General features: G+C 35.2%; 8 protein-coding genes and 2 pseudogenes across 13 annotated transcripts; 6 read left to right on the top strand and 4 right to left on the bottom strand.

Annotated features, from left to right (window-relative positions):
- The first annotated feature begins 10,102 nt into the window (after window positions 1-10,102).
- On the top strand, window positions 10,103-11,196 carry LOC110226918 (annotated as a pseudogene).
- A 1,857-nt stretch (window positions 11,197-13,053) lies between these two features.
- On the bottom strand, window positions 13,054-14,741 carry LOC110226959 (protein CONTINUOUS VASCULAR RING 1-like). Of its 3 annotated transcripts, none has more exons than XR_002330850.1 (5): window positions 14,500-14,736; window positions 14,245-14,339; window positions 14,085-14,168; window positions 13,590-13,742; window positions 13,054-13,202 (listed from the first exon to the last, which is right to left on the bottom strand). XR_002330850.1 is itself a non-coding variant. In XM_021019997.1 (5 exons), exons 1-4 carry the CDS (start codon window positions 14,659-14,661, stop codon window positions 13,731-13,733), a joined length of 291 nt encoding a protein of 96 aa, XP_020875656.1. In that variant the 5' UTR covers window positions 14,662-14,741; the 3' UTR covers window positions 13,054-13,202; window positions 13,590-13,730. The 3 variants fall into 3 exon arrangements, 1 of the variants encoding a protein (XP_020875656.1); XR_002330851.1 differs by lacking the exon at window positions 14,500-14,736 and adding an exon at window positions 13,843-14,004 and having other exon boundaries at window positions 14,307-14,493; XM_021019997.1 differs by having other exon boundaries at window positions 14,307-14,339; window positions 14,500-14,741.
- A 2,896-nt stretch (window positions 14,742-17,637) lies between these two features.
- On the top strand, window positions 17,638-20,001 carry LOC9306550 (putative pentatricopeptide repeat-containing protein At5g36300). 3 transcript variants are annotated; one of them, XM_021019831.1, is made up of 4 exons: window positions 17,638-18,876; window positions 19,330-19,482; window positions 19,573-19,648; window positions 19,765-19,856. In XM_021019831.1, the coding sequence occupies exons 1-4, from the start codon at window positions 17,701-17,703 to the stop codon at window positions 19,854-19,856; spliced, it is 1,497 nt and encodes a 498-aa protein (XP_020875490.1). In that variant the 5' UTR covers window positions 17,638-17,700. The 3 variants fall into 3 exon arrangements, with proteins under 3 accessions (XP_020875490.1, XP_020875489.1, XP_020875488.1); XM_021019829.1 differs by having other exon boundaries at window positions 17,658-18,876; window positions 19,573-19,644; window positions 19,765-20,001; XM_021019830.1 differs by lacking the exon at window positions 19,765-19,856 and having other exon boundaries at window positions 17,657-18,876; window positions 19,573-19,755.
- Window positions 20,002-21,136: 1,135 nt separating this feature from the next.
- Window positions 21,137-22,293, top strand: LOC9304542 (defensin-like protein 91). The gene is made up of 3 exons (XM_002868424.2): window positions 21,137-21,196; window positions 21,339-21,487; window positions 22,020-22,293. Exons 2-3 carry the CDS (start codon window positions 21,409-21,411, stop codon window positions 22,217-22,219), a joined length of 279 nt encoding a protein of 92 aa, XP_002868470.1. The 5' UTR covers window positions 21,137-21,196; window positions 21,339-21,408; the 3' UTR covers window positions 22,220-22,293.
- Window positions 22,294-23,299: 1,006 nt separating this feature from the next.
- On the top strand, window positions 23,300-24,144 carry LOC9304543 (putative pentatricopeptide repeat-containing protein At5g36300). The gene is made up of 3 exons (XM_021019353.1): window positions 23,300-23,476; window positions 23,567-23,638; window positions 23,759-24,144. The coding sequence occupies exons 1-3, from the start codon at window positions 23,357-23,359 to the stop codon at window positions 23,861-23,863; spliced, it is 297 nt and encodes a 98-aa protein (XP_020875012.1). The 5' UTR covers window positions 23,300-23,356; the 3' UTR covers window positions 23,864-24,144.
- Window positions 24,145-32,418: 8,274 nt separating this feature from the next.
- On the top strand, window positions 32,419-39,318 carry LOC9304544. The gene is made up of 9 exons (XM_021018895.1): window positions 32,419-32,789; window positions 32,943-35,325; window positions 35,559-35,685; window positions 35,801-35,883; window positions 36,192-36,430; window positions 36,557-36,643; window positions 37,008-37,107; window positions 38,217-38,430; window positions 38,513-39,318. Exons 2-9 carry the CDS (start codon window positions 32,995-32,997, stop codon window positions 38,998-39,000), a joined length of 3,669 nt encoding a protein of 1,222 aa, XP_020874554.1. The 5' UTR covers window positions 32,419-32,789; window positions 32,943-32,994; the 3' UTR covers window positions 39,001-39,318.
- Window positions 39,319-40,507: 1,189 nt separating this feature from the next.
- LOC9304545 lies at window positions 40,508-42,535 on the bottom strand. The gene is made up of 5 exons (XM_002870433.2): window positions 42,265-42,535; window positions 42,101-42,187; window positions 41,557-41,742; window positions 40,741-40,902; window positions 40,508-40,651 (listed from the first exon to the last, which is right to left on the bottom strand). Exons 1-5 carry the CDS (start codon window positions 42,343-42,345, stop codon window positions 40,532-40,534), a joined length of 636 nt encoding a protein of 211 aa, XP_002870479.1. The 5' UTR covers window positions 42,346-42,535; the 3' UTR covers window positions 40,508-40,531.
- Window positions 42,536-43,937: 1,402 nt separating this feature from the next.
- LOC9306551 (proton pump-interactor 2) lies at window positions 43,938-46,852 on the bottom strand. Of its 2 annotated transcripts, XM_021019970.1 has the most exons (8): window positions 46,805-46,821; window positions 46,317-46,668; window positions 45,929-46,105; window positions 45,686-45,832; window positions 45,399-45,593; window positions 45,214-45,312; window positions 44,617-45,129; window positions 43,938-44,525 (listed from the first exon to the last, which is right to left on the bottom strand). In XM_021019970.1, the coding sequence occupies exons 2-8, from the start codon at window positions 46,653-46,655 to the stop codon at window positions 44,193-44,195; spliced, it is 1,803 nt and encodes a 600-aa protein (XP_020875629.1). In that variant the 5' UTR covers window positions 46,656-46,668; window positions 46,805-46,821; the 3' UTR covers window positions 43,938-44,192. The 2 variants fall into 2 exon arrangements, with proteins under 2 accessions (XP_020875629.1, XP_020875628.1); XM_021019969.1 differs by having other exon boundaries at window positions 46,317-46,852.
- Window positions 46,853-47,480: 628 nt separating this feature from the next.
- On the top strand, window positions 47,481-48,777 carry LOC9306552 (probable aminotransferase ACS12). Its single transcript, XM_021018482.1, has 4 exons — window positions 47,481-47,516; window positions 47,685-47,990; window positions 48,083-48,215; window positions 48,576-48,777. Exons 1-4 carry the CDS (start codon window positions 47,481-47,483, stop codon window positions 48,587-48,589), a joined length of 489 nt encoding a protein of 162 aa, XP_020874141.1. The 3' UTR covers window positions 48,590-48,777.
- Window positions 48,778-65,786: 17,009 nt separating this feature from the next.
- LOC110226542 lies at window positions 65,787-67,635 on the bottom strand (annotated as a pseudogene).
- Between the last annotated feature and the right edge of the window lie 2,143 nt (window positions 67,636-69,778).

The following is a 69,778-nucleotide window of genomic DNA, read 5'->3' on the forward strand; positions in this document are numbered from 1 at the left end:
CTGGAGTCTCAAACCAGAGCAGGGACCAAATCACAAACAGTTTCCCATTTGCGACGGGACAACTTCCGGTTAGATATCTGGGACTACCTCTCCTCACTAAGCGAATGACTGCAGCTGACTATGCGCCACTCCTAGAACGTATAAGATCGAAGATAAACTCATGGACAGTGCGTGCACTCTCCTATGTTGGACGTCTCGCTCTCATTAACTCAGTCATTGTAAGTATCTCAAACTTTTGGATGTTTGCTTATAGACTGCCTGCTGGTTGTTTGAAGGAGATAGAGAAACTGTGCTCTGCTTTCTTGTGGTCTGGCCCTAAACTTAACACCAAGAAAGCAAAAATTGCTTGGACAAAAATCTGTAAACCCAAACAAGAAGGAGGGCTGGGAATAAAATCTCTAATTGAAGCAAACAAAGTTAGCTGTCTGAAACTGATCTGGTGAATAATCCCAATGCAGCCATCAATGTGGGTAACTTGGATATGGAAGTATCTCATCCGAAAAGGGTCCTTTTGGTCTGTGAAAGAGAGCTCTAGTACGGGTTTTTGGATGTGGAAAAAGTTGCTTAAATACAGAGACACTGCAAAAACAATGCACAAAGTAGAAGTCAGAAATGGTAAATCAACATCATTCTGGTACGATACATGGTCGCACATGGGCAGGCTAATTGATTTCACAGGGACTAGGGGAGTCATTGACATGGGTATACCTCTTGATGCAACAGTAGGGGACGTGTTGCAGCCTCGTCGAACTCGCAGACATCGACTACATGTGCTAAATGAGATCGAAACAGAGATTCAGACCACACGTCAACAAGCTGGTGGAGTAGAGGAAAAAGATATTCCTCTATGGAAAGTCTCAGGGAACAAATTCAGCAAACACTTCACAACAAAACACTTGGAACAACATCCGAAGCTTAGACCAGAAAGTGGAATGGTATAAAGGGGTCTGGTTCTCATTCTCAACCCCAAAGTACTCGTTCTTACTCTGACTTGCAGTTCATAACCGATTAAAAACTGGCGACCGCATCAAAAGCTGGAACTCGGGACAACGAACTAACTGTGTTTTATGTGAGGGGGTAGAGGAGACACGTGACCACTTGTTTTTCTCCTACTCATACACCGCTACAATATGGAAGAATCTAGCACAGAATCTTCTAAGAGCTGAATATTCCACGGACTGGAACCAGTTGCCTGAGGTACTCAACAACAAAACCACTCCACGTCTTCATTTATTTCTGATCAGGTATGTATTCCAAGCCACCATTTATCACATATGGCGAGAGAGGAATGCAAGAAGGCATGGAGAAATGCAATCTCCGCAACTTCGACTCATTAAACTCATCGACAAAAACGTTCGAAACCGCTTAAGCTCAATCAAAGCCGCGGGAGACCACCGCTATGACGACAGCCTCAAGCTGTGGTTCTCCACCCGCCCAACTCAACAAACAAGCTCGTGACTACAGTTTCAAATCCCATTCTGATTTCTCTGTAATGTTTTTAAATTCCTCAAAACACTGAAGCATTCATTGTACAAAAGTTTTTTTTGGTTGAATATAATTTTACATTCAATTCAAAAAAAAAAAAGTGTTTTCAAAAGTTATTTTTCATTATTCCTTCCTGGCAGGAGTTCAATACAAGCAAAGACCAAGTATGCTTTTCCTGGAACTTAACTTGTTCAAACACAGGGTTCTGATGCATACCTCATTACACCAAACTCCATTGTTCAGATAATGTCCAACAAGAGCAGGAGCGTTCGTAGTGTTGGGATATAACAGGAGCGTTCGAGCTCTAAGGCCTTGAGCTTATTTTTTGTATGCAAGAGTTCTTCAAAGCAAATTCAAGAGCTCGTTAATTTTTAATGGTGAACATAAGGTTACAATTAAAAATTGGGGATGTTTTGTAAAATTAGAGGGTCCAAACCTTATAAGGAAAGTAACAAATTTGAAGAAAGGAATAAAAGAAGATTCCCCTAAACATAGAAACCATGCAAGTATAATTGAGGACGATGTAGTTTGAGGTTCAAAATATAAAGATTTATATAAGTTTAAATCTCACAAATTAATCATACGAGCAGGTTCTCCTTATGATTCATCTGTAATTTAAAGTTGTACTCATTAGTGCCGGCCCGTTAAATTTGGGTGCCCTAAGCAAAATTAAAGCCATAAAAAAACAAATTCTTTTAAATTAGATTTTTACCATTAAAAAGAATATTGTAGTTGTCTCTAAAAGCCAACAATATTTTTAAAAGGCCCTACAAAAATTATTGTATATAAGAAAACTTAACAAATTTTTAGGTAAAAAGGCATGAAGAATTCAAAGGGACAAAGAGCTTAAGAGAAGAATTCATCAAGTCAATTGAAAGTCTCATCGTCCTCATAGAGCATGAAGAATTCAAAGGGGAATTGCTCACTAAAGAAATTACCCGAGAGACGTTAAACGAACCTGAAAGCAAATCCATTACGTCAAAGGTTCAAGACTTGGAGATTGATCAAGTCACCAACTATGTTGAGCTAGGAACACGTCAAGAAGGCAAGACTACTCAAGTAATTCAAGGGAACACTTGCCTGCAGCTCAAGACTCACGAAGCCTCTTTCTTGCCTGTTTTTCAAGGAACTAAGGAGTCGTCTTTGTTTACCATCTCCAACACATTCGAGGGAGGGCTGGAGCTTTCAAACACTTAGAACACTCCACAAGACGTCGCCAAGGTGAGTATTTGAATCTAAATTCATTAATGAGTTTCCTTTATCAGTTTTGCAGGAATTTTCTTTTAGTCTAGTTTATTTTCCTTTTAGTCTTTGAGTCATATTTTCATGTATTTTTGAGTTAGTCCTTTAATTCTTTTTATCACATGACTCTCATCACCTGTGTGGCGTCAATCAATCCATAGTTACACTTAGTCCATCATCCCTTCACTTGAATCCTCAAAGAGTGTCGTACGACCAGTTGAAGATTCACCACGCTCGTTCCACTTGTAAGGTCGACTAGCATCGATCCTACATCACTTGTGCCTCAATCAGAAATTTGAAGCGACTCAATTTTCCTAACTACCATAGTTATACTTTTCTTTAAGTTTGGACCACTAATGACTCAGTCATTTGAAAAGACTCATCCCATATAAAATATCTTGTACTCATAGTTTTTTTTTCCTTTCATTTTGGTTTCATCAGTTTATATATATAGCTATTACAATTTTTCCAAAATGTGTATATACATGCCACCTAATGTAAAACCATTCAGTAAAAATTCATATATACATGTGTAGGTGCATGCCCTACAAAATAGTATTTAGAAAATGAATTATATTATTGGTTTTTAAGATCTAACATTAGTCTACGTGTAATTATGAGATTTAGTTATAGATATTGTAATTTAGTTGTTTTGGTCTTGTTGAACCCGAACCCCCCACGGTTGGTAATATCATGTAAAAGATGGGACAAAGTTCTCATAAGACAAGCACAAAGATGAGTTGAATAGATCGTATAAATTTGTGGAGAAAATAATATAGATTTTGTTATAGCTGGACTCGAGAGACGAGCTGTCTACGTACCCGAAGCGGGATCAAGACAAAACGTAGTTCGATTACAACAAAGAGAATGTATTTAGTCATTATTAGGAATGACATTGTTTTGTGTCTAAATAATTGTGAGAAATGTAGAAGATAAATCTTGTGTAGAAGAATATGAGTCTCTTTCTTGGAGTCTTCACTTCTCTTTTATACCCTCTTTCTTCCTTCTAGGGTTTCTTTACTTGGCCATTAAATTCAGAATTAACTCTACAAAATAACTCCAATATTTGGCAATTAACTCCTAATCTTGAATAACAAACTTTATTCCTTTGACAATGACAATTAATTCATGAATTTAATCACAAATTAATGTCAAGGTTTGACGACCCCCTTTTGCAAGATAGGGGTCCTTGGATTTTGTAAAGTGATGGTTCTCCAACATGTAAAATGGACCCCTTGCGGGATCCGGTACCAACATTAGCCCCCCAGTTCTTCGAGTAAGATGATTTGCTCGGTGAACTAATATTCTTGACAATCCTGCGCAAACTTTGTTGTTAGATGCGAGGTAAACTCGTTTTTGCCTAAAGACTTATTCGCGTAAATGCGAGCATTGAGCTCGGCTTTTGAACGTATTTTGGTACGAGGCGAGCTCGGCTTTTTGAACATAGTTCAGTGCGAGATGGGCTCGGCTTTTACTGTAGTTCTGTGCGAGCAGGCTCGGCTTTTGAACGTAGTTTGGTGCGAGATGGGCTCGGCTTTTTAACGTAGTTCGGTGCGAGCTCGGCCTCGGCCCTTTTATTCAAATTCAAATTAGAATTTGGTTTCCTGGCCAAGGGGCCTTTATTTTCTTTGTCAGAATATTTTGCCCGAGGGGGTATTAAATTTTCTTTTTGGAAGAAATATTTAATTTGGTGGAAACCATCGGTTTTACCTGGAGGGTTTGCATGGTCTTCCTAACCGAAATGGCTTTAGCTTATTTGAGAGATAGGCTGATCAGACCCACTTACCTTTTTTAAAGAAAAAACATTAGAATTTTTCCTCGGTCTCTCGGATGCGAGGTTAGAGCTCGGCTTACAGAAACATTCCGGATAGTTCGGAAATGTTTGTTCGAAGAAAAGCTAGTGTAAGAACTGTTTACTTTTCTTGAACTGAACTAGAATAATGTTTGAACATTGACTAGAATTTCGCGTTGGAAATTTTTGCATAGAAGGTGTCAGTTTGTACTTGAGCAACCTATATTTTGTAGGACTTAAGGCTATACTTAGCGCATGTACGCAATAGCTGGAGAGCAAACTCGACACTTAGATTTCACCAGAGTAAATTCATTTTTCTGAGAGTTGGAACTCAGAAAATTCTCCGAGGTGGAATCTAATTTAGTGAAGAGCAAACTCGACACTTAGATTTTACCGAAGTAAATTTATTTTTCCAAGATTTGGAACTAAGAAAATTTTCCGAGGTTCAATCTAATTTGTTGAAGAGCGAACTCGACACTTAGAATTTACTGAAGTAAATTCAATTTTCTGAGAGTTGAAGCTCAGAAAAATCTCCGAGGTGGAATCTAATTTGGTGAAGAACAAACTCAACACTTAGATTCCACCGAAGTAAATATATTTTCCGAGCGATGGTACTCGAAAAATCTCTGTGAGGCAGAATCTAATTTTTGTGAAGAGCGAACTCAACACTTAGATTCCATCGAAGTAAACATATTTTCCGAGTGATGGTACTCGGAAAATTCTCTATGAGGTGGAATCTAATTTTTGTGAAGAGCGAACTCGACACTTAGATTCCATCGAAGAAAAGATATTTTCCGAGCGATGGTACTCGGAAAATTCTCCATGAGGTGGAATCTAATTTTTGTGAAGAACAAACTCGACACTTAGATTCCACCGAACTGAATATTTTTTTCCGAAAGACTGTACTTTGGAAAATCTCCGTGAGGTAGAATCTAGTTTTTGTGAAGAGCGAACTCAACAATTAGATTCCATCGAAGTAAACATATTTTCCGAACGATGGTACTCGGAAAATTCTCCATGAGGTGGAATCTAATTTTTGTGAAGAGCAAACTCGACACTTAGATTCCACCGAACTGAATATTTTTCCGAAAGACTGTACTTTGGAAAATCTCCGTGAGGTGGAATCTAGTTTTTGTGAAGAGCGAACTCGACACTTAGATTTCACCAAAGTAAATTCTATTTTCTAAGAGTTGGAACTCAGAAAAATCTCCGAGGTGAAATCTATTTTAGTGAAGATGGAACTCGACACTTAGATTTCACCGAAGTAAATTTATTGTTCTGAAGGTTGAAACTCAGAAAAATCTCCGAGAAATTGCTGGGAAATCACCTCGCAAAGAGGCAGTTTGAATTGGTGGCACTTTCTTGTTGTCACCGAGGTTTGGATGTTTTCGAGAGAAAAACTCATTCTTTCGTCGTCACAACTTCGTACTTGAAAGACAAGAAACTTTATGTCCCCACAGACGGCGCCAAATGTTGAACCCGAACCCCCCAGGATTGGTAACATCATGTAAAAGATGGGACAAAGTTCTCATAAGACAAGCACAAAGATGGGTTGAATAGATCGTATAAATTTGTGGAGACAATAATATAGATTTTGTTATAGCTAGACTCGAGAGACGAGCTGCCTACGTACCCGAAGCGGGATCAAGCCAAAACGTAGCAAAGAGAATGTATTTAGTCATTATTAGGAATGACATTGTTTTGTGTCTAAATAATTGTGAGAAATGTAGAAGATGAATCTTGTGTAGAAGAATATGAGTCCCTTTCTTGGAGTCTTCACTTCTCTTTTATACCATCTTTCTTCCTTCTAGGGTTTCTTTACTTGGCCATTAAATTCAGAATTAACTCCACAAAATAACTCCAATTTTTGGCAATTAACTCCTAATCTTGAATAACAAACTTTATTCCTTTGACAATGATAATTAATTCATGAATTTAATCACAAATTAATGTCAAGGTTTGACCACCCCCTTTTGCAAGATAGGGCTCCTTGGATTTTGTAAAGTGATGGTTCTCCAACATGTAAAATGGACCCCTTGCGGGATCCGGTACCAACAAGTATATCTTGTTTCCTTGAATGATTTTTTTTATAGCTAAATTTTTTAAATTTTAAGTTGTATTTGTTTTATTAATATTGTATGTTTTGTTTTGTGTTTAGGGTTGTATAATTGTATTTTGATTGTTAATTTTAAGATTTCATCCGTGATATACCATTCTTTATTAATATCTACCCAAACTCATCATCCCATATATTACCCGTCTATATTATCCCGTTAGCTAAGTTATTAGTGTTATAAAATCCAAAAAAATAAATTATTATTGTTATAAAATCCAATAATTTTAGGATCTCACATGTGGTATACCGTTCCTTGAATGATTTTAAATTTATACTACTAATATATATTTTAAATTTATCATAGAAATTATATGATTTTTCTATGTGAATATTTTGATTATTATAAATTAGTAGTTTTATTGTTATACAAAATGTTAGTATAAATATTTGCTATAAATCGGTTTTATGCATATTTTGTGGAGTAAAATTCACGGAATTCTTTTTTGAAAATTATGGAAAGATTGTGTAGAGATTTTTAGAAATAAATTAGGCAAGATATCGTTTGGTTAATATCTTTTATTTAAATTTTCTAAAACTAAATAATAAATGCCAATGGCATGGACTCGTAAATAAAGTGAAACTTCAGAATTTATTTGCTAAAGATACTCCAAAAATGTATATATAGATAGATTTGTTTGGTTTGTTTACTATTTAAGATTATATAATTATATATTTATTTTTAATTCTAGTTTGCACTCGTGGTATACCCCGTTTTGTATTCAGAATTATAAACTAAATAATAAATGCCAATGGCATGGACTCGTAAATAAGGTGGAACTTCAGGATTTATTTGATAAAGATACTCCAAAAATGTTTATATAGATTTGTTTGGTTTGTTTAGTATTTAAGATTATATAATTATATCTTTATTTTTAATTCTAGGTTTCACCAGTGGTATACCCCGTTTTGTATTCAGAATTATTTTTGTCCTTTTTATAGTATGACTCTAAACCATTGTCCAATTTTTTAAGCAATGTGGGACATTGTACACATATTTTTTCTTCATCGATTGAGTAAGATATGTCCGTTTTAAAAAAATTTAATCACATTATATGCAGAATTTTTTTATTATTTTATTAATTATATGTATTTTATATAAATTCAAAATAAATTACTATACGATCATATAAAAGTGAAAGAAGAATCATACATTAATGTTTAAATTAGGTAGAGATGTTTTAGGAAAATTTAGAAACAAAATCAATTTGTTACCATATTTGGAAGCCATAGTTTCTAAAAGATTTTTTCTAAAATATTTTGTAATATTAATTAATAGATAAACATTTATGATAATGACATTCTTTGTAAATACTTAACAACTCTATGATTAATTTGCTAAGTGTACTCCAAAAATGTATATATAGATCATAGAAACTTCATCTTCGCTTCTTAACTCTTATTTGTATTTGTATTAATAATAGAAAAATTAAAAGCTATTAATTAGTGAGTTTTCAGCTTGTGAAAACTTTGAAACTTAAAACGTAAGTATCTATGAACATTTTTGGCTGAAACCCCACTAATTAATAGCTTTTAGTTTTTCTGTTGGTGTTATCAAGTTGTGATAACCTTTTTCAAAATAGCAAAAAGAAGAAGGTTGAAAATGAAGTACAGTAAAACCTCTATAAATTAATAATGTTGGGACCATGATATTTTACTAACTTATAGTGATAATAATTTATCTATAAATTAATACTTATTAATTTATAGCGTAAATTAATATTTATTAATTTATAGAGAGTTTTGTTTCATTTGTGAATTTTTATTTTTAAAATACGAGGTAAAGCAATGTGATCTAAATAAAATTTCTGTTTTGAATGTGATAAATTTTATAGTTTTAGCCTTAAACACTTAATATTTAGAAGAAAAAATAATTTATTTTGACAATGAATAAAAATGATTATAGAGTTCACATATACAAACGATATACATTAATTAAAATTCACAAATAGTGACATCCGTTGTTGTATTTTAAAAACCTATACGACTATTAAAAAAAATTAAGCATATTCAAAATTTGAAAACTTACAAAAACTTTTGGCTATTTTTTATGAAAAACACTAAAACTATTATATATATAAATATATATATATATATATATATGTACAAATTTACCTGATTATTAATTTATGATATTATTGGGACTATATTTTTACATACGGATTTCAAAAAACTTATTATCTTATTATCTTATCGAATTTGGTTAATTTTTACACTGGCCCGACTCGGGACCGGCCAACGATTAATCGGTAGGTCATACCGAACGTCTGACTAACGCCTAACGATTTTTCAAAAACGGGTTTTTACTAGTTTGCTCAAGTAATTGGTTTTTGTTGTAAAAGTCAAGGAAAGCTGCAACATCAAATACACATGCGTAAACGATCGTAAAATAATATTTTGTGTGGAGCCCACCGTCACTATGCAGCATAGTAACTTATCTTTTCTACCTCTATATAAACTATCGAAATCGTTCGATGTAATTCACACCTTCACAATTCATTACTTCAATTACAAGAGAAGTAATAATCTCTCTCCCTCTCATCTCTTTATTTTCAGTATCCCGATCCTTCTGCGGGTATAAATTCTTTCTCCATTATTTATATTTATATACACCATAAATAAAGTAATTATTTATAACACGTTATCAGCACGATCACTCTATGTTTGCTGGAAAAAAATATGGTATTATACCGGGCGGTATGTCGCCTTGTTAAAAAGAAAAAAAAATATGAGTAAAAGAAAAAGAAAAGAAAAGAAAAGAAAAAGAAAAAAAAAAGAAAAAAAAGAAGAAAAATATTTATATAGATATATGTATATGTATATTATTTTCTAGTGGCTGTTCGGACACCGTTATTTACTCGTTACTATAGTGGGAGGAATGTCGCCCCTATAAGTAATCGTTATAATGGATGTTTTATACACCATAGCAATGGACGGCTAAGCCGCCTATAATGTGGATGACTCTGTCACCACAATATTGCCGTTAAAATTTATTTCTGTTATACTTATATTTTGGTTAATATATAAGGAGGCTCGGCCACCTGTATAAAAACCTATTATCTGAATTTGGTAAATTTAACTGATTGGCTATTAAAATTTACACATTGATTTTCTGTTTAATTCTTTTCACCAACGGTCATGAAGAAAAATTTTAAAAATTTTTATCACTTTTCAAACGGCTATGAACAGTAATTTTCAATCTATAAATACACTCATTTTCACTCATTCATTCACTCAAAAATCATATCTCTCCTCATATATTTTTCTAAGAAATTTGTTTAAGTTTTCATTTTGGAAAATGACTCATCCGTTTTTAGTTTTTGTAATAGGCTTTATAATTATTGCAATTTACGGTTTACTCTTTGGAGAATTTTCTCCCGAAAAAATTTTGATGGTTATTATTTTACTTTTTTATGTAATTGTATTTCTTGTAATCGCATTACTTATATAAGCACATCCCACGCTCTAAAATGAAATAAATTAAATTTCCGCCTCTCAAAATTACTGGCGCAAACTACATAGCATGGACCACTGATGTGGAACTATATTTTGAGTCGCAAGAATTATCCGAGACCTTAAAATCGGAAAATTTATCGCCTCCAAAAGATAAGGCAAAAGCGATAATATTTTTGAGAAAGCATCTCGATGAAAATGTGACGCATGACTATGCTCACATAAAAGACCCAGCAGAGCTGTGGCAAGCTTTAAAAGCACGGTTTGACAACCAGAGAGAAATAACTCTCCCTCATGCGTTAGAGGACTGGAAAAACTTGAGGTTCCAGGACTTTGAGAAAGTGGAGGAATATAATTCCGCTATGCTGAGGATAGTATCACAATTAAAGTATTGTGCTAAGCCTATTACTGAAGCTGAAATGCTCGAGAAGACTTACCTTACTTTTCATAAAGAACACCGTGTCCTGCAAGAGATGTATAGAAATTGCGGATACAAAAGTTTCTCTGAGTTAATTGTGACTCTCATACTAGCGGAGAAGAATAATGAACTTCTTCTTAAGAACCACAACTCTCGGCCTACGGGGGCCAAAGCATTTCCTGAGGTCAATGCAACGGATGTAAAAAATCCGGAGAGAGGAAGTCAAACCTATCGAGGTTGTGGCCGTCGATTCAATCGTGGACGTGGAAGATCCTTTAACCCACAAAGCAGAAAGTCTTATACATGGGTTCGACCTGATCAAAGTTCAAAAGGAAAAGAATCCCAAGGACGTAATGCTCAAAAGCGTGAAAGTATCTGTTACAGATGTGGATCAAAAGGGCATTGGGCTCATGTATGTCGAACCCCTTTACATCTTTGTAAGTTGTACAAAGAGTCCCAAAAGGGAAAAGGGAAGGAAGTAAATCTTACTGAGCACTTTGAGGGTACATCGTACCTCGAAGCTTCCGACTTTATAAACGATGTCGACGAGACCGCTCATGCGGATAACTGAAATGCTTGTAGTGAGACTACTAGTCTCCAGTAATGCTATTGTATAATTATTATGTATTTCAGTTGTTCTAAAATAATGTTGTTTCTGAAAAATGAACTGATGTATAATTATTATATGTTTTCAACATCAATAATATTTACTTATATTTTTATGTTAATTACAGAAATGGATCAAGATTCAAACAAAACGATAGCAAGGGAAAATATCAAAGAAATTTGTATACCAAATAGTGGAACAACGCACACTATTCTGAGACATCAGAGATTTTTCTCTGAATTAAAACCGACAAAAATTATTGTCAATACAATATCGGGTCCTACGGACTTGATTGAAGGAAGTGGCAAAGCAAATTTTAAATTGCCTAATGGAACAAAGTTTTCCTTGAGTTTCAAAGACATATACCTTCAAGGATATGAAACTCAGCCTGCAACTGAGGATGGAAAGAAGTATATGTATATAACTTCTAATAAATCTGGAAAAAGACATGTCTTGGAAAGATTTCCAGAACTTCCTTCTGGTTTGCATCATACCTATATAGATGTCATAGAGTCAAACCTTGTGATCAAAAGAAATCCAGAAGATTTCGTATTATGGCATGATCGCCTTGGTCACCAAGGCACCACAATGATGCGAAAAATCATAGAGAGCTCACATGGTCACTCATTGAAAAATCATGAGTTGAAACATGGAAATAAAATGACATGTGCAGCGTGTTCTCTTGGAAAGTTGATCATAAGGCCATCGCCAACCAAAATTGATAAAGAATCACCAAAGTTCCTTGAACGAATTCAAGGCGATATTTGTGGACCGATACATCCACCATGTGGACCATTCCACTATTTTATGGTAATGATTGACGCATCTTGCAGAGGGTCACATGTTTGTCTATTGTCATCTCGAAATTTGGCATTTGCGAGATTTATAACTCAGATAATCAAATTAAGAGCTCAGTTCTCTGATTATTCCATTAAGAGGGTTAGACTAGACAACGCTGGTGAATTCACATCCCAAGCATTCACTGATTATTGTATGGTAACAGAAATTGAAGTTGAACATCCTGTAGCTCATGTTCATACACAAAATGGCTTGGCTGAATCATTAATTAAACGTCTGCAATTGATTGCAAGACCATTGATCATGAGATCAAAACTTCCAACCTCTGTATGGGGACATGCCATTTTGCATGCAGAAGCACTTATTCAGATAAGACCAAGTGCATACCATAAATACTCCCCACTACAGTTAGCATTTGGTCGAGAACCAAATATATCTCATCTAACAATTTTTGGTTGTGCGGTGTATGTGCCTATAGCACCACCACAACGTACAAAGATGGGACCACAAAGAAGGTTGGGAATATATATTGGCTGTGATTCTCCATTAATTATAAGATACCTAGAACCGCAGACTGGTGATGCTTTACGGCACGATTTGCCGATTGTCACTTTGATGAGAAAGTATTTCCGGTTCTAGGGTGAGAAAATAAGCAAATAGGAAAAGAAATCAAATGGTGTGTACCATCCCTGTTACACCTTGATCCTCCTACAAAACAGTCAGAAATAGAAGTTCGACGAATTGTGCATTTGCAAAGTATAGCAAATCAACTTCCCGATGCTTTTGCACACTACAGGAAAATCAGGCATTGATAGCGTCCGAAAAACGCTATTTATCTCAAGCATAGCGTATTTAGAAACGCTATATCATCGACCGCGACAATATGTCAAGAACCTTTCGTAGCGGTTTTACGTTATGCTACTGTAGTTTTTTTTAATATAGCGTTTTAATATATGCAATTGTATTGTTTACAATAGCATTGTATTTATGTTATTGTATTACGTCATAATTGATACTTATATTGTAGCAGTTTTTTGGTTCGCTATAAATTGATAATGTTATCTATTGTTCCCAATGTGGACCTTGTGTAATAAATTATTTTTGGTATATTGGATTTACCTAATAATTTTGCAGAAGAAAAAAAATTCATAAAGCTGAAAATGTTTTATATTAATAACCAAAGTACATGTTTCAAGCGAATAATATATTAGAGCTGTTCTTGACACTCTCCACTGTACATAATATATTGAGAACCCATTGTTCTTTCTTGTAGATATGCTTGACATCATAGCTCCTGCAATCAAGTTTTTCAATTCAATACAAAGATAGAAGCAATATAATAAAAGAAAATCGAATAAACTAAAGAGGATCAATACCACACCACCTATATAACACATTAATCAAAACTCACGAATTGCAGACATAACAAAATTCTATTTATAAGTCTACAACAATCTAAAATTAAGGCTATTTTAAATCAAGTGAATATCCCCATCGCATCAACCATTACATTAATTAGTTTGTACGTACATACTAAAAAGATCACTCAGCGTATTCACAAGAGACCCGAGCAAAATCTTTTTTTTTCATGTCAAATTACCAAACACAACACACAAAATTGTACTTTACTCTTTATTGTCTATTCAAAGAAACTAAGCAAAAATCTGATGAATAAACTTACTTGAAAGCAGGCTAGATCAAGCTGGCTACGTACACATTGTCCAATGGGGAATCAGGTCATTGGCACTGTAGCTATTGAACCCACTTGTGTTCATCATAGAAAACGGCAAGTGTCTCAAATCTTATAATGTGATTCCTCTGCTTATCTCGAGACCTAAACCGCACAAAGGCAAATGACCAAATTAAGTACCAACGTTAGAACATAAGACAATAACTATATTCACAAGAATAGTTATAGAGGATAAATGACACACATGAATTAAATCCAAATCTAGCCATCACCATCAAAACCACTTAGACAGATTCAGAGAAACCCTTTCAAAGAAAATGATATGTTGTCGGAGAATCAAATCACGGACAAAATATCATGAAATAGACCAGCAAAGAGAATCCATCTACAACATGCTTACAAAGATCTGAACAAATTAAATCTTATTTAATAACAAAGAACAACACCAAACAGATTTTCTAAAGATTCGTGTGGATTTGTGTAAACCTTTGAGCTGATCTGTTTCTGAAGTAGACAAGCTTGTGAGGCCATGGCGGATGATTTAGTAATCGAGCTGGAGCTACTAGTGATCTAAGAGAGAAAGAGGAAGATGGTAATTGATTTGAGAGTTTTATATGCCCAAAGCAATTGAGATTTAAAACTATACATCATCACAAATCTTGAATCTGTGACAACTTCATCAAAGGCAAAATTTCAACTTTTGCTTACCAGCCTGTCACGAACTTCTTCGACGCCCAACCCCTAATGAAAAAGCTTAAAGTTTGCAGAAAATAGGTAAAGCATCAGAGCACAATCCATTTCCAATTCAAACTAAATCCAAATCTATTGTTACTTTTACATGAATCTTGAAATGAGAAAATGAATGACAAGATTTTAGATCATGTGAAAAGAAAAACTAGACCTTGTGGCTGGATTGATGCGAAGAAGAAGAAGAAGAAGAAGAAGAAGAAGATGAAGAAGAGGAAGAACTATCGTCTTTGTCGCTGGAATCAGCAACGCGAATCAAAAGCTCTCGATCTCTTTCACGATTGGCCATGACAATCGTCGGCTTCTCGTCTCCCATCGCCGAAAAATCTATAAGTCGGAGAAGAAGAAGAAAGAAATAGAAAGAAGAGAGAAGAGATGGCCAAAGTGTTTCACGAGTAATTAAACCTAATCCATTTATTTCAATTTTAAATATTCTTTCTCTATTATTTTATTTTATTTTGTTACCACTTAGAAAAATTTTGGAGGTAATGAAAATTCTACTTTCCCGGTTATCCCTAAGATAACGTTTTCATTGTCATATATGCTATCGTAGAACAAAAAAATAGGCGCCACGAAATATTTTCGCGGTCATCCTACTATAGCGTTTACCTTTTCTGAAACGCTATGAAAATTTTCTCGAAACTCAACTATAGCATAAACATCAAAAACGCTATTCTGTACTGCTATTAATACCCTAATTTCCTGTAGTGGCAGATACCAAAACGGTAACTAAATCATATATACCGGCTGCAAATGTACATGCTCGAATTGAAATCCCACAAGAACGTGGAGGAGCAGATGATACACGTGAGTCTAAAACACGCGTGAAACGTGGTAGACCAGTTGGTGCTGAGGATAAAAATCCTAGAAAACGAAAGGAAGTTGAAAAGCATGATATTCCCAAAATAGCAGAAAGCATTTTGGAAGAAACGAATCATGAGTCTAATGACAATGATGAGCACAATGAGCCTGAAGGAAATCATGAGATTTCTATCAACTATATACATAATGGAAAGATCTGGGATCGAAATAAAATGGATGATGTTAATGACGTTTTCTCATACCTTTTGTCAAAGGAAATTGATGAGGAAAACGAGGATACAGAACCAAAGTCTGTATATGAATGTCAAAAGAGACATGACTGGATAAAATGGAAAGATGCAATACAAGTCGAACTTGATTCGCTCAATAAGCGAAATGTATTCGGACCTATTGTACTCACACCTGAAGATGTGAGACCGGTTGGATACAAATAGGTTTTCGTTAGAAAACGAAATGAGAAAAATGAAATTACGAGATACAAGGCTCGTCTCGTAGCTCAAGGATTTTCTCAAAGACCCGGGATTGATTATGAGGAAGCATATTACCCTGTTATGGATGCTATAACGTTTAGATTTCTGATGAGTCTAGCAGCTGGCGAAAATCTAGAGATGCGTCTCATGGATGTCGTTACAGCATATTTATATGGATCATTAGATACATATATCTATATGAGAGTTTCCGATGGGTTTAATATGCCAAAAGCATTAAAATCTAAACCCAAAGAGTTGTGTGCAATAAAGTTGCAGAGATCATTATATGGGTTAAAGCAATCTGGACGAATGTGGTATAATCGTCTCAGTGAGCACTTAACGAAAGAAGGATATGTGAACGATCCTATATGCCCATGTGTTTTCATAAAGAAAACAAATTCCGGATTTGTAATAATCGCGGTATATGTTGATGATCTAAACATAATCGGGACTCAAGCTGAAATACAGAAAGCAACAAACTATTTAAAAGGGGAATTTGAGATGAAAGATCACGGACAAACAAAATTTTGTCTTGGCCTACAAATTGAACATACTCAAAAGGGTATATTTGTACATCAATCCACATACACCAAAAGAGTGTTAAAACGTTTTAATATGGATAAGGCAACTCCTCTCAGTACTCCAATGGTCGTTAGATCACTTAATGTTGAGAGTGATCCATTCAGACCACCTGAGGAGAATGAAGAAATACTCGGTCCTGAAGTACCGTATTTAAGTGCAATTGGAGCCCTTATGTATCTTGCAAATTGCACTCGACCTGATATATCATTTTCAGTCAATCTTTTGGCTAGATTTAGTTCATCCCCTACACGAAGACATTGGAACGGAATTAAACATGTCTTTCGTTATCTTCAAGGGACTATTGACTTAGGGTTATTTTATCCTAAAAATATAAATGGTCAAATGATTGGTTTTGCAGATGCAGGATATTTATCAGACCCACACAAAGCTCGATCACAAACAGGATACGTATTCACGATTGGAGGTACTGCTATATCATGGCGTTTTCAGAAGCAGACGCTTGTAGCTACTTCTTCGAATCATGCTGAAATCATCGCACTCCATGAAGTGAGTAGAGAATGCGTATGGCTAAGATCAATAAGTCGACATATTCAAACCAGTAGTGGAATTAGTCTGAATATAGAGCCAACTATCTTATATGAAGACAATGCTACATGTGTTGCTCAGACAAAGGAAGGATATATCAAAAGCGATAGAACCAAACATATCCCTCCAAAGTTCTTTTCATACACCCAAGAGCTCGTGAAGAATAAAGACATTGAAGTAAGATATGTCCGATCATCCGAGAATTCTGCGGATCTCTTCACAAAATCTTTGCCCACCTCTATGTTCAGGAAACATGTTCATAACATTGGAATGCGTCGTCAACAAGACTTGTAAGTTATGATCTTGATCATTCGAGGGGGAGCTTGCGCGGTTGCACTCTTTTTACCTACTATGGTTTTTCCCACCGGGTTTTCCTAGAAAGGTTTTTAACGAGGCAACATAAAATATTACGCAAGAGACATAGTGACACTGGTCTCCAAGGGGGAATGTTGTAAAAGTCAAGGAAAGCTGCAACATCAAATACACATGCGTAAACGATGGTAAAATAATATTTTGTGTGGAGTCCACCTCACTATGCAGCATAGTAACTTATCTTTTCTACCTCTATATAAACGATCGAAATCGTTCGATGTAATTCACACCTTCACAATTCATTACTTCAATTACAAGAGAAGTAATAATCTCTCTCCCTCTCATCTCTTTATTTTCAGTATCCCGATCCTTCTGCGGGTATAAAGTCTTTCTCCATTATTTATATTTATATACACCATAAATAAAGTAATTATTTATAACAGTTTTTACCTTTCTTTGGTTTTTAGACTTCTCTCTGTACTGACTTTTTGATGTCAATAACAATCCTACAGTTGACCAAGAATAAATAAAAAATTCCATATTCTAAAAGTTTGATTTCCATAAAATAAATAAAACCCAAATAATTTTCAATTCACTGTTCGAGTTGTTAGAGCTCAAGAGCTATGTCAATGGCTACTGAAATTCACTGTTCCTATGGAGCTCTCACTCTCCGAGTCTCAATTTCTCCATCTCCGACGAGATTTTCTACTTCTTTCAGTTCCAGAGACTCGCGACGACTCGTCAATGGCTGCTGCTGCTCTAACCAACCAGTTCCTCGCCAATTAGTCACAGAGGAACTGTCTTTGTCTATGTACAATCGCTGGATTCGATATTGCTGTAGAACAGGTGAAATCAACGAAGCAATGTCTCTCGTCGCCGAAATCGATTCTCTCGGTTCCCATCCCGATCCTCTTTCCTACGTTAGTTTGATTGAAACACTCGCTAGTCTGGGAAGGACACTTGAAGCTGATGCTTTGTTTCAAGAAGTAGTTCGATTCCGAATCAATGGAAGCTATTCGGTGAGATTGTACAATGCTTTGCTCAGTGGATATTTGAGAAAAGGTCAATTAGAGTTAGCTGTTAGGGTTTTGGATCATATGAAAGAGGAAAATGTTGATAAGAATCAAGAAACTTGTGAGATTTTATTGAATTATTATGTTAGTGCTGGGAGATTAGAGGAATCGTGGCGTGTGGTTAACGAGATGAAGAAGAGGATGTTTCGTTTGAATTCGTTTGTTTATGGGAAGATTATTCGTATTTATAGAGACAATGGGATGTGGAAGAAAGCTTTAGGGATTGTAGAAGAGATTAAGGAGATTGGTTTGCCAATGGATGTGGAGATATACAATAGCATTATCGATACGTTTGGTAAGTACGGGGAGTTGGATGAAGCGTTAGATGTTTTAGAGAAAATGCAGAGCTCTAGTGATTCGAAGCCTAATATTAGTACATGGAATTCGTTGATACGGTGGCATTGTCATCACGGTGCGCTTGATATGGCGCTTGAGTTGTTCACAATGATGCAAGATCAGGGGCTTTATCCTGACCCTAGGATGTTTGTGAATCTTATAACCCGGTTGGGAGAGAATGGGAACTGGAACATGATAGATAAACATTTTGAGTCCATAAAGTGTAAGGAACATAAAGATACAAGAGCTATTTATGCAGCTTTAGTTCAAATTATTGGACAGTTTGGGAGTTTCCAGGATGTTGAGGAACTTGTGGGTAAGCTCAAGTCACAGGGTGTCGCTCCTTCAGCCAATCTGTTTTGTACTTTTGCAAATGCATATGCTCAGCAGGTTGGTTTACTATCTCTCAGTGTTTCCTGTTCTCGGTTTCTTTTGTTTGTGACCTGAACTATGTAGACACTATACATGATTGTTTCAGCCGTTTTCGTTTGGTATATATAGAAGAGTATAGAATGTTAACAACTGTAGTTAGTTCATAGATTCTGATAACACAATTTGGCCTGTTCTTTTACTTTCGTTGTAAATTATTTGGCTGTCTACACCAGATATATCTTATTCTTTTCAGTTCCAACTTTTTGACATTTTCAATGTTCTGATAAACCTGAATTTTGGGTCTATCTGGTGCTTAATATGAATTCAAGTATAAGCATTGTACAAGTCCGATAAAACTGCCTGTCTTTTCATCACCAATGATTGTGCAAGCTTTAAGAAGGGTTATATTTTCTAGTAAATAGTGCTATGAATTTCAAATCTAACTGAAGTCATGATCAAATTTTTACACAGGGACTGTACAAACAGACAGTAAAGGTGCTCAAGATGATGGAGAACGAGGGGATTGAACCAAACTTGATTATGTTGAATGTTTTGATTAATGCTTTTGGAACTGCTGGGAAGCACATGGAAGCTCTATCTATTTATCACCATATTAAAGAAAGCGTATGCATATTTAATTCGATTAAACTTCTAGTACATCCCTATTGTCATCGTTGAATTATATGCTGAACTGCTCGAGTTTGTCTTCTGAAGGGATTCACCCCCGATGTGGTTACCTATAGTACACTTATGAAAGCATTCACTCGAGCAAAGAAGTATGAAAAGGTATGTAGCTCTTCTATAATCACCTTGTAATCCCATGTTCCTTCACCGCAAACGTTTCATTGAGTATATACGCTATGTGTTATCTTGATAAAGTAGGTGTTTAAATTGCTGGCTGCACAGGTTCCAGAAATATTCAGGGAAATGGAAGCCTCTGGGTGTACTGCAGATCGGAAAGCAAGACAACTATTGCAAAATGCTTTTATGGTTCTTAATAAAAGACATTAATTATTTTTGATGGCTTGGAACATCCAAAGATGATCCAACTGACTATACATACGGGAAAAATGAAAGAATAAACACTCATCCAGCAGGAACTATAGTCTCTATCAACAAAGAAAATTTTAAATATTTGATGAAGAACACCTCTAAAGAACATACAATAAAAACACTCACCTATTTTCGAGAAAATTAAATGGATAGGACGACGCAAACCATCCATCAACCGGGGAGTGACTCACAAAAGAAGGTTGTTTTACCCGACTGATCATGAAGAACGCCTCTCCTAAGTAATGCGTTCCTTGGTGCGCATTCTCTCCCCAAGGATTATCCCGACCTACATTCCATAACACTCAGTTATAAAGTATTTGGAACTTGATGCACCAATGTGGGCCTCTTAGAACAGGTTCAAGACCCTTTGAGGACTGCTTGAACAATTTAGTTATTTACTGTAAAATGATTCAAAATTTAGCTTGGCATTCCATTGTATGACCCCAAAAACTGATACATAGCCTTTAGACCCCAAAAACAGATACATAACCTTTAGACCCCAAAAACAGATACATAGCCTTTATTCAATTATTCAATTAGATTTGCTTTATGATATTGTTTTTAAGAATCTGTTTGTGTGGATTTCAAAATTTATGCCGTATATCTTGGATTTACTCATGAAACTCCAAAGAGGTTTCATTTCAAATGATTTAATATACAAATATTTTACAAGCCTTTTAGTTTTGAATAACACTGGATTTTAATAGTATTTTAAATCTTAGTTGAATAACACGAAACTTTTAAAATCTAATGAAGTATAAGATCCAATAACACCAGATTTTAAAGTTAGATTTAGAATCATTAGTTAAATAACATTGGATTAGTGTTGGCCAACACACTCTGCTCATAGTAAATTATTTATGATAAGAAAAGATTTACAATAAATGAAAAAGAAAGAAATTTATTTTCTATTTATGAAATAATTTAAAATTTAAACATAATCTCAGATGGAAAAATAAAGTTAAAATTAGAGTCAAACCTGTAAATTTTATTTGGAAGAACGCACGCATGGACAATAAAATCCATTCTTAGTAAATTATTTATGATACAAAATGATTTAATTAATTTAAAATAAAGGATTTTCTTTGATAAAATAATAATTTAAAATGTAAACACAATCTCAAATAGAAAGAGCATTTAATATAGAGACAAAATATTGACTCAAAATTTCTATTATCGAAAACTTATTAATGTGGAAGATTTTATACATATATATGCATATATATATATGGTCTACATACTCTTGTTCTTCATAGATTATATTCATATAACAAATAAACGCAAGGTAAACAGTGTTTTAAAGATGATTTTGTAGGAAATGTTAGACGCTTTTATTTAAGAAGCAATTTTTTTTTATATATAAAACAGTAAAAAAAGAAGGCACTGAGCAATTTTTCTAACATTGATTTGAATATTATTTTCTATAGTTTTTTCTTTTTTCGGGAGCTTGGAATATATCTAGAAGAAGAGTTGTTGCATCCTCTAGAAACACAAGTAATGACAACGAAAAAGTTTTCACCTTTTTTATTACCTTCGTTGATGATATTTTCTCTCATCCTTATGCCTATGATTTCAGGTAATATATTTATCTGTTTAATTATGCATTGTCTACAATGGAAGAAATTAATTTTTTCAGATTAAAATTTCTTGTGAAAAAATTGAATAGTATAACCATTCGTGGAATCATATCAAGAAAAGCGTTTGTTTGCAATTAAGAATTTAGAATAATAAATTTATGATTTTGTGTAAAAATTGTTGTTAATGTTTTGGTTATTAACCAAATATCAAATATGAGATCGTGGGCCTGGATTGTATTAAACTTTTTCAGGTTTTCACGTTTTTAAATTATGATTCCACCAACACCATATTCTTTATAAACACAAAATGATAAAACGTAAAAAATAACAAATTGTTTTTAACTAATCCCGCATTCTTTAATTGTATAATAGATTATACAGAATTTTATTCATCTACTATGTCATAGTTTTTTTTTTTTCGGTATCCATCTGTTTTACAATTTTGTTTTAAATTTATTTATTTTACGAGTTTTCTTGTTTTATTGCTTCTGCTATTTTATAATTTATTTACTTTGTTATTTTGTTGTTCAGCTTTGATGCAATTTAAGCCTTATATCGAACCATGTTTGAAAGGATGTCGAAGCCAATTAGAATGCATGCAAAAGTGCATGTCTATGGGGCATCCCAAAGGAGGAGATTGTCTAGGAGATCAATATGGTCGTTATTGTTGTTGTATAGCCGGTTTGGTGTCTCAAAATAAATTTCCGATATCTAGTCTACCTAATTATTAATCAATTCATTATTTATGTGTAATCTCAATTAAAATATGAATAAAATATAAAAGAAAATATAACTAAGTTAACTTATCACATCTTCCTAGTTCCTACTAGTTCAAATAACCAAGTAAATGAACCCAGCAAAAACTACAAGATAGACTAAATTTATAATATCAAAATTTGACCTTAACAAATCGACATTCCAAATATTTAAGTGAACATAACCCAAATAAATTTTAAAATGCTACAGTGAGATATGCAGTACCTTAATAAAACAAAACAACGAGCATGGAACAAAATAAGTGAATTTATTTTGTAAATGCATTTGGAACCCATTTCTACATTTTTACTCTAATATGGAGTTGTTCTCTACTTTTTTTACTCACAAAGATTATATCAAGTAAATTATTTTTATATTTAATTTTTTTAATAATCTTTTGTTTATTAAAATCACAAATTCAACCCATTTTTTTAGGCGTTCATCGAATTGCTATATTAATTTATTTGATATTTATTATAAGAGAAAGCTTCAATATTAAGTTTCTGGGTTACCAAACCATAAGCTTGTATTAAAGATCGGTGTTCCTATCATAATACTCAGAAATATTGATATAAAGGTGGTTTTTACGAATATACAGATTACTCAGTTAGCGAACCATGTTATTGAAGCTAATTAAAGATCGGTGTTCCTATCATGCTACTGCATTGTTAAGTTTTGATGTTACCGATTTTGGTAATCGACATTTCGTAACTAAGCATTGCAGCAGTTACCGATTTAATCATCACCTCTTTGCCACTCTTAGATAAGAATTTTGCAGACCAACCATTTATTATGTCATGTAGACGTTCTTTAACAAAAGAGAAAATCTTTGTCTTAGATCCTCCTAAGCTTTCCGGTAATCTCATATAGTTTCCCATGCCCTCTATATTAGTAGTGATCCCGAAGATTGTCATAGGATCATCCCTGATCGAATTGTCAACCTTATGACCAAATTGGATTGATGATTTCGAAAAGTTTATCATTTGGCCAGAAGCCTATTCATACATCTTTAGTATTCCAAAAACTACGACGCATTGTTTTTCAAATCTAACTGAAGTCATGATCAAATTTTTACACAGGGACTGTACAAACAGACAGTAAAGGTGCTCAAGATGATGGAGAACGAGGGGATTGAACCAAACTTGATTATGTTGAATGTTTTGATTAATGCTTTTGGAACTGTTGGGAAGCACATGGAAGCTCTATCTATTTATCACCATATTAAAGAAAGCGTATGCATATTTAATTCGATTAAACTTCTAGTACATCCCTATTGTCATCGTTGAATTATATGCTGAACTGCTCGAGTTTGTCTTCTGAAGGGATTCACCCCCGATGTGGTTACCTATAGTACACTTATGAAAGCATTCACTCGAGCAAAGAAGTATGAAAAGGTATGTAGCTCTTCTATAATCACCTTGTAATCCCATGTTCCTTCACCGCAAACGTTTCATTGAGTATATACGCTATGTGTTATCTTGATAAAGTAGGTGTTTAAATTGCTGGCTGCACAGGTTCCAGAAATATTCAGGGAAATGGAAGCCTCTGGGTGTACTGCAGATCGGAAAGCAAGACAACTATTGCAAAATGCTTTTACGGTTCTTGATAAAAGACATTAAGTATTAGATGGCTTGGTCATTGGTGAGCCCAAACCTCTGATTCCAACTAACTCTTATGAGAACCAGATCCTTTACGAACAAGCGGCTCCTTCATGAAAATCGGTGTACATGCCCAGACTTGGTGTAATCTGCTCAGTGAAAAAAGTTTTGACTTATTTATATCAGGTAAAGGTTTTTCTTTTTCTTTTTTTTGTATAGAAAACTTGCCTTAAATGTATATTAATCGAACTTGCCTTGTTTATAGAATAGAAAACTTGGTAAACAATATTTTCTTGATTATACAGTCTAAGGAAAACCGCTCATATACGAGGAAATGATTACAACCCAACCATTTTTTTTTTTTTTGTTGAAATGTCAAATTTATTAATCAACAAAAAGAAAAGATATGTACAAAGAGTTCGGTATGGCTTGGTTTGATTTGGAGCTTGTTATGGGACCATATCAAACCTTACAAAGAAATTGGAAAAACAGTGGCTAAACAAATGCAGTTTACACGATGGAGCTGCAGAGAGATGACCAACGGGCCAAGAGAGGAGCGTTCTTGTGCTGTGGCGATATGCTTCGTCAGATTCCGGTAGTGTTGGTGGCTAGAATTGTGAATTCTACCATTGTGTTCCCTCCACACAAAATAAATAGTTGTTTGGAAGACCATACGGACGAGGATAATGTCGATTCTTGGAGACTGCTTTGCTAGAATCGCACGAACTGTGTCATGCCAATCTGGAGTAGTATGACGCCGCAAGAGAGGAGTGCATAGAGTAGACCAAATTGCAAACACATAAGGACAAGCAAAGAAAATGTGATCCCTTGTCTCATCGCGCTCACCACAAAGCGGACAAAATTGTATTTGGCCCCAACGACGCATTCTTTGGCCAGTTGATAGACGATCCTTGACAGCAAGCCAAGTGATGAATGAGTACCTTCGAACCCCTTGAGGAAACCAAACCAAGGTAGACCAGGATACCTTTGTGGAAGTGTCCCTGATGAGATTCCATGTACACTTAGACGAGAAGGAGGATTGATACTCCCCTGTTTTGTGCATCCACTTAACAATATCTTGACTCGCATGAGGCGAAGGAGGAGTGATTGGGCTGAGAAGCTCAATAACAGTTCGGTATAGCTGTCCACGCGCTCGTCTTAGAGTCCATTGGTTGTTTATGCAAGCCTCCGAAACAGTAGCATGACGGGAAAGACCAAAATGCTGCGGCCCTATGTCACATACTATGTCAATAAGACGACCTGCACCAGTCCAGTTGTCCCACCAAAACATAGTTGAGTTCCCATTCTTTACCTCCATACACATGAGAGATGCGGCTAGTGGTCTTAGCTTAAGTAGCTTCCTCCATATCCATGATCCTAGAGTCCCTTCACTTACACTCCAAAAGGATGCGTTTGGGAAAAGATAACGCCTAGACCATGCTACCCACAGTGAACCCGAGGCCGTGAACAATCTCCAAATGAGGCTTAGAGCAAAGACCCGTGAAGAGTCACGCAGTCGCCTTATACCCAAGCCACCTTCTTCCTTCGGTTTGCACACTTCCTCCCATGCTACCTTTGTCTTTGAGTGATCATTAGGAGAGCCAGACCATAAGAATGCATTACACATGCTACCAATGACGTCGAAACAGCCCTTAGGGAGACGAAATATGGAGCACCAGAAGTTAATGACACTCGTAATAACTGATTGAATAAGTTCTAACCTTCCCGCAAAAGATAGTCGCTTGCTTGACCAACATAGAAAACGTGACCTGATTCTATCCACAAGAGGCTCATAGTCTTGACGAGTCATCTTCTTTGTTGTCAAAGGTAGACCAAGATAACGAATAGAAAAGGATTCCTTAGGAATACCTAAACGCTCTGCTTCCTCCTGAATACCTAATGTGTTACGACCCGCAGTGAAGATTGACGACTTTGATGTATTTATGAACAGCCCGGAGATTCTGCCAAAATCTTCAAGAACAATCATAATACCTTGCAAAGAAGAGGCTGAACCATCAGTAAAAACAAGAATATCATCAGCAAAACTTAGATGGGTGAGACCCATATCCTTACACCGAGGATGGTAGCCAATACGAGATTGTTGGGCTGCTCGATTTAAAAGGAGCGAGAGCACATTATTCACAATTACGTATAGATACGGAGAGAGAGAGAACAACCTTGACGGAGACCACGGGAGCTTGGAAAAAAACCCGCAAGCTCTCCATTCACAGCCACTGAAAAGGACGCCGTGGAGAGGCACACAGTAACCCAATTCACAAACTGATCCGGTAAGCCCCATGTTCTTAAAACTGCCGAAATAAAGGACCATTCAACCGTATCAAAAGCCTTCGAGATATCTAGCTTGATGACACTACGGAGAGTAATTGTTACTTTGTGGTAGTCTTTAACAAGTTCAGATGCAAGCAGAACGTTCTCCAACAGTAGCCTATCCTTGATAAAACCTGTTTGATTTGGCTCAATGAGGGATGGTAACAACTCTTTTAAGCGATTGGCTAGAATTTTGGAGACCACCTTATATAATATGTTGCAGTACGCAATTGGCCGATAGTCCTTGATTGATTCAGGCTCTGTGGTCTTTGGAATTAGAGAGATAATGGTTGCATTTACTCCTCGAGGCATGAAACCGTAGATAAAAAAAGATTGTACCGCCTTTATGAAGTCTGAACCAATAATTGACCATGCAGATTTATAGAATTCCACCGGATAGCCGTCAGGTCCAGGAGCTTTACTAGAAGGCATTGAAAATAGAACTGATTTTATTTCCTCATCGTTGATTTCACGAACCAGGGATGCGGCCGTAGTTGCACTACAACGAAAACTCAATAGATCAGCCAAGTAGTCATCGTGAACCTCTTCAATGTTGGCGGGTCTGGTTTGGATAAACTGCTGGAAATGTGAGACCGCTTCACTCTTGATATCCGAAATCTCTGTGATGGTATCCCCCGCTTGCGTTTTGAGGCGTTTGATCGCATTCTTTGAAGCATGTGTTTGTGTCATACGTTGGAAAAAAGCAGTGTTTTGGTCACCATACTTTAAACTATTGAGTCGAGATTTCTGACGATAGAAACGTTCTTCAACACCAGCAAGATGATTCCAGTTATTAGTTGCCTCTGATACTTCCGCAAAAGATTCAGCGCTAGGAAAGGTTAATGCTCTGTTTTGGCAAGCACATAATTCGTCAAATGCTTCTCTTGTTCTTCTTGGAAGGTCGCCATATTTTTCACGGTTTAGAGCTCGAAGTGTAGCTTTCAGCGTCTTTAACTTCCGATGGAATATAAATAAGGCTGCTCTCGAATGATATATTGGATCTAGGGAATCCCATTCTTGTTGGACTGTACTACCAAATTGCGGCAAGTCTCCAAGGTAGGAGAAATACTTGAATGGTCTTCTAACTGATTGTGTGAGTTCAGAGAAGTTGACACTACAACGACAATGATCCGAAACACCACACGTTTCAAAACTGGCGTAAGACGAAGGAAAAACTTGCCCCCATACACCATTCACTAGTGCACGATCCAGTTTCTTACCAATGGGATTGTCTTCTTGGTTATTCCACCAAGTGAAGCGAGGTCCTACATAGGAAAGATCCTCCAGTTCGCAGTCCGATATAAGTGCTTGAAAGCCACGACCAGCAGTGACATTGGCCAGAATTGTGCCGCGAGAATGCTCTGAAGAGGCTAAAGTTTCATTAAAATCACCCATAACGATCCATGGAACACGACTTTGGACAAAGAGCTGATCACACTGCCGAATCTCCTCCCATAATAACATTCTATCAGCATGAAAATTTGATGCATAGATGCAAGAAACCACAAACTGCTCGCCACTCTCTGAAGTAACCCAGCAAGTGATGATTTGTGAACTTTTGTATAGAATATGGACTGTTATATCTTCCCGCCAACAAACCCATATCCTTCCCAGTCTATGATAGTCATAATTGGTTTCCGCTCGCCAACCTGGTAGCGCAAACTCAAAAACACTCTCAAAATTATCCTTCTTAACTCTTGTTTCAAGAAGACATCCAAAGAACGGCTTCTTTGACATACACCATTGTCGAACTACATTATGTTTGCGCATTTTGTTGAAACCCCTTGTATTCCACGCAAATATAGACGACATATTCATTAGTGCTTCCCAAGGGAAGCTTTCTTTGTTTGGTTTGCGGTGGCACTTGTTTTCTGGTCTTTCTGAGTAACTATAGCCTTAGGTCTTGACTTTGAACGCCTGCGGTGCGATTTCGTCTTGCGGGTAGTTTCAACTGATGGCTCTTGGGAACCAATGGTTTTCGGGCTCACTGTTTGGTTTTCTTCTTCCTCCTCCTGCACATCAGGCTCACATTCACCCTCCTCAAGGGTCTCTGCAAGAAACTGAAACCTTGAAGGTGAGGCTGCTGCAACATCCACCTGCAGTTCTGTCATTGGAGGAGATCCAGACCCTACTTTTCCCGGAGAAGCGCGACCACCGTTCTGGACCAGAGACCATGTTGATTCCTCTTCAACCTCCTTAGCAATAATCGGGGACTGCTGAGAGGATTGGTGAACCTCCACGGAGGACTCCTCTGCAGATTGGCCTGACTTTTTCATCACCTTCACAGCAACATGAGATTCCACAACTGCTCCTTTTTTCATTTTTGAACAATTCTTCCCCTCGTGTCCCCATTCCTGACACTCAGAACAGCGAGATGGCAGCCAGGGATAAGAGACTTCAATAATTTGCCCCGATGATTTTAGGTTGAGCTTATCAGGTAGCGCCTTCTCCAGGTTTACTACAACTAATAATCTTGCCACATCAAGACGGACACAGCGAGCAGTATTAGGGTGTAGTCTCTGCATTTGACCTATTTGATCACCAAGAAACTGCAGAACCTTCTCATTAAACAAATAATCCGGAACACACTTAAGATCTACCCAGATTGGGATGGCTGAGAGATCCGGCTTAGAGTTTGCAGTAGAAGGATTCCACTCACGAACCACTAAGGGAATGTCTGCAATATGCCAGAAATGTCTTCGCAAAACTCTCTGGCGCATATGATCATCTTCGATTCGGAAAAGTACTGTTTTAGAGCTTAGGAATTGAGCATCGATCATGGAGGTCTTCTCCGGCGAAGCCCAAATACGGTTGACGGTAGCGTGAACCTTCCCAATATGGGGTGCATCACCAATGAAATGACCCATAATGAAATTGGACCACAAGGGCTGAGCATCAATGAGTAGTTCCGACGGAATCTCAATCTCAATAGATCCATCGATCACTTCATGAACAGGGGAAACAGAGCCAAGCACAGAAGCCGTGGTAGTCACGACATGGGAGATAGAAACAGAGCTGGGGAAATAGCGGTTTGAGACTTTGGTGAGGACACAGTTTGCGAGTAGGTCTTAGCAGGGGATTGATGGAGACCTGGGCCATCGAGTGGAGGGAGAGCCTCCATGGATCGCCGGACAGCGATGGCGGCGGCGGCTGCTCTCTCTCTAGGATTTTCTCTCTCTCTCTAGGGTTATATTTGTTTATAGGTCAACCCAACTATTTTAAGACTAGATTAAATAAAGATTATAGATTAAATAAAGATTATAACCATGTTCGATATAATTCGATTCTTTATTTGAACCAGTTATTTTATCGATATATATATATATATATAGGGTTTAGGTTTAGGGTTTAGGGTTTAGGGTTTAGGGTTTAGGGTTTAGGGTTTAGGGTTTAGGGTTTAGGGTTTAGAGTTTAGGGTTTAGGGTTTAGGGTTTAGGCGGACAGCGATGGCGGCGGCGGCTGCTCTCTCTCTAGGATTTTCTCTCTCTCTCTAGGGTTATATTTGTTTATAGGTCAACCCAACTATTTTAAGACTAGATTAAATAAAGATTATAGATTAAATAAAGATTATAACCATGTTCGATATAATTCGATTCTTTATTTGAACCAGTTATTTTATCGATATATATATATATATATATATATATATATTTAAAATATTTAAACTTTTAAAAGGTTACAAATATTAAAAATATTTATAATTTAAAAGTTTTCAAATATTATAAATATTTAAAATTTGTAAGAGTTTAAAATATTAATTATATTTAAACTTTATTAATAAAATTAAAAATTTGTAAGAGTTTAAAATATTAATTATATTAATAAAATTAAAAATTTATAAAAGTTTAAAATTTATAAAAACATTTAAAATATTATTAATATATAATGTTTCTAAAAGTTTTAAAACAAAGATATACTATTTAAGATTTACAAAATGTTTTTAAAAAATATTACCAATATTTAAACTCTATAATTATTTAAAATTTTCTAATATTTAAGGTTTATAAGAAGTGATGTATATTACTTATTGGAAGCACAACAAATAAAAAGACTTTAATAGTGTAAACAATTACATAAAATGTTATTGGTATTTTAGTATTTTAGGAGAAAATAATAAAGAATTCAAAAAAATCATATTTCATTCAACTCGAAAAATGAAACCACGCGGATTTTGGTTTGATGTGTGGTTTATAACCAAAAATCATAGAGAATAATAGAATATATTTAAGTGAAATTTAAAAATAAGGCTAGCCAGCTATTCTTAAATAAGTTTAACAATTTTCCATAAAAAATAAATCATTCAATAACATCTATTAAATCGAATAAAAAATTGTTCACATCTAATTGGCAAAACATGAAAACTATCCAATTTTCTTCAAATCTTAAAGGCAATTTCCAAACAAAAAATGCATTTATTTTTAGTCTTTAAGATTTAAAATTATAATTTTCCTATCATTTTTGTTTGATTTTATTTCAAACTATATGTATAATTATCATATAATACATATAGTTAATAAAAATGTAGATTTTTTTGAATTATTCTTGTTTGAGCTTGTTTAAAATTATCCAAGTAATAATCTAGTAAATATACTTACAATAAATATTAGAAATATACATTACAAGATAAATTATCTGATCCACCTCCATCTTGAATTCTAACACGTCTCAATCAAGACCTAATAGACAATGATACAACCAGTTTCTAATAAATAATTCTCGTATCCTTTCTTATTGAGTTCTCACAATATTTATAAAAAAAAACACCGCATGATTTGAGTATATCTATCTACGTTGCACGGAATCGCCGGAGAAGTGTCGATTCCCGCTCCGGAATCGGAAACGGGAGCGGAATCGCTCGGAATCGGCTTGGAATCGCGATTCCCTAAATGAGTCTTTTGGAATCGTGGTGGAAGCGTAAGATTCTGAGTGGGAAGCGTCGGGGATAGATTGGAAGCGTTGCTTGCCTTACCAATATTCAAAAAAAAAAAAGGAAAAAAATACAGAAGAAGGACGGCGATTAGGGCTTCTAGAGGAAGAAGATGACTCCTCAAGGAAATTACACATTTACCCTTCTTCTTTTAAGTAAAAAAAGTAATTTTGGAAGTTTCCAAGGCTCGAACACTCGACCTGAGAGAATATTAAAACTGTCCATGCCACTACACTACAACAAGACTTGATATAGTTGTCGATTGTAACGTTATATAAGCCTAATTTTATAAAACCCCATAGAATTTCTTCTTTGCTATTTATGTCTAATTTTAAGGTTTTTAAATTTAGTTTTCAACTAATTTATTCTAATATTATTTTCTATCATGATTGTAATCTAATATGATTTTATGTTTGGTATTTACGATACATATATATATGCTTCCAACACGTACCCGCTTCCTAATTTTTTAAAAAATTTCGTTTCGGCGCTTCCAAACGCTTCCGCTTCCGCGTACCCGCTTCCAATTCCATGCAGCTTAGATATCTATTCCCACAAAAATAAGGAGAAGATAATCATAAAAGCAATAACATCCTAATCAAACTAAAACTATAAAACCATAACTTGTATGGGTTTGTCACGTTTCATGAGCCCATCAAATTCTCCATACCATATATATATCTGTACACAACCCGTTGGAATAAATACCGTTTGACGGTTTGAGATAGTTTAATTTAGTTTAATTTGTTTCAATGAGGACAAAAACATATTAGGTATGAGACAAAATAACCAAATTACAAAAATTGTCCAACAAAATTTTAAAATATATGTTTCAACGAGTACAAAAATATTTTAAAATATATGTTTCAACGAGTACAAAAACATATTAGGTATGAGACAAAAATAAACTGAATTACCGGTTTCAGATAATTCAAATTGGTTAAAGTTGTTAAAAAAATCCAAAATTTATCTAATGCCAAATTTGATCTAGACCCAATTAGTGAGAAAATGAGTACTCAATGTAAAAAAACAAAAACCTCATCTAGTGATCGAAATCGAGTGTAACATCATTTTTTTTTTACCCTTTTCATTAAAATTCCACACAAAACAGGTTTTAAGAATATTTACGTCCCAAGTAAATTTTGTCTTCTTGTTTGTCTTAACCAGGTTTTTTTTTTCGTGTAAGTAAATGGTAAATTAAAAACTCAAAGATTCGAGACTAACCAAACCAAACTGATCTAATCCTAACTACAAAGCAAGCAAATTAGTCTTTTTTGGCTTATCTCAAAATTTTAAAATAAAATAAAATTTCCCGGAAATAAAATGGAGGGAAAAACGACGTTACCAATAACAACAACAATAAATGACGAATTTACCCCTAAACACAATTATATCGCAATATTTCTCGATTCGCGCATGTTTCTCTCAAGTAAATAAAATAAAATAAAATCCCCAAAAAATATTAAAAACCCTTTCTCTTCCCACTTTCACATCCAAAGCTAAACCCTTGAGGAAGAAGATCGTTTAGTGTTCGTCTCTTCCTTCTCTACCGATCCAACAATGCTAATCTCCGGTGAATCTCCGTCGCTGATTCGTTAATCTTCCTCCGTCTCTCTCGCTTTTCCCCCTCTGATTCCTTCCGTTTCTCCGTCTGATTTTCGCTGGAGCGCGCTTGATATTATAATTTCTCCGGTACGGTTATGTGTTCCGTTTTCTGATTAGGGTTTTGAATTTCTTCTTCGTATTGTTTCTCGATCTGGTTATCGTTCGATTGCGCTTATTGTTACTGGAATTATTCGTCAGTTTTTTTTTTTTTTTTTGATTTATTGTGAGTTTTGGCTGTAGGGGTCTCTCTATATGACTGAGATTTGAGAACATTGTGTCAAAAATTGAAGAGATGTTTGAAACCAAAAAGAAAAAGGGTTTTGATTTAAACGAGTGTGCTTCAATTGAAGATTTCAGTGAATCTGAGCGTGAAACTGATAGCTTGGTTGATGATGTGATGGAGAGAACTCCGAAAGATGGTAACGTGGAGAATGTTAGTGAGATTAAGGATAAGAAAAAAGTGAAGGTTAAGCCGATTGAGCGTGAAATTCTCATTACGCGGCGGGTTCTTCGCTCAGGCTCTGTGGCAAAGGATCTGGTAAAGAGTGATAAACATTGTAAGGCTGTGAAAAAGAAAGGAAAGTGTGCTGATAAGGGTGACAAGATGGGTAAAGTTAGTGGCAGAAGTTCTGTTGATGAGGTTAGAGAAGAAGTGGAACATGAGCATTTGAAATCTCCTGTACCTGAGGAGATTTGTGGAGATGATTTTGGAAGTCAAGTGAAAGTGGAATCTACGGATGACAGATCAGATGATGGAAATGGGAGTTTTGAGCCCCATGGAAAAGAAGTGAAAGTTCAACGCAAAAGAGGAAGGCCTCGAAAGTTTGGGATCAGCAGTCAATCTGATGATAACGGGTCAATCTCAAACTGTAAACTTGGGACATCTTTAGATAAGAAGGAAGAACTGGTAAGAGATGATAACGATGCGAAACTTATTGGCGGAAGCTGCTTTAACAAGGAGAAAGTAGAAGTAAAACTTGAGCACGGGGAATATGCTGAAGCTAAAGAGATTCCTGGACCTGATTTTAGGAGCCAGGTTAAGATTGAAACCAAGGATGATGAATGTGGTGGGAGTGTCAAGCCACATGATGAAGAGCTGCAAGTTAAACGTAAACGGGGAAGGCCTAGAAAGTTGCAGATCAGCAGTCAATCTGATGAGAGTCGCCCTAACACAAACTGTAAACTTGCGAGAACTCCAGAATTAAGCAGCCCGTCGAGTGTTGACAGGATCAGTTTGAGTCGTCGGCGTGGTAGACCCTCTAAGACCAAGGAGACGGCGGTTGGCCTTTACATAGAAAAGGACAATGTCAACTGTATGCATGGGAGCCCCCTAATAATGCCTGACCAGAGTATGAGTGACTCTATTGATGAATCCAGGAGATCAAAAAGAAACTGCAGGGCTAAGGGACCTGAATCTGATGGAAAGAAGATGGTACGTAAGCGTGGAAGACCTCCAACACCACAGAAAAAGAGGAAATCGGGGATGACAGATGAATCAGTTTGTAAAGAAAAGAAGAGACTGAAACTTTGTGAGAGTCCCTTAGAGTCACAGAACAACAATTCCTCAATTGATGGCGAAAGGATGATTGGGGAACAACACAATAAGCAAACTGAAGCTGGAACACAATCTAGATCAAAGTCTAAGAAAATGCTGAGTGACCGAATACTGCAGTTACTTCTAGCTGCTGGTTGGACTGTCGAATATAGGCCCCGAAATGGGAGAGCTTATGAAGATGCTGTGTATCTTAATCCTGAGGGAAAGACTCACTGGTCAGTGACTAAGGCTTATCAAGTTTACAAAAAACATTTGGAAAGCAGCATGAATGATCAAATGAACTCTACCACTGGTTCTGGTTGTGGCTTGCTACCAGAAGAGGACCTTCACCTATTAGGGAGAAGAATTCAGAAAAAAAGGAGCGATACAGGTAAGCATAGGCCAAAACTGAAGGACAGAGATACTAATGAAAACGTGGTTTCAACAAAGGGAAGGGGAAAACGTTCACTACATGGAAACAGATTGCTGAAGGGAATAATGCAGAACAAACGAAAAGGGGATCATGGATACCACAACGTAGAAAGAATTTCGGTGTCAGTCAGAAAAATAAAGAGGGAAGAAAAACATAATAGAAAGCGTTGTACTCCGTCAGCACGTAGTTCTTTAGAGGATGCAGATGCCAAGGACGGTGGGTACATTTTATTTGAAGGGAAACGCACCATGCTGGGTTGGATGATTGATTCAACCATTGTGCCACTTAACGGAAAAGTTCAGTGCATGGACTGCAAGAAGACTGACATGCTTCTTGAAGGAATAATTACAAAAGAGGGTATTCGATGCAACTGCTGCGATGAAGTGTTCTCTGTTCTTGATTTCGAGGTTCATGCTGGAGGGAAGCGCAACCAGCCATTCAAAAGTCTGTATTTAGAGGGTGGGAATTCTCTCTTGCAGTGCCTCCATGACTTTATGAATAAACAAAGTGAATCACAACATAAAGGATATCATTTTGTGGATTTTTGTTCTGGAGATCCAAATGATGATACGTGTGGTATTTGTGGGGATGGGGGAGATCTTATCTGCTGTGATGGGTGCCCGTCAACATTCCATCAAAGCTGCTTGGACATAAAAGTAAGTCGCTCCTTACGATGTGAAAATTTTATGTTAAAGAGGGGTTTTCTGGGATATGTCTGTGTTTTTGGTCAAAAACCATCGTATTCTAAGAACCATTATATTGAAGTTTAGTGAAATATGTGGTAAGGAAGATCGGATGATCGGATGATCAACCATCTAAAATTTAGCTCTTTTATCTGTTGAATAGGCTTTTCTGTTTCTTCTAGACTTAATTTCTTTCCAAACTGCAGAAATTCCCTTCTGGTGCCTGGTATTGTTGCAACTGCTCATGCAAATTTTGTGAGAAAGTTGAGGCAGCTATACATGACACTTCAGCTCTACACTCCTTATCGAGTTGCCGCCTATGTGAAGAGAAATGTATGAACTACACCCTAAAGCCATCTTATTAATAATTGCATCTATATGTATATGCTCTGTTAAACTTCTTCAAACGGACTTCTAGGCTCTAATCATTACCCTCACACTCTTGCAGATCACCAAGCATGCATCAACCAAGATGGCACAGTGCCTGGTGAAAGGAGTACTGATTCATTTTGTGGAAAGTATTGTCAAGAGGTAGTCTTCTTCTTTTTTTTTCTTTTATCATTGGGCTTTATTACTGAAACAAGATTTGTAGATTAGTTGAATTTAGACCTTTTTTGTGTCTTGCTGAAAGTAAAACAGGACACTGATAATCGTTTCTTTCGATGTTGGCATCAGGTTAAACGACAATTAAGCACATTACAGTGATATGAATAAAAATATTTCTTGGACAGTTATCGGGCAACAAATAGCATTACTATTATATGAATATGGTAATTTGCGAATATATTATTACATTAGACGCTGACTACATTTGTGTCTACTCTTTTTTTTATCTATAGTTATTCGAGGAACTTCAGTTACTCATTGGAGTAAAACACCCACTGCCTGAGGGCTTTTCCTGGTCATTCCTTCGCCGCTTTGAGCTCCCTAGTGAGGTTGCCGATTGTGACATATCTGAGAAGATTGCATATAATGCCAAAATGGCTGTTGCATTTTCTGTTATGGATGAGTGCTTTTCACCTTTGGTTGATCACAGGAGTGGTGTCAACCTGCTTCAAAACATTGTTTATAATTTTTGGTAAGTTCATTCCCACAACCTGTCCTTATATGCTTCTGTTTTGTTCAATTGGTTCATTGGCAATGGATATGTAAACAGTCCATAAGCTACTAGATTATATTTAAACTTTTCCCTATTGTTTTGTAGGTCGAACTTCCATCGGCTAAATTTTAGCAGTTTTCTCACTGCTGTTTTGGAGAGGGGTGATGAAATCATTGCTGTGGCGTCTATCAGGTATGTCTGGGATATCATTAAAATGATTACAAGGGATAATAAGTTTCTAGACATTACACTGTTCGTATCATAGTAGTGGGGCAGTAGTATGTAAACCCAATAATAGAAAACCCCTTTATCATATACTATTTCTTTTGCTAAGTTAGAGAGTTCTTAAGCTGGATAGAACGCACTACATTTACATGTTAGCAGTTTATGTCGTACTAAGGTAAAGAATTCCCTTAGTATATGCCTCTACATGGTCTCAAGTGGTCTTTGATTGAAACTCTGTTACTGGGCTCTCAATAAATTGAGAATAGTAACTGTAGTTCTGTGTATATAAATTAGTTTTTCTTCTCATAAAATTGTTTTATCTCTTACTCAGGATCCACGGCAATCAACTGGCAGAAATGCCGTTTATCGGAACCCGCTATATGTACAGGCGTCAAGGGATGTGTCGTCGACTAATGGATGGCATTGAATCTGTAGGTCTTCTCCACTTCTTGCCATATCGTAAATTCTTTTTTTCAATTAGTTTGGTGATTATTTACATTAAAAATTTTGGTTTATTTTTCTCAAATGTTTTTTGCTATAATGCTGGTTTTGGCGACCTATGATGCACGGGGACGTTAATTTTCAGCCGTCTCACGTCCCAGTTTCGTTTCGGGGACGGGTACTTGATGGGGACAGCCTAAAAATGTTTCCCCCACGTTTCAGAGTAGTTAGGGACGTCAAGCAAAAAATGGAAACGTGAGGGAACATATACGGGGACGTTTCCAATGAGTTTTTGGAAATAAATTAAGTGTCCTCCATTTAGAATAGGCAACTTAACTATTTTTCCTACAAAAAACTCAAACGTAAAAGGAATTAAAAGGCATGTTCTAGGGGTTTAACATAAGATTCCATGGAAGATATGAGGTTCTTTGAGTTTTCCAACCTTTAGATGATCCAGATCTTTGAAAATCAATTCCTCAATATTAAGCTTTTTTTATGTTATTTAGAATATTAAATCAAAAAAAAAATTATGTTGAGACTTATATTTATATTTAAGGGTATTATATATATATATATATATATATATATATATATATATATATATATATATATGTATATGTTTTATTGAAGTACCCATGCCGTACCCGTATCTATGAATTTTTATTTTGCCGTTTTCCGTCCCCGTTTCCGTACCCGTTTCTAGTTCCCGTACCCGTTTCGGTGCTACTTAGTTGGCGACAGATCATACTGCTTTTTCTCAGGTTCTTTCAGGCATTAAGAAAGAAATATTGGAAATAGTTTAGCATTTCCATGTTTCCCAATGAATATGAAATGCTAAATGACAAAATGATTGCTAGATTACATCTGAACTAAAAACATAGATTTGTGTAGAAAATCTGATTTAAATCATGAAAAAGTGACTTTATAGGATAATTGATATGATTTAGTCAAGCTTCTTACTGTGCCATATGTCTTGATCTGCTATGTACTATCTCAGTCTTCTTCTTTTGTTTGATTTGCACTTCATTCTGTCTAACCCAGTGGACTCTTTTGTTCACAATTTTTCTGAAGATCCATATTTCATGTGCTTTGTCATCAGGCGCTCGGTTCTCTCAAAGTAGCCAAGTTAGTCATACCAGCAGTGCCAGAACTGATTGATACATGGACTTCAGGCTTTGGCTTCACGCCTGTTAATGAATCAGAGAAAAAAACAATTAAGAATCTGAACTTGTTGGTGTTCCCTGGTGTAGACATGTTGGGGAAATCATTGGTGAAGGAGCAGATCACTGACTCAATTGTGTCCTCTTCCAATGGTACATCTCAGTTTCCCTTGTCATCTGATTTTTAATGAGCGAAATTGTGCAACTGCTGATGTTGAATCCTCTTCTTACCCAGTTGATAGCTGTTTGAAGTTAAGGAATGTAGAAGAGGGGGATAATGGAACAGAGAATCTGAAGTTATTTAACGAGTCCGTGGAGGAGAAAGAAGAGATTAGGAAACTGACAGATATAGACATCAATTCCCTTCCCGATGAAGTTGATGATTCCCATGCGGATCAAACTGATATAAAAAGGCACGAAAGTGGTGATTTAGAAGATAAGACGCCATTATCTGATGATGGCTGTGGAGGTAAAGCTGAGGGTACTGAGGAGTCAGATCAACAACCCGATTATAACATGATAGATCATTCCCAGCCACTTGGTAATGGTGGTACAGGGGAAGAGATTGTCAACAAAAACTTAACGCTAAAGAGAGAAGTGACTACCACATTGCGAACATCACCCCGACTGATTCAAAGATCGTGGAGAACATCGCGGGTGAACCAGAAGTACACAGGTACTACTAATGCCGTATTGCTCGACTCTCCACACCGGTGTGTCTGAGGCTCATTGCATAGACAGAGCTTTGGTTGTTTTGTGCATATGACCAGTCTAACGCATTTTGTCTAAAGATAGCTCTTTTGCTATTTCCGGGTGACAACGGATAGGCGCAGTTGAAAGAAAAGTAGTTAGAATTCTAATATCAGTGCTTAGTAGTTTCATTAGTGACACATTGAGCCAGAGGTCAGTAACCTTGCAGTGCTCAATGCTTATTAGACTTAATTTTTGGGTAGTAAACAATTTCTTTCATCTGTATTTGTAATATCAAATATTTGAGCTGCTTCATCATATTATCTAATGTTGAAAATTCCTTTTTAGCTATGATGTTTCTTTTGGAAACTGCATTTCGTTCATTATGAGTTTTCAGGTGTTTTGTTGTCTCCAAGGGAAGACAGTAATTCTATACCATTGCGTTAATGTTTCTAATGAAACTGAAGATATGTTTTGTTTCTGAAGCTAATTCTTTTTTTTTTTTTTTTTTTTTTTTTTTTTTTTTTTTGGCAAAGCTGAAGCTAATTCTATAATCATGAATATAGGGTATAAACTGAGTCTGCATTTTGGTTGAAAAGATCACTAAAATGTATTTATAGTTAGTTGCGAAATGAAAGAAAATGAAAAACTTGTCAAATGTAACCTTTTTATTTTGATTATCAGTATTGCAAAATGGAGATTTCGAATCACTAAATTTTAATTGCAATTCTGCAACCTATTGAAATATTCTTGTATTTTGCAATTTCCTAGTTTAGTAAATAATGGCAATCTTTTTTTTTCAACGACACTTAAAAGTTAAAACTAAACCAGAATTCTCCAGTTGATTGTCCAATCCCGATAGACAAAATCGGCAAATCTACTTTTAAAAAGAACGTTAAACAATATGTTGTAGAGTTTAAACAACTCGATTTCTTTTGTTTCTTTTCTTCTTGGAACACAAACAACTTTACTTCTAATTTTTTTTTTTTTAAAATGCTAGTCTAAACGACAAAGGATAAGAAAGAAAAATTGTTAAAAATGTGTAGAGCAAGCCAAACTTATCCCAAGAGTTGGAGAAAACGAACCACTTGTCAAAAACTGTGATAACTAAACTAACTCTGCACAATTCGTTTTCGTTGGTGATCGATGAGATCAACCAAAACCAAGATTGAACGCAATATCCCATACAAAGAAAAAATATCCGACATACCCCAAATTAACTTCTATCTATGACTATGAGTGAAGAGGCAAGAGACTTAATCTTTAACATTTGGCTTCCGGTGGCACCTTCTTGCATCCTTGCAACATTATGTATTTCTATATTTCTGTTATTAATCCTCATTTGTAGATTTGTAGCTGCACCCAAAACACTTTCTCATAGTACATGATCAATATTTTTGATAAACCAAGATAAAACCAAGAAATCAGTTCGGATTAAAGCAACTATATTTTATGTGTTGGGTCCATATGTTAAGAGTTGGGTAAGGTAATGCACAATGCAGATACTTCTTGTCTAATTAACAAAAAAAAAAAAAAAAAAACTCTTACTAAGATTCTCAAATATTTAGGCTGTTCGTTTCGTCGCCGCATAGATGAATGTTCGTTTGGTTGACGCAAGTAGCTGCGGCGTAACGCTGCGGCAAACGCAAGTAGTTGCGGCAAACGCAAATAGTTGTTCATTGATCTGTAAACGACCATAAGAAATTTATGATTTACCACAAAGCTTTAATTAGGAAAATAATATATATATAGAAGATGAAACTATATATATACCATCCATCCAACTTGAATAGAATTGGCATCATCATTGGAGGCAGTGGCTACATAAGCTTGAGCACTTGTACTTTGATTTTTATCAATTATCAAGTTATAAGTCCTTAGCCCTGCTTCTACGCCTCTGTAATTATGTTTTCCTACTATCTTCATTCCCGCAATCTATAAATGTCAATTCGACTAATATGCATATTAATTTTACATATGTAAATGTTTTGGCTATGCCTTATTATATGAATTTCAATGCATTTTGCAAGAATTCAACCATGTGTGAAAATTTTCTAGATTATGATAGGTGTTTAATATTTTACATATACAATTTTTTGTAATGTTGAATTTAAGTAAAATTTTGTAGTTCTCTATTTTCATTCTTACCATTTTAAAATTCATGGGCAAATTTTAAAAGTTATGAATCAGTTTAAATTTTGAAACACAAAAAGTAAAATTATGAAAGAACAAGTGCAAATCATACAAATGCCAAATCTAGAGATTAGTAAAACCCTTTATGTTGTTGTTGACAAAAACATTTATGGGCCTAGGTGCATCCTCTTAGACAAAAGACCCTTTATGTATCAGGTCCCAATTAATAAGACTCTTGTGCTCAAAGATCTGCAGAAATGGCAATGCCACTTGCACCAATGGATCTTGACATAAGATTTATTCTTAGCTACACTATTTCTTAAAAATATTTTTTTTGGGGTTTTAAATAAAATATAAATTTCAAAATAATTATATATATCTTAAAATCTCGTAGTATATGGGTGATGATTTAATATCTAATATATCTTAATGAAAAATATAAAATTGTATACTTACATGGGTACCTGGATATTTAGCTGTAAGAACGGTAAAATTATTGATGGGGTATCCTTGAGATTGTATGACATGTTTTTTCTTAGTTCTTAAAATAGGAACGGTTCCATTTGGACATTCTATTTTGTTTTTGTGTTTTCTGTCTGCGAATTTATTCTCTGATTGAGAATCCCATCCGGTTGGTTTCATCTAATATGAAAAAAAAAAAAAACATACGTAAGTATGATGTTCACTTAACATACTATATAACTAAGATATAATTCACGTTTGGTATATAATGCCAATGTTTATTTTTAGATTTGTTTATCTATTGTAATATATAATTGTTAAGTTTGTTAACAAGAATGAACATATGATCGACTCTAAGAAAAATCGAAACAATCTTAGAGATTTGTTAACGGAGACTTCCCAACAATCACAACGATCGCAAAAGACTTCCTAATAATAAAGGATGACCAAAATCCATACAGATATATATATATATATATATATATTTCATGTTTTTTAATCAAAAAATAGATTTAAAGAAAAATGCAAAACAAGATACCTGAATATTATGATGTTTGAGCAATGGATGACTAAGAGATGGTTGCTTATAAATATCCACGCAGTCGTAAATAACATTTTCACTCAACTACAAGAAAAAAATCACAAAAAGTAAATATTAAACACTAAAGAAGATCACAGTATTGTATATGTATTTCAATTTACCTTGATGGATTTCATATGTATAGTAGATTCGACAGATAACATTGAAACTATAAACACAACAAAACTCACAAAAATATCCATTGAAATCACAATGTAAGTCCTTCCAATTTGTTAAAGTTTTTATGTTTCGTTAGTGATATTATATTATGTTACGTTAACCATATAAAAAGGATTTAATGTTGTTTTTTTGGAGGGTCAAATAATACAACTACTATTAATAGTTTTCACTTGCCATTTGGCAATAGTTCCTGTCTTTATTAATAAAGAAGTCAGCAGGGAAAATCTTTGCAAAAAATGATTCAAAGAATCATAAATATAAAGTAGCCTTAGTAAATGTATCATAATAATATGCATCCAAAAATTAATAGTACAGTATCTCATAACATTAATATTGTGCCAAAAATAATATTTGTTTTGAAAACTGAAATAATTAAAAAAGAAAGAAAAAGGGATCTATATATATATATATATATATATCTATATATATATATATATAGATATATATATTAAATGGGTAAACAAACTTTTCTTCAAGAATTAAAAACCATCTTATCTTTTTAGGGGTTAATTTACTTTTTTCAATTAATTTAGAAAAAAAAATCATCGACCTTACTTTTAGTACTCCAAATTCTAAATATCTTTAGTTCTCTAAAAACGACTTTGATCATTGAAACAATGTTTTGAGATTTATTTCGTTTTTGCTTTTAGATTTAATTATAATTTCCTAGAGAATTATTTGTAAGTTTATTAAGAATATTATTATTCTTGTGGATTTATTCGTTTAAACATCATGGTGAAAGAAGAACGAAATCATACCCTAAAATTCCAAGAGTCAAAGTTTATGGTGATCCATATAACTTATTGAATAATTTTCGTTTTCCCAAAATCAAAATTTCTCATGTGCGTGCAACGCAGAAACCACAAACTCACCAAATTTCTAGTAAACTTCACATATATGTGGAGTAACTCAAAAATTTTCTAGATAATTTTTACGGATGTTTGGGAAATTCTACAAGCATTTGGTAAACTTTGCATATACAGTATTTGGCAAACTCTACAAAATAGCTGGTAAACTTTGTGGATATTTGGCAGACTTCACTAACATATGGTAGATTTTTCAGATATAAGGAAAACTTTATGATAGATGATGCGATCATTTTATAAATTTAGGAGATATTTGACAGACTTTGTAAATATTTTACAAACCCTAATAGCTAGCAGACTTTGCAAAATATTGAACATTTGACAAACTTTGTATATATTTGGCAGATTGTAGAATAATAATTGGCATTTTTAAAGGATATTTGGCATGTTATGCGAAATAGCTAACATACTTTGTAGTTTTTTTTTTGCAAATTCTGCGGATATTTGGCAAACTTCACAAACACTAAATTTTGTTGATTATAACTTTGAGGATCTCTGTTAAACTTTGCCAAATACTTGGCATATTTAAAGATATTTGGAGGATTTTACAAACATCGTGCATACTTTTGGCAAATCCTATGCGTATCTGGCAGAGTTTATGGATATTTTGCAGACTTTACGGATATCTACAAACTTTGCGAACATCTAACAAACTTTTGAAAGATTTTGAAGACTTTGGCCTTTAAATTTTTAGTTTTTTTTTTTCTTATATCAAATCTTTAAAATGGAAATATTTTGTTCTTAATCACTTAATGAAAAATCTTTGGCTACTTGAAGAAAGCCTGGACATTGTACATTGTATCAGCTTGTTCTATGTTTGCCCTAAAACTTTTAATATTAGTTAAATATTCTTTTTCTTTTTTAATTTTCAAAGATGAAGCATCCAAATTACATAAGATATGCACATATATAGAGCTATATAGGTTGATTAAGACACGACCACGCTCTATCCTTCCAATTAGGCAAAGTCAAAACCTTTTTAATGCCTCTTTCCTTTTTCAAGTTTACCGTAGAAGTAAAACAACAAGGAAGAGCGCGACAGCAAGTGCAGCAGACGAAAGTCCCCAAACCCAATATTTTCGAGCCTTTCTACGGTTTAGGATGGCCTTAGGGAGAGCTTCGGTTCCTCTTCCGCGGTGTTTGTATCTGAAACTTCTCTGCTTTGGAAACAACGATCTCTCCTTTTGGTGTTTCTCTTCCGCGGTGTTTGTACCTGAAACTTCTCTCCATTTAAACAACGATCTCTCTTTCCATGTCCTAACCTTTTCCTCATTGATTAGTTCTCGTGATTGGTCTGATTTTGAAGCAGCTTTCTTCTTCGCCTTTTTCTCACACTCCTGAAAACAAAACAAAGAAATAAGAAACAGACAAGCGAAATGGGAGAGTTAATAAGACATCGAAAAAATGGAAACCAGATAATATAATTGCCTTGAGTTTCTTTTCAGCTTCCTTTTGAGCTCTTATAGCTGCTTTAGCAGCAGCTTTCTCTTGCAGCTTCCTCTTCCTTTCCATTGCTAATCGGGCTTTCTCTAAGTTCTCTTCTCTTTCCCTCTCCTTCAAAGTTTCTTCATCGACCACTTCTTCTTCCTTCTTTGGTTTCTCATACACCGGGTATTCCATATCTATAACATCACTCTCCTCAGCACTCGACATGTCGAAATCCATCGCCTTTTTCTTCGTTTCTTTTTTTCTTTTATGTGTAATTACCATTCCATCTTGAGACAAGTTGGAGCTGGAATCTTCTCTATTCGTCTTCTGAACATTCTCGCTTCCCTTCATAGTCTTAACCATCACTTGCCTTTCCCAAAAGATCTGAACCTCAGGATCTTTAATCCGGCCATCTTCGGTCAGTTCTCTTTCACCGAGTGAAAACGAGATTCTTTTTACATAATCTTCCCTAAAAGCCTTGTCATCATTCCAATGAGTCATGAATCTATCAACCTATAAAAAAAAAATCAAGAACAAATGCTCAAATCTCAAAAAAAGACACCGAATCAATCAATCTTGCGAAACAAACAAACAAACCTCAGAGTTGGCAAACACTTCAAGCTCTGTTACATTTCCAGAAGCAGCCAATTCTTTAGCTTTACTCATAACAAGAAGGCTATGGAAAAATGCAGCATTCTATACAAAGAAGAGAAGCATACCAAATCTTATTAGATCTTTGTGATCACCCACAAGCAAAATTAACAGAAAGACATATCTCATACCCCTTTGTCTCGTTGTATCCTCAGCATCTTAATCCTTTCATAGGATCTGTCCCTCTTCTCAAGAATGTGTGCCATTTCTACATCCAAACCCCTAATATTATTCTGACTCTTCCCCATTTTGTCATTCAAGTGGTTTATCTTCCATGTAATCGCATCGACCTCATTCTTTACTTCATTTAACTCCACAACCATAGACTGATGATGAGGCAAAAAAAACCCTCACAACATAAGATTTAACAATGGTTTAGCAAATCAACCAAAGAGGTTAAGCTTTGAATAGAGTTTACCTTGACACGGTTTATAGAAGCTTCTTTCTCTGCAAGAGAATCCTCACTTAGAATGATCCCATCAACCTTCTCGGTCTCTTTAAGCTCCCAATCGTCTTCCTCCAAACCAATGCTACCATATGCAATCTGATAATGAGCTATATAAATCTGCATACACCACAACAAACACTTCTACAATCAAAAACCTAAAAACCGAATTTTAACTAAATGATCAAATGGTTAGATAAACAGTGTCGTCATTACAAGATGATCTAGTTCCTCCTTTGAAAAACAAAGTTGATCACTAGTAGAGCACCGGAGATTCCGTAGAGCTTCAAGTAGAGTATCAAACTCCCTCTTCTTCTCTTCAAAGATCACTCTATATTGTTCCGATTTAGGAACCAAACTCTTCATTTGAGCAAACAAAGACGAAATCTCAACCTACAAAAAAAACCCAAAATCATATCAACAGTTAAAAATGTATTAATCATCAAACAAAACAAAAAGGGCTAATAAAATAAAAAGGGATGCATCTTTATTCCAATTGACTCTACCTTTCCACTGGAATTCGATCCCACTAAGTCGCGGATTTGTCAATAAAAAAATGTCAAAGAGGAAAAAAAAAGGCTAATAAAATAAAATATAGACTCACCTTTTCGGATTTCTTAGCATTGACGACATCGATTCGGAGATTATTACAATGAAAAATCTCCTCATTAGCTTCATCGATCTTGGCTTTGATCTCGGGATCATCGAAAACCGGTTGCTTAACAAAGTAGAAAGAGAAAGGTTTATCTCCATGCCAATACTCTTCATCAGCTCCTATTTCCGGTGAACTATCACCGGAAAAAACAGTGTCTTCTTCGTCGGTGGTGATCTCGTAATCTGACACAGATTGGTCGCTTTCGGAGAGAATTAGCTCGTTCATCACGGGCGGCTCGGGCGGAGGAACCACCTCGAAGCCATCGCAGAGTATAATCTGCCTATCCATTTTAATTATTTCCCTTAAAACAAGAACAAGAAAAATCACTTAAAAAGAACTGCGACATTGTCAGAAAATGAAACTGAGATTAAGACAAAAACTTAAAAAGATATTCCAACAAAAAATGGAAAAGAAATAAAGAAGATTTTAGAACATACAGACGAGATAATCAATTTTTGTAGAAAACAGTGAAAGAAAATGGAAAGAAATTTTTGACCAAAAAAAAAAAAGATTTTATACCAAAAGAAGTTTTGACCAATTTTCTATTTAAATTAATTATAATTTTTTATTTTATATCGAAAATTAAATACGAAATTTGTTTATTATTTTCTCTTTTAACACTTCAAAAATTTGATTATTTACTTACTAAAAAATAAAAAATGATTTTAATAAAACAAAAAGAAATTGAACTAGAAAATAAAAATGCTACAACGGAGAAACACTTTGCTCTCCTCGGCCACCGTCTCCGGCACAGAAGAGAAGGAAGGTGACGAAGATTCACTTCCTTGGAATTTAATAAAAGAATTTTTTTTTGTTCATCATAGAATCATATTTAAGTAATATAGATTTTTTTTTTTTGTGTTTTTTGTATTTAATCTCTTTCTCTTTTCTTTTTCTTTCTTTCTATCCAAAGTTGCTATACTTTTTCTCAAATGTTATTGACCTTTTCATATTTTTTAATTTTTAATGATTTAAAGTTCTGGCAAAATACTTTAAATTTTTCGTTAAGCTAATATATTCTAATAAAAATCACTAGTTATTATCATTACAAATTTACAATTACAAAATATATAACTTGTTTTAGACCGTGAAAGTGCAAGTCCGTGATGTTTAATGACAATAAGGAAAAACATATGTCCCTTAGACCATGTACACCGGTGATCTTTTCTCAGTATCATTGGCCCAAAAACAATTTTTAATAGATAAAACCACATAATTGGGTCTGATCCGTATCAGTGGACTGATATTTGTGAGACTTAGTATCAGATGATGTGGCAGAAGGCTATTCGACCGTGAATGTATTTTTGGTGAAAATAGAGAAAAAAAAATGTCTTCGTCGGCTCTCTCATTCCTTGTTGTCTCTTCTACTTTCTCCAGCTTTACCTAAAACGATCCCGTCCTCCTCCCTCCAACCCGACGGAGTTACCGAGAACGTCGTCACAGACTAATCTCTTCTCTCGTGGAAACTCGATCGGACGAGTTCGAGTCTCCTCTCGAGCTGTTCCTCTGGCGAAACCTTCCGATTCGCCTTATTACATTGGGTTGGAGAGAGTCAAGACGGATCCGTACGATCGGATTAAGAACACGGACGGGATTATTCAGCTTGGATTAGCTGAGAGTACAGTGAGTTTTGAAAGTTTACGATGATTTCTTCTCTCTTTGTGATTGTTGCGATGAGGTTTAATCTGATTTTCATTGGGGATTGGTTTTTGTAGCTGTGCTTTGACTTGCTACAGAGATGGATGTCTGAGAATTTGATGGAGTCGATGATGCAATCTGATGATGGTAAATTCGATATTAGTAGTATCGCAATGTATAAACCTATTGAAGGATTACTGGAACTCAGAGGTGTAGATAACATTCACTCGTTATTCTTCAATTTCTTGAACATGAAAAGCTTTTTTTGCGATTATTAGTTAAAAATTGACTGCAAAATTGTTTTAGAATTTGTTTGATTGATATCTGTTCTTGTATATATTTGTTGTAACAACACTGTAACACTGATGATGGCAAATTTCTTATTAGGGTTCTTTAATTTTAGGGCAATTAGAGTCTCTGTTTTTGTTGACAGATTCACCTAGAATCTCTTATATGCATGGATCTTCCACTAAGCTTGTCTCTTGTCTTGTACCTTGTTTCTTGTGTATACAAGTTGTTACAATCGAATTATCATTCTGTTTCCTTATATATGTTTATATGTATCTCCAGATAATCGCTCTTAGAAGAGCAAAGAGGAGGAACATGGAACGTTTGGTTTTGGCATGTGGTGGAGAAGCTGTGAACTCTGTTGATGACTTGACCCCTGATTCTCTTTGTTGGGCTGAGAAAGCAAAAGACAAGCACCTAAAATGCCATCAAGACCTGAAATCCAGAATTCAGAGAAAGCAAAAGAGGTCCAAGCCAATACTTGTGTGTGTATGTGTAATGTGTGTAAACTTATCATGTATGCAAATATGAATGTTTAAGAGAAAAATCTTTTTCATGGTTGTACAAAAGAGAGAAACACACAAACGTGTGATCTAAACTTCAAATTGCAACAAAATTGACTGGCATCTTGTAACTTGTTGTTCTGTTTAGCGTTTTTTTTTTTTTTTTTTGCTTATTTGCAAAATCAATTGTTACAAATCAATATTTTCATAGATTGTAATATTATCTTTTGTAATTTTAGGTTTTTATATATTTATTTTCGATTTTGCAAATAATTTCTTTTTTATTAATGATACCGATACCGGTCTCACCACTGGAAACAGATTTATTACCAGTATCATAAAAAATCTCAAACAATAAACAAACATTATAAATAATACTAAAAAATTGTTAATGATACTTTATGAGTATCACCTATGTGCATGCTCTTAGGCTTAGCATAGTCAAAGTCAACTCTTGTTTATATAAGTTGACTGTTGACTTTATCTGAATTTGACTAGGTAATAATAATAAGATTTTGGCAAGAAAAAGAAGAAGGAGAATCTAGATCTCTCTCTGGATAAACCTTATTTCTTTAATTCTATAGATAATTTATTAATTTATGGATCATAAATGCTGAGACATTGACCCAATATTTGACATAATTTGAGATAGTTTCGAAAAAACTAAGAGGGTATTATTGGTTTATTAATTTGTAAATTCATATAGAATTTGGAAATTTCTATTAATTATGAAATCAAGATATATGGATTTTAAAATAACATGTGTTTACCCATGGATTTAAATCCTTCTATTTTTCTCTTTCAATTCCATACAAATCTATTTAAAACATAATTTAGATTCTCAAATCCAAAAACAAATGACTAAACGAATAACATGGGATTTTAACTAGTATTTATAAATCATAGAACCAATAACACATGATTTTAGCTAGGATTTTAAAATCAATGATTGAATAACAAATGATTTTTGTTTGGATTTCTAATTCCTTATAAATTCATGAACCAATAACCCCCTTTAAGATTCAAAAAATCGGCTTAGGCATTCATGAAACTCCGGGAGCTTCGATTTTTGTAAAATCGCTGAATCAAATCGGTTTACCGGTTTAAACGTTTAAATCGGTACTAATCGTCAAATCAGCCCATTTAGTGCATGATTATTTTTTATTGTATGACGTCATTTTGAATAAATGAAATAAAAAACTACTTGATTACTAAAATTGTTAATTACGATTCTTTCATCTCATTTTTTTTATTGGAACTAAGCTATTTTAGTTTTTATATAAACTAAGTGTGAATATAGGTAACAAGTTCAAATATGTACCATTTTTAACATTTCATATTTTATAAAAAATGGTTTGTTTGTAAAATTATGAAAATTAATAGGAAAATAAGTAAAGAATGTACTTATGCCTATGCTCCGCCTAGGCCCCTATTAATCGATCTATGCGATAGACCCATATCGAACGCCTAGAGACCACTTTATAACAATTTTGAACATTGAAAAAACAAATGTCTAACTCACTAACGTGTTTAGATTTATTTACCCACATTGTTTTCTAAAATTCATTTATGGAACAAATTTTAATCGAACAATATATTTAATTTCCGTCGTATACCAAAATTAGTATGTGTCGAAGAAGATTTATATTCTAGTGATTGTATTAGTGTTGTCGTTATGTCAATATATAGATTTAAATTTTTATATCACTCTTTTTTTGATAAACTAAAAGTATGTGAAATGAGTTTTCAAATGCAACAATTATTGCTTTAAGCTAGTTTATTATCTTTGAAGTTTTTCTTTAATCGGATACTATATTAACCTGTGCTTAGCACATAATGAATATTATTTTTAAGTAGGTTAAGTTCGACAAAAGTAACGATTGTGTTATGTTCAAATGATTTGAAGTATATGTTTCATCAATAACTGGAAGATTCTGAAGTATGTATTAGACAATTATTTTGTATATTTAGACATTCGTAATTGCAGAATCGGTAATTTGAATGGTATAAATTTAGTCGTTTGTGTAAATTAGTTTTGGACCCGAAGTACACCCGACTATGAATTTTTATTATATATATATATATATACTAATATTAGCTTTTTACAGTTTTTAATTTAGTATTAATTCTACGATTTAAAGTTTTGGTGGTTCTACAATTTCCTCCTTGGGGCTTACGAATTCTGATGGTAAGATTAAGTGACTGATTTCACTACCAATATGTTTGTTTTTGGATCTTTGAATCTGTTTGATTTGTGTAGTTCTTGATGCTGTTCTTCACAATCAGAGTGAAATTACAAAAGAAGACACAACGCCTATTGCAGTTGTTATTCCAAGGTTAAGTAGTGATTTTTCGTCTACAGCAAGTCTAGTTTTAAATCTCTTATCTGGTCCAGGACTGTTCTTTAATGTCTAATTGACTTGTATTGGTGATTTTGTAGTATTTAAAGGATCTTGCCTACAACACTGCAAAAACAGGTTGGAATATTTTTATTAGCAACCATAGAGGATTGGGAGGTGTTTCAGTGACCGTGAGTTTCATAGAGGATTCTGTTTTCATGTTCTACTAAACGTTTTGCTTATTTATTATATAAACTTGTTATGTTGCAAACAGATGCAATCAGATCGGTTCTATAATGCTGGATGGACAGAGTAGATACGTGTAGTTCTTGGTTATCTTCAACACAAATACTCGTTGGCTCCTCTCTTTGCTATCGGAACTAGCATTGGAGCAAATGTTCTGGTACTGAATCAGGAACCTTAGTATTTTTCTTAGTTTTTGAATGATGTTTAAGTGTGAAGATTTTTTTGTTATTCATTGACCCTCTGTTGCATATTGCTCAGTTGGCTGCACCATAATCTAAATTCAAAAAAAAAAAAAGATTTCAGCCTAAAAGAGTAGCTTGCCTATTTAGATTTTTCAAATACCATTGATATGCATGAGGAAGTCCCTGAATCTATTTAATGCTTCAGGTTAAATACCTTGGGGAAAGAGGGTGAAAGGACTCCTCTGAGGGGTCTTGTAGCTATTTGCTCTCCGTGGGACCTCTTGGTGAGCTATGTTTTAATAACTGTCTTTTAATAATGATTCGTTTCTTTAAGTTTCTCTTGATGAGAAATTAAGACTTCTTTTATTTTCTTCATTGGGTTCTAATTTCAGTCCTTTGAACTTGTAAATAGTACTAAGGGTTTCGTTTGATACAAGTTGATGCTTGATACAACCTGTCAACAGTTTGCCTACTGCTTTCGAATGCCTTACCATCGCAGCGGAACTTGTTACCGTTATGGTCTTTAGATCCTCATTACTATCCTTTAGCTTATGCCATATTTTACTTTTCGGCAATGTCCGGATAGGTTATTTAGCTAAGAAAAAAGAATATATGGAACTTAATTTCCATAAAAGTTTATCGGTTCTTTATTGGCTTTCTCGAGTTTTTTTTTTCAAAACTTTTTATTTTTCTATTGTTTTTTTGGTTTTTTTTTCAAAACTTCTGACATTTAATAATTTATTTTCCCATGTTTATGTTTAAATATGCATTTTACGGGCACTAACCAGAGCCGTCCCAAGAATTTTTAAGGACATAAGCGAATAAAATTTTATATTTTATTATTGTATAATAAATATCATATAAAAATATCTTTTAGCGCTTAAATATTTTTAATAATTAAAAACATAATTAGAAATAACTACATGAGCTGTTAATAATATAAATCAAACAATAAATTATTTTGTGATTGGTAAAAATATATTAAAACTTGATATATAAAATGGGATATTCAATATAGAAATTTTTATATTCAGATGTTAAACATGTAAAAACAAAAATAACTTTGACAAAAATTGATTAAAAAGAAGTTGGTAAAAACACAAAGAGAAGAATAAATGTAGTGGAAAATAAAACTAGCTTATGAGGAAAAATAAACACAAACTGATCAAAATATTAAGAAGAAAGATGGATCGTTTTGAGTTAATGATGGGCATTTAAGGTCAAGAAGAAAAAAAAACTAACAAACAATCTTACATATAAACAACATAACATTAAGTGAATGTTTATTTAATACTAGGTGTTGGCCCATGCGACGCATGGGTTGTTACGTAAAGTTTGTTAATAAATTAATTTTGAAGTAATATTAATTTTAATGTTGTGTACATTTTAATTTTCTGTAGATTTTTTTTGTATGAGTATATTTTTTGTAAAAGTAATATATATGTCATAGTATATGTTTTTTAAAAAAGAGTGTTGTTAGGGAAGCACTGAAATGAAGGAAATTACAAAAACAGAAACAAAAACAAAGAAAAACCCCATAAATATTGATAGATGGAAAGATAAGTTAATATATTGATTGGTAGGAATAGTGGGACTTCCTTGCCGCTCTGATTTATGTAGAGCAAGCTAAGAGAACATATTTTTCTTGAAGGTACATGATTTAGGAGAATCAAATGCTGTCTGCAGTAAAATGAAAATGTTTGTAATAGTAAAAATCATTTAAATGAGCTAAGAGACGATAATGAGATTTTAGTCTTCAAAAGTAGAATTTTTTTAGATAGTATTGAGAGAGTTGCAATAACGTAACTTACATGTTGGGCTCAAAATATAAAGCTGTGAAAAGCGAGGTAGCTCCCTGTTGGTTCCACAAAGAACACGGACTGAAGAAGGAACAAAGGTGTTTGAAGTTGGATTAACTTCTTTATTAGTTGTAGATGTAAAACTCATCATTGGATTATAAAGTCTCATACTCTCCACATTTTGATGTTCTCTAAAGGGACGAAAATGTGTGTGTGTGTGTTTGGAGGAGCCATTTAGTTTTTCCTTAATATTATGCGTAGGGTAGGTGTTTTTGATGAATTAGTTTGTATTATATCTATAGTGGAGTTGTAGGAATTTTGAATACATGAGAGTGAATTATGAGTATTTAAATTCTTAATTTATGGGATATTCTTTTGGGGATATTGAATCAGTGCAGGGAAAATGGAGGGCATACGTTATGTATTGGTAGAAGGTCGTAATCGTAAAGATACGAAGATAAATCCTACAAATAAGTGAAGAGTAAGAAATAGAATAAATTTGACAAAGTCTTACGTAGAAATAACAAAGGCGTGAAAGAGTCGTCAAAATAACAAACACAAAATCAAATGTAGCAGACGATAAACGAGATAATTGGATATTAATTTATTAATTGGTGTCAATTGTGCAGGACTTCTTGCTTTGTCTCTCTGATGTCTCTGATATAGGCTCATGTTCACCGTCTTCGTTACATCCAGCTGGTATCTACAGTATAACATAAATGGAAGGAGTGAGAGACATACACATGTGACAAATTATATTATAAAAATTAAAACTACTGTACACAGTGAATGTCTCGTACTCTGATCTGAAGTTGTAGTCTGTTATTTTAATTTCGAACTCGAATTCCCTTCCAACTAAATCGGAAAAAATTTCAGGCACCCCATCCTTCATCACAGTCAACAGATATTGGACATAATTATTATAAGGATATCACATGTATTGTCGGTTGTGAATAGTTGAAGTTTTATAAATGCGTTACCTGGGAGTCAAGCAACTATGTAGCTGTCATGTTTATCAGTTTGGTGGTGTCTTCATCGAGCAATACAAATATGGTCTTCCCAGAAGTGTCTGAGGTACAATTAGCTCCATTCGGTATTTCACAACACCAATAGGCTCACCATTAATTAGAGCAGCGGCTGCAAATCAGTGAAGAACCACAAGTACCACATGAGATGTATTTCCACTCACGTTCAGCCACTATATCTAGGACGCAAACTGTGCAAATACAAGTTAGAATGTTTTTTTTTTTTTTTTGTATGTTGCAAATAAAGAAATGGAACCTTATATAGGAGGTGAATGATTTAAATTAGAAAGTTAAACGTCACAGAGAAATAGTAAATGCAGTGTATTATTCCACCATTAATGAGAATAGGCAATCATTACGAATGTTTTGAATCTTCTATTGTAATAATCATAACGTATTCGTCTACATATTAACAATAAGGAGATTTTTGAGGAATATCCAACTTTCCATATTCTAAATATGAGAATTAACTTTACGTTTACCCTAAATTAATGCTTTAAATATTTGGTTGTAAATATGCATTTAATATTTGATATAAGTGATTCATTCAATATTGAAAATAAACGTAAATCCAAAGAAATGCATAGGATTTTATTTTTGTAATTATAAGATTTAATGGTTTAAAATTTTAATTTTATTTTTAAAATAAAAATGCCAAGTGGACCAATCATAAGAGAGTGAAACCCTACTTTTATATGTATGATTTACTAACTATAATTTTCCGCCTTAGTATAATCATAGTACTAGACGTATTAGTTAGGTGTTGATTGGTTCTCCCGCTATCATCCGCCTAACAGTTGTTAGCGGTCGGTTGCGGTTAATACCAATCATAGAAAACGTTTGAGGTTGCGGGCGGTTGCGGTTGGTTAAAAAAAAGGAAAGAAACTAAAAAAGAAAAATCAACAGATTCAATATATAGTATCAAGTCCTATATATATTCACATTAATTCTAAAAAAAATAATCATTATCTGACTTTAATTTTCCAATATTAATAATTATTTGCGTTTTACTATCAAATTTATTTATTTAATATTTGAATAATTATTAAGTATTATCTATGGTTTTTAAATATTAATTATAAATTTTATTCCTTTTCATGAATATCGTTTTTGTGTTTTTATATTTTTCACAATTATAGATTATATTTATTATGGTAAAAAAAATTTTAACCGCTATTGTACCCGCTGTTTAACCAGTCATAAATCTCCCGCAAACACACATGTTTTCAACCGCTAAACTTGTCGGTCAAAACGCTAACAACAGTACCGTCCGCTTCCGCGAACTCCCACAGCTGCAACCGCAACCGCTGCGTTTAAACCAATCAAGCCTAGTAATATTTACTAACTATATTTTAAAATTTGAAATAGTATGATCGTAGTACTAGACGTATTATTTGAAAATATCATTTCTATTGATTTCTAAGTATTCCTAATTTCACATATATATATAGAACATGTAAACTATAACCAACAATATTATTTAAATTTACATATCATTAAACTCTAAAATACTAATAAACTACAAAAACATATAATATTGTTTACTATTTTACAAGTATTAAACATTTTTTAAATTGAAATGTAGGTATTTTTAAAATTAGAAATTTTTGTTAAAAGTTAGCATGGAATTAGAAAGATAAAAATAGAACTGAAAGATCACATTTATATTTAGAAAAATAATTAAAGAATAAAAAGAACAAGATAACTGCATCCAATGATGAAGAAGAATTAATACAAAAAAATAAAGAATATATAGGTAGGCACTTTAAAAAATGGTGTGTACGGAAAAAAAAACAAAAAAAAAATGAAAATAGAGCATCAAACTCTTCACTCCTAACTAATGAAGTAATATAGTTTTATACGGCACTCTCTTGCCAAATAAGCCAAGAAATCTTAGTGAGTAATGGCCAATTAAATATTATTTAAAGTTAGTGCTCTACCCTCCCAAAGAGTAGATCCGCCCCTGGATATGATTATAAACTAATCTGTAGTGAATAATGAAAGAACGTATGTGGGGTAAATTATGGAACCACGTTTTTTTTGTGGGAAATTCGTACTCGCTTTTTTGGCGGAAAAATTACTTAATCATAGTTTTGGCGGAAATATATAGACTCGCGCTTTTGGCGGAAAAATTGGAAGACCGTATTTTGGACGGAAAATGGTGAAACTGTGTTTTTAGCAAAAGAATTATGGAATCACGTTTTTACTGCCGCCAACGTATAGACGACTCCAAAGCCTTATTTCTGAAGCCTCTCTACCTACATGAATTGTCTAGATTTGTAGAGCAGATTCGGGAGCCTTCCTCTCCTCAGCTGGTTTAGTGACTCTGTTAGCCACAGTCCTAACCTGCGAACCACATCTTGAGATTAGAAATCTCAGCAAACCTTGCTTGTTTCAAGTGCCTTTACATAGCGATAGGAACCCCCAACCACAACTACGCTAGTTTTTGTCTTCGAGAAAGCTAAAGCAGCTAGCTTTGGCGGGTTGAAACGAGTAACAAAATAGTACTGACATTTTATATTACGGAGTAGCGTTGCATCAGTTTGGCTTTGGATCTTTTCGTCCAGGTTGTAACTTCAAGGAGACCAGCTAAAATGTTTTCATTTTGGATCCCTTTTTGAGCACAACGGAAAAAGCCTCTGAGAGAACTGCCACCGAGGCTTTCTATGACGCCTCAAATGGGGCATCATCGAAGATGTTGGGATTCGGTCTCCATTTTTCATATTTATGGACATTAAGAAAAAAGAAAAAAACGTATTCTTCTACCGATATTAATGTTAATAGAGGCCCACCGACATCAACATCATAGAAGTCCCCCATTACCCATTAAACTATCCCCAATTTTTTTTGGTCCTATTTGATTTTAAGTATCAAAGAACAAGAAAAGAAACTAAAACTATTGAATATTCTCCCACCTAACCACCAAAACCTCCCTCCTAAATTTTTCTCTAAGCTATTATTCTTTTTCTTCAGAAGTCGTTTCAATCCGTTGCTAAAATCAAGCAACCGATCCACATACCTTGTTGTTATTCAGCATTTCCCTCTTGATTGAAACGATTTCTTCTTCTCTTTCTCCTTCTTAGACGGCGATTATAAGGTTTACGACTGGAGCGGTGATATTTGTGTGTGCACATTTCCCAAATGCTTTATAAAAACTATTTTATTTTTGATTTTCTTTTAATCTGAAAAAACAAAATACATCTATACTATTCAGAGAAATTTTAGCCTATTAATCCTTTTTAGAGCCATTTAGAAAAACATTTTCCGGCTCATGTCCTTCATTTTATGTTATGACAAAAAAGATTTTAAGAAAAAAAAATAAAAGGTAAATTTGAACAAATATTCCGACTCATGCCCTTCATTTTATGTTATATCATTTCTTTTTTTTTTGGTAATCAATTGAAAAAGAAGAACAAATAACATACATAATCAGAATCAAATCTATAGAGATATAATCTGTATCTAGGCTTTATCATCAACGGAGCTTCTCTCTGGGAACCCTTAACATTGCCAGAGAGTAACTATCTGTTTGAACGCGCTCGCGACAGCCTTGATAACAATGCTGAGTTTCCCTTATCCCGAGGACTGGCTATCCAACAGTTTGCTACCGGGCTCTACCGGATGACATCAATGCGTGTACACGACAATAATGAATACATTCCTCTCTATATTGGTGTGTATGGATCTGGTCGTACAACCCTCTCATTCTTTGTGGTAAATATACTGAAACATTCGAAACATTCTCTCTTAATTTTTAGCATAAATGCAATTGACTCTCTTTTTCTCTTTCTCCTTCTTAGACGGCGATTATAAGGTTTACGACTGGAGCGGTGATATTTTTGTTTGCACATTTCTCAATTGCCTTCTAAAAACTATTTATTTTTGATTTTCTTTTAATCTGAAAACCAAAAAAAATACATCTATACTATTAATCCTTTTAAGAGCCATTTAGAAAAACCTATTCCGGCTCATGCCCTTCATTTTATGTTACGACAAAATAGATTGTAAGAAAAAAAAAAAAGATAAATTTGAACAAATATTCCAACTCATGCGCTTCATTTTATGTTATATCATTTCTTTTTTTTTGGTAATCATTTGAGAAAGAAGAACAAATAACATACATAACCAGAATCAAATCTACAAAGTAAACAAAATATATAACCTTTCTCTTTTTGTTGTAATCCACCAAAAAAAAAGAACAAATTATGTACGCAATCAGAATCTATATAAACAAGAATTAATCTAAAAACCCATCGATATTTCATAAATAAACAATTTGACTTCTCATTTTTTTGAGAAAGAAAAGCTGGAATCTAAAATATAAAATAGAAAATCTAAACGTAATCAGCCAGGATTTATCTAAGGAGTAAGAATTCAAGAAATAAGATTAAGAATTTACCATGTTCTTCGTGGAGGTTCTGCAGATTTTAGACAACTTTTCTCTTCAAAAGTTGTGTGTTTGTAGCCGAGAAATATTCAGAAAAACACTTAGTCTATGCACAAGTCCAAAGTGATAAGGACGATCATCCACCATTGTTGACTGAGGGAGAAGAAAGTAGAAGTTTCTAGAGAGAAATTTGATGTCTATTGAGAGAAATTAAAAAAGTTTTAACCATAAAAATTAGAACGTTTTAAGGAGAAAACGTGTTATACAAAAGTTTTTTTTTTTGGTTATACAAAATTATTGTAACTTAATATGTGTTGTTTTCTTCCTTTGAAGATTAAAACTGCCACCAGACTGTTATACAAAAATTTGATGGAACACTATACTAATGCGACTACATACAACCGCCTATATGATTAGACCTGTAACACCTTCTACATCCGTGTATATAAGTCATTAAATAAACCTGATATTGAAACTTGTATATAAATTGAGGAACACATCATCACACATGTCAGATTTTTGGAATAGAGATGATATCAAGTGTCCAATTATTGTGCTTATAGAAGGCTTCTCTTTACCGTGTCCAATTACTCAGATCTGTTTATTTTTGTTTTATGGTTAAGGGCAAGTGAATGTTGTTGCTAGCCCAAACGTTATTTATTCAAAATTTGCAGTCCATTTTAAAGAGTGAAGACTTTTTTTTTTTTTCATTTTTTGAGTAAATAAATTTCAACCACGTTATTTTAGTGAGTTCTTATGCCAATGATAATCTTATCTTGCATTATATACTTATGTACTTTATTATTGGATGAAAATAACAGACATATATTATTGGACTTGTTGGGAGGAGAAAAGTTGTGAGGGTAAAAGCGGAATTAAAATAACATGTGGAGGGAGCATGTTACGTGGAACCACTCAGTTCATAACTTCATAGTTCATATAGCACCTCCAATGAAGCGTTCTTAATGAGGTTCTTAAAATTTAAACAATATAAAATAATAGAAAATGAAGAAAGAGAGTTCTAAATCTTCTCATTTAAAAACCTTTGAGTTCTTGTTTAGAACCCCTCTATACCATATGTTTTACTATAATTAGATCAAATTTTGTATTCACAAAAAATATAATTAAATAACAAAATTATATTTAAAATAATATCATAATATTGGTTAGATACTCACAATGAGTATCTAACCTATTGGAGCTGCTCTAGAAAAATGAGTGGTTAAAAAAACAATCTTATAACCAACCACTCGGTTCATCGTTAACTTAAGACTCATTGAGTCAACAACAAAGAGAGCAGATTCTACAGAGAAAAAAGACGAAGAAGAGGAAGATGACAAAGAATGTGCATTCTCATATCATGACTTACGTATCGATGGCTATCACTTCTCGCTCTTTATCCACCTTTCGTCATTCTCCAAGTTTCTCAATTCGGTTTCATCTCTTCGTAGATCCATAGCTCTTTTTGTTTCCACTCATTTTCTCATGCTTACTTTAACTTGTTACATAAAATTGTTGGTTATGTGTATGCATCATTCTAATAATGTGATTAAGATGATATCGAAAACAAGATTAAAACTATATGATTTTTTCACCTAACATTGTCACATGGATGAATTCCGGCAAGATGGTTTTAGCTATACACAACTATACATATGAAAATGCGTCTTAAAAATGTCTAGACATTATCATTATGCACAACTTTCATATGGATGGTATAGTTTGAATGCTATGTTATGAAGCCAGCAACAATCCAGAGCCATATTCCATGGCCTTAATCACTATGTGTTTTACGGCCATAGAGAAAAGAAGTCGATAAAATGGATTAGATGTGTCCAAACTCCAAAGATTTGGACTCTTCTGACATGAGAAGAATTACTTAGCGAACAATGTCCCCTAGATGCATCCCTCCAATCATCTTCTTAAATCTTTATACAAAAATATCCACCAATTGATATTCACTGCAAATTGATTATCTGATATTTAAACCTTGAAAACAGGATATAACGGATAAAACCAAATTATAATTGTAACACCCCGGTTTCAGGAATGGTGTTGTATGCGAAGAGGTTTAAAAGAATTGATTTGGCCACCTATATCACCAAAGTGCACTTATCTTTTCGATCAAATGTCCTGAGAAAACTCCACAGTTAAGTGATATATCATGGATTTTACCCTTTTTAATCATGATATATGTGTCAGTTTTAGTGTATTTTTGTTATTTCTAGAGTCCTTTCTAGTGTTTTTCAGGTTTATACACGTTCGAGACTAATTTGGAGATTATAGATCATTCTGGAGCAAAACCGAGAAGTTATGCTACAAAAGCAATCCGGAGACCAAAATTCGTGCAAGTGTCGATCGACACCACCCCTGGTGTCAGTCGACACCACCCCTGGTGTCAGTCGACACCACCCCTGGTGTCAGTCGACACCAATATCTGACGGCAATTCGATTTTACGTCTTTTTGAAGTTATGAAGATTTGCAGAATCGTCCCAGAACTTTTCCCTATTTTCAAAGAAGTCCTTGCATGTTTTTAAGAACATATCTATAGATTTTTAGGGTTTTATTTTAGAGACATCTCTGAGATCTCGCAGATCTCTCAATCTCTTATTCTATTGTATTCTTGGAGCTTGAACCCTTTGGGAGATAATTGGAGAGAGCTCCTCCAGAGAATATCTTTCTTAACTCTATTATCTTCTTTATTTTCTTAATGCAATTCTATTCAATCATGTTGTTTGTTTCATTCTCCATGTATTAGTAACCACCCTGTTAAGTTTAGGGATTCTCATTAGGGATTTAGATGAATTAGTAGATCGATTACCTGTTAAGTTTAGGGATTCTCTTTATTTTCTTCACCTTAGGTTGTTCTTAATGCTAGTTCTAGAGTAGCTAACTAGAACTTGATCATAGGATAATAGGTTTTGCTAGATACATTCGAGAGGTGGTCTAGGAATATATGTGAACATATCAAACATATTTTTAATGCGCTAGTCTAAATCAAGGAGTTTACATTCGAGAGGAGGAACTACCTGATATTAGATTAGTTAGTCAATACATCCGAGAGGAGGTTGGCTATACATTAGTGCTTTGAGTTCTAGAACGGTTCGTTAATAATCCTAATTAATTTGCTAGATTTACTATTAGTTTATTTCTTGAGAAATCCCCAAGCCTAACGTTTTCCTCATATGAATTTACAACCGATTTTGAATTGCTTTCTTTATTTTTAATATTCTTATTTTCTGTTTAGCTTCATTCAAAACCTGTTAGTCTATTGTGTGAATACGAGAGCTTTGTGGATTTTGACCCTAAAGTACTGCAATTGATCTCTTATTTGAGAGAGTAGTCTTAGGTCTAATTTGACTCATATCATTAAGCGTGCTTGAGCTGGAGCAATTTTTGAAGATGGGTGACCTTCTGGAAAGTTATTATGGGAACTGTGTAAGTGAGGACAAAACACAAGAAGAGATCATGTGGTGATTTGCAGGGTCGGTAAACAAGTCTTTAAAATATCTCGGATGTAGCGGACCGACCGTCGGACAGGAGTAGGGCCCACAGGTCCGAGAGAGGACGTGGATGCTCACTGGTAGGGGCGGCCGCGGCGTTACAATAATACACAAACTGATGGTTCCCGTTTGATTTGATCTAACTTTTACTTTAACAAAATAGCGGTTTCCATCATAAGTTGAGCTAGAGATGATGTTATAATTCCACCCTATAAAGCACACATCTAAAAAAGGTTGAAGAGAATTTGAGCTAACCATTTCACTAATTCCAAAACCATTTGGCCGAGGTAATGAGAACTCCTAAAGAGATGGACGTTTGCTTGGCAGAAAATAAAAAGTTACAGCGTGTGATATATTGGAGCAAACAGAACAATCAAGAATTTAAAATGCAGTAACCAAATAAATCATGGTATGTCATTTTATCTTCCAAACATTGCTCCATCATGTCACCGAATCGAATACAAACTAAAAGGAAGATAATTTGAATACCCTAATGATCAAGCATTGAGGGATATGTAAAAACCTCACCCATTAGGAAGATCATCAACAAAAGTGAGCAACATTTTAAGCTTGGATCATCCTTCAAAGACCAAACCATCTTGCAATCTCTCCACTCTCCAGTGCTATGGCATCCACCATGTCACACCTTACTCCACTTCCTCCTCTGTTTCATCCTCCTTCTCACAAACACCGTCGCCACCAAAACCTACAAATGTCTATACACCTAAGAGAGATAAATGACAACAAATGTCCGATGGAATTTGCCAGAGTCAGAATAAATAAGAACATTTGTATATTTTCTTATCAACTAAAACATGTTTAACTAAACAAAATACTGATAATTGATAGATTTTGTAAAGAAAATGAAAGAGATCACATTTTAGGCTATAAGAGAGATATTATTCTCTTTATCAAGAATTTATTTGAGAACCGGGTAGAGATCTCGGACCAAAACCCAGACTAATGCCTAGAAGATTCCTTACACTAAAATATATATTTGATGGCATCTCCAACAGTGTTGCGTAAAAAAAAGCTCCTAGACACTAATACCGAGACACTCATCCCGACTTTGCACTCCGGCGCCGGTGGAGCTTTGACTCGCCAGCGTCGGGATCTATCCTCTGCCTGTTTTGCATTCTGTCACTTTAAATCTCTTGGTTCTTTTCTTTTGCTAGTTAATTTTGTTCTCCCTTTTGAATCTATTTTAAACCCTCTCGAACCCTTTGCTTCTGATGAAAAACTAAACAACCAACAATACATGGAGGAGGTGGTGTCCGGCGATTTCCATCCCTCTTCCTCTACATGCTTCTCTCTTGCCAAAGCCTACATTAGATGAACCACCAATTTTAGATCTGGGATTTCGCCTACCCGAGAACAGCCCTCATATCAAGCTTCGTTGATGGCAGGAGATCTCACTTCTGGACCGTCAGATGCGCCTTGCTTGATGGAGTCGTCGACGGTGCACGGTGAGCTTCTTCTCAGGACTACAGCTTCCCTTACCAGAGCAGCTACGCTCATATAGTTCTCTTCTTCTACTCTGAATCTCAGCTAAAATCCTCAAACGCCGGTACCACTTTCACCGGAGATGCCTGAGCTACCGCAAAATCCGTCATCATCCCGGTACGGCCGCAGCTCTCAAATGTCTCTCCTGCCAGACAAAGTGAAACTAGGGTTTTAACTGGTGGACTTACTAAAATCTGGCCCAATAAGGTTTCTGAAGCCCAAGTCCAAAAGTTGTGATCCAATCCAAATTCTGCAAAAGCCCAAGTCTGCTCCTAATTCTTCTTTGTCCATCTGTAACCAATCTTTGTGTCGATTGTCAGAGCTAATTGACCAAGGACATCAATTAGAACATAATTCACCAATATTGTTATGGTTGTACAAGAAATCTATGAGATCCCTGCCAATAGATTCACATAGGACTATTTTTCATGAAACTAAAAGCTTGAAGGAAAACGGTAGTATGTTCCCGAGTCTACGAAGTCGATGGTGTGACGATTGTCACCGAAGCTTCCTCAACAACTTATCTACGACACCTCTGGATACCGAATTCAAGCAACTACTAACCAACAACAAATACAAGGCTCCGATCATCCGAGATTCTCAAGAAGCTTTCAAAAATCTTACGAAAGATCTTGATATGCTGCCTCACGTATTACTGAGAATCCAATCCGACTACAGAACCGTAGTCCTCTTTTTCCTTGCCGATGAACGACTTCATCTAGCTATTCTCGTGCCAGCGAGAATCTCGGCCATGGAATCTTATTCAACGTCACCTAGTCTAACGACCGTGACCATCGTCTCGTCCAACGCTTCGTTCGTGGATGAACCTTCGATAAACCGTGTTATCATTTGCGCCAATTGTCTCCAAGTTCTCATGGAACCTTTGTCGAACTATTTTATCTATCCTTCTTTAGCATTGGAAAATGCATCTCTAAGCTGTGTCTTAACCTTTTATCTCTTTTTATCATTGGTTTCTTTGAACCTTGTTTTCATTTAAATAAATGGAAATAAGCCTTTGCCCAAAAAAAAAAAATGGCATTTAAGGATCTCTCTTAACCGCTCAATTTATTTTATCACTTGATACTTTTTTTAACTAATATTTTCTTCCATGGTTAGAGCTAGGCCAAGGAAATCAAACGTAAACATCTAAGGATTCAGAGTTGACGTTTTAAAAAAAAATATCTCACCTTTTTTTTAATATTGGAGGGATATGAATCTCTTCAAGTTCTCAAAGAACTTCTCAGATTTCTCAATCACCTCCTTCTTTTCTTCCTCTTCCAACTCTTTGGTTACTTCCTCACTCATTTCATCTTCCTTTGTGTCTTCATCATCCTTCTTTGACTTGATGATCCTGTGAGAAAAGAAAGCCTAGGCAGCATTAGAATGCTTAGAGTGTTATTATATAGATGTTGAGACGACAATTGAAAAGAACTTCTTTTCCTTTATTAAGAATCACTTAAACAATCTACAAGATATGTTTAATCAGATTTACACAAGCCTAACCCTACTTGTGACTGACCAATCCTTAATCTACCCAAGCTCACAACACAGCAACAGCTATGTATACACTCTGTTCACTTACCAAGAACCCTAACAGCTTCTAACCTAGTACTTGAGATTCACAGAGATAGTCTAAACGCCCACGTAAACCTAAAGTCTAGACTGCAAATATAAAAGCTAACAACACACACGTCATTAACAACTTTCCTAATATTAAGATCACTCCAAATCTTCTTTCCTTGATATGATCGTAACTTCAATATACCGAATAACTTGAGCATCACGTTCTGGAAACCTTCAATCACCAATCACTGCTCACCACGTCATCACCATTTAATGTCTCGCAGCTTCCCGCATACAGCTCTCTCCTGTGCTCCACAAGATCTTCCTGTAGCTTGACATCCATATGTCTTCAATCTCCCCCTTTTTACCTGAATGTGACACCTCAAGCTCCAGAGCAACCTGTCAAAGTTAGTTTGCCAAGATACACACCAAGAAGCACCAATGTATATTTCAAACTCAAGTGAATTCTGAAACAACATTCATTAGCAAAACAGAAACTGAAAAGATCCATGTTCAAGTTTCAACACCCAATAGAAGCAAATACAGAGGAAGCAAATACATGATAGTAGTGCAAAAAATAACACAGATACACTACACATTTGCTCCCCCTTACTACTAGACCAAGCCTAAGCTAATCAGGCACTAGCCTCCTCATCACTAGGATCCCAAGCCTCAGCCTCAGCACGGTCATCATCAAAATTACCATATTCTCCCCCTGCTTGAGTGCACATTAAAGTTAAAACCAAAAGCAAGCAAGTTAATCAGGAAGATCAAATAGAAGAGAACATGTACTTACCGTCCAGACGACGCTTCATCCGCGCAGCTACAGCTAAGAGATCCGCAAGATCATCCCGAAATAGAGTCCTCAATGTCTGAATAGAAGGCTCATCAGTCGGAACATCAGTGGCCTCCACCTTGAAAACCCTAGGAGGACGAGAAAGTGTATCAGACGGCAAAGACCGAACATCTCTCTGTGAAGTCAGAACCTGATAAATCAGGTTGGGATAAGCAAGACGATGCGGGGACTTGGGTCCTAGCTTGGATAGACTCAGCGCATGCTCAAAGACCAACTTCCCAAAGTTAAAAGGCTTATTATCCATCACCATATCAATCAAACGCAGACGATCAAGACGAAGAGTGGTGCGATTTATACCAGGAATCCAGTTGGAGCAGCAGATCCTATGAAGCATCTTCATCGAAGACATAAATCTCTTGGTTGTCAGGTCAGCCCAACGTTCCACCTTGGCACCAGACATGAGAATGGCAAGATCATCTGGTGTATCCTTAGACTGAATGACTGGCTTGGCAGCATCAAAACCAGATGAGTCAATCAAATACAGCTGGTTAATGAGCTCAGGTGAGAACTCATACATATGTCCACGAACATACACCAGTGTGAGACCATCTTCACGGGACTCAAACTCAGGAAGGTTTGTATAAAAATCCTTCACAACTTCTGGAACAAATGGCTCCATGTCTAGAACTGTATGAATCATCCCCGTAGACTCAAGAAAGTACTGAGCCACCTCATTATCTGGATTCCCTGGAACCAAAGCGAAATTTTTCTGAGGAATAAATTATCGCTTGGAGATGTGCTTATACCTCTTGACAGCCTGAGCAGAGATGTATATGGGATTGTGCGGAGTGATACCTGAGCGACGAAAGCAAGGATCAGCTCTATCCCGATCTACAACTGAATTCCGGTGAGCTTCGGCACGAACAGCAAATGTAGGAGGAGCTTTAGGAGCAACTTCTTCTTCAGCTAGAGAAAGTGAATCGTCAGAGTCGGGGTAAGCTTCCACCACCGTGTCTATTGAGGTGGAGGCTGCGTGGGTGGGACGCGGAGAAGGAACCGGAGAGACGTGGTGAGGGTTCTCCTACTGTGGCTCGTCATCACACACGAACTGCGCGGTAGAAGATGATGGGTGCTGCTCAGACGGTGCCGCTGGGCTCGACGAAGATCTAGACTCGATCGAAGGATCAAAGAGATACGGCTGGAGGGCTTGGTGGTCCTGATTTGAGAGATCCGAATATTCAATCGGTTCGTCGATGAGGCAGCGCCGCTTTCCAGCCAGAAATGCTCCACGGCGACGGCTACTGCGGTGAACAGATTTTCGAGGCTCGAGGGGTTGCTGAGACTCTGAAGGGGAAGCCATAGAAGAACTCGGAGGCAGAGGGGATGGTGAGTTCGTCGGAATAGTGAGGCGGCGGCACAGCGGTCTTAGGGCAGCAACGATCGTGGCGGCGAGCTTCGGGATAAGACCGTCAGAGGACGATTTGTCTTTGGACATGTGAGAGATAAAAAACAGTTTTCTAGGGTTTGTGTTGAGGCACATATGAGACGACAATGGTTATACACACGGGAACCTTTCGTCTTCCCAGAACCGGATCTGGTTGAAACCGGTTTGATCTTAAAGCCTAAAATTGTATCAAAAACAACACAAACCAATTAATACACACAAACCGGTATTGAACCGGTGAGACAAAAACCATCGAGCTTTTAAAGAATTTTTTTTTTATTATTTTTAAACATGCCCTTTGTACTGCACGTATAAAACGTGTTGAACACATAAATAATCCATGCAACCACTAAACAAACAGAGGCAGGAAGTGACCAGGTCAGAGATCCATAATTGATTTCCATGAAACACCATATTAAAATTAAGTTCAATTTGAGTCACTCAGTAAATGTACCAACACATACCTTTGAACACTGAGTTCCTGGAGCAACATGATGTGAACAGGAGCAAGCACATCAAAGTGTAAAAACTGTTTCAACCCACCAGCTCAGTGAGGTAGCTATTTCTCTGATGAGGAGCTTTCACACACACTGATTCACTCAGACTAGTCTACACATCTGTATACTCAACCAGAAAACATTCTCAAGACAGCTTTTTCCCTCCTTTTTATTTTTCTTTTTCATCAAAAATGTAGGCGAATAGTGGTATCACGGGAAATTTTCCTAACCTCGCTTCCATCTTTGTGTGATCATCCCTTTCGAAGTAAAATAACGAGGTCATAGGAAATTTTCCTACCTCTTTACTCAAAAGAAAATCATTTCATCTTTTCATTCCTTTGTTTTCTTTTTCTTTTCTTGTTTTCAATGACCAAGATTGATATGCAGAGCAGACAAGAAAGCCATCTCTGTTGAACATCGTCGAAGCCAAGTATGCAAAGCGGCTCTTTTTCTGAGTGAAGTTGCCAATAGGAGGTTTTTCTTGCTGTAGTCAGTACCATAGTAAACAAGGGATTAAAAACTGCTATACTCCTCTGCAGTGATCCTGTTCCAACAATCCCTTTGTGACAAAAACATGTCAGTTTTCACAAATACCAAGTGAGTTTTGCAAATTTGTGAAAGTGCTCAAATCAAGTGGTACGGTTTAGTGAAAATATCAGCCAATTGTTTCTCAGTATCAATATAGTGGATCTCAACAAGTTTCCCTTCAACTAGCTCTCTGATGAAATGGTGCCTAATATCAATGTGCTAAGTGCGACTGTGATGGACAGGGTTCTTTGTAATATCAATTGCAGTTGTATTATCACAATATATCAACAGAATTTCAGAAGTCATACCATAATCTGCCAGCATTTGTTTTATCCATAGTAGTTGAGTACATCGGCTGCCCATAGCCTCAGTGGACGACAGGGAGACGCAGTTCTGCTTCTTGCTATGCTAAGCGATCAGGTTGTTTCCCAAAAAGAAACATCCTCCAGATGTGCTTCGTCTGCCATGAAGACATCCTGACCAGTCTGCATCACAGATACCTGCAAGATTATGATTAGTATGCTTGGTGTATGACAGACCATATTCAACTGTACCTTTGACGTATTTTATAATACGTTTGACAGCATTCAGGTGGGACACACGGGGACTGGCTTGATAACGGGCACACACACCTACACTGTAACACATGTCTGGTCTGCTAGCTGTAAGATACATCAGACTTCCAATCATGGCTCTATAAAGTTTTTGATCAACAGCCTTACCTGCTTCATCTTTTGACAGTTTTGAAGCTGTACTCATGGGAGTATGTGCTGTCTTGCTGGTTTGCATGTCGAACCTCTTGATAAGATTCTTTGCATATGTGCTTTGAGAGATGAAGATGTCTTCAGCAGATTGTGTGATTTGCAAGCCAAGGAAGTAGTTCAATTCTCCCACCATGCTCATTTCAAGCTCTTTTGTCATTGTTTTGACAAACTTGTTCACCAGCTCTGTCTTGGTACTTCCAAACACTATGTCATCAACATACACTTGAACGATCAGAATATCAGAGTTTGATCCATAGATGAACAGGGTCTTGTCTACACTGCCTCTCTGAAATCCGTTTTCCAGCAGAAATTGCGCAAGTCGTTCGTACCACGTACATGGAGCTTGTTTCAGTCCATACAATGCTTTTTTCAGCTTATACACGTGTTCAGGAAAGTGAGGATCCT

The sequence above is a fragment of the Arabidopsis lyrata genome (genome assembly GCF_000004255.2).
Source record: "Arabidopsis lyrata subsp. lyrata unplaced genomic scaffold ARALYscaffold_7, whole genome shotgun sequence".
Lineage (NCBI taxonomy): Eukaryota > Viridiplantae > Streptophyta > Magnoliopsida > Brassicales > Brassicaceae > Arabidopsis > Arabidopsis lyrata.

Excerpts from the sequence above, each read along its gene's own strand:
- LOC110226959 (XM_021019997.1), bottom strand. The coding sequence starts at position 14,661 with ATGGGAGACGAGAAGCCGACGATTGTCATGGCCAATCGTGAAAGAGAT. Across the intron at positions 14,340-14,499 it reads CGCATCAATCCAGCCACAAG|GGGTTGGGCGTCGAAGAAGT; the intron begins GTCTAGTTTTTC and ends CTTTTTCATTAG. Across the intron at positions 14,169-14,306 it reads AAGAAGTTCGTGACAGGCTG|ATCACTAGTAGCTCCAGCTC; the intron begins GTAAGCAAAAGT and ends TTTCTCTCTTAG.
- LOC9306550 (XM_021019829.1), top strand. The coding sequence starts at position 17,701 with ATGTCAATGGCTACTGAAATTCACTGTTCCTATGGAGCTCTCACTCTC. Across the intron at positions 19,483-19,572 it reads ATCACCATATTAAAGAAAGC|GGATTCACCCCCGATGTGGT; the intron begins GTATGCATATTT and ends TGTCTTCTGAAG. Across the intron at positions 19,645-19,764 it reads GAGCAAAGAAGTATGAAAAG|GTTCCAGAAATATTCAGGGA; the intron begins GTATGTAGCTCT and ends CTGGCTGCACAG.
- LOC9304542 (XM_002868424.2), top strand. The coding sequence starts at position 21,409 with ATGACAACGAAAAAGTTTTCACCTTTTTTATTACCTTCGTTGATGATA. Across the intron at positions 21,488-22,019 it reads CCTTATGCCTATGATTTCAG|CTTTGATGCAATTTAAGCCT; the intron begins GTAATATATTTA and ends TTTGTTGTTCAG.
- LOC9304543 (XM_021019353.1), top strand. The coding sequence starts at position 23,357 with ATGATGGAGAACGAGGGGATTGAACCAAACTTGATTATGTTGAATGTT. Across the intron at positions 23,477-23,566 it reads ATCACCATATTAAAGAAAGC|GGATTCACCCCCGATGTGGT; the intron begins GTATGCATATTT and ends TGTCTTCTGAAG. Across the intron at positions 23,639-23,758 it reads GAGCAAAGAAGTATGAAAAG|GTTCCAGAAATATTCAGGGA; the intron begins GTATGTAGCTCT and ends CTGGCTGCACAG.
- LOC9304544 (XM_021018895.1), top strand. The coding sequence starts at position 32,995 with ATGTTTGAAACCAAAAAGAAAAAGGGTTTTGATTTAAACGAGTGTGCT. Across the intron at positions 35,326-35,558 it reads AAAGCTGCTTGGACATAAAA|AAATTCCCTTCTGGTGCCTG; the intron begins GTAAGTCGCTCC and ends TCCAAACTGCAG. Across the intron at positions 38,431-38,512 it reads AATTGTGTCCTCTTCCAATG|TTGATAGCTGTTTGAAGTTA; the intron begins GTACATCTCAGT and ends CTTCTTACCCAG.
- LOC9304545 (XM_002870433.2), bottom strand. The coding sequence starts at position 42,345 with ATGGATATTTTTGTGAGTTTTGTTGTGTTTATAGTTTCAATGTTATCT. Across the intron at positions 40,903-41,556 it reads CTAAATATCCAGGTACCCAT|ATTGCGGGAATGAAGATAGT; the intron begins GTAAGTATACAA and ends TGACATTTATAG. Across the intron at positions 40,652-40,740 it reads CTATTCAAGTTGGATGGATG|ATCAATGAACAACTATTTGC; the intron begins GTATATATATAG and ends GGTCGTTTACAG.
- LOC9306551 (XM_021019969.1), bottom strand. The coding sequence starts at position 46,655 with ATGGATAGGCAGATTATACTCTGCGATGGCTTCGAGGTGGTTCCTCCG. Across the intron at positions 46,106-46,316 it reads ATGCTAAGAAATCCGAAAAG|GTTGAGATTTCGTCTTTGTT; the intron begins GTGAGTCTATAT and ends TTTTTTTTGTAG. Across the intron at positions 45,313-45,398 it reads GGATACAACGAGACAAAGGG|AATGCTGCATTTTTCCATAG; the intron begins GTATGAGATATG and ends TTCTTTGTATAG.
- LOC9306552 (XM_021018482.1), top strand. The coding sequence starts at position 47,481 with ATGACAATAAGGAAAAACATATGTCCCTTAGACCAT. Across the intron at positions 47,517-47,684 it reads ACATATGTCCCTTAGACCAT|AGAAAAAAAAATGTCTTCGT; the intron begins GTACACCGGTGA and ends TGGTGAAAATAG. Across the intron at positions 47,991-48,082 it reads TTGGATTAGCTGAGAGTACA|CTGTGCTTTGACTTGCTACA; the intron begins GTGAGTTTTGAA and ends TGGTTTTTGTAG.